This window comes from Gossypium hirsutum, chromosome A09 (genome assembly GCF_007990345.1).
Source record: "Gossypium hirsutum isolate 1008001.06 chromosome A09, Gossypium_hirsutum_v2.1, whole genome shotgun sequence".
NCBI lineage: Eukaryota > Viridiplantae > Streptophyta > Magnoliopsida > Malvales > Malvaceae > Gossypium > Gossypium hirsutum.
Window position 1 is genome coordinate 81480387 of NC_053432.1, and position 72089 is coordinate 81552475.

The 72089-nt window shown below is 31.3% G+C and overlaps 6 protein-coding genes and 1 pseudogene across 15 annotated transcripts in view; 3 read left to right on the forward strand and 4 right to left on the reverse strand.

The window, feature by feature from the left end:
- The first annotated feature begins 16460 nt into the window (after window positions 1–16460).
- On the forward strand, window positions 16461–28140 carry LOC107957173 (importin beta-like SAD2). 2 transcript variants are annotated; one of them, XM_041077174.1, is made up of 23 exons: window positions 16461–16842; window positions 16939–17074; window positions 17195–17282; window positions 17413–17562; window positions 17888–18050; window positions 18753–18937; window positions 19024–19197; window positions 19742–19887; window positions 19968–20091; window positions 20199–20379; window positions 20521–20680; window positions 20878–20919; window positions 21090–21208; window positions 21291–21489; window positions 22252–22383; window positions 23098–23201; window positions 23367–23546; window positions 23920–24059; window positions 24188–24327; window positions 24511–24665; window positions 24915–25041; window positions 25147–25342; window positions 27969–28140. In XM_041077174.1, exons 1-22 carry the CDS (start codon window positions 16753–16755, stop codon window positions 25308–25310), a joined length of 3099 nt encoding a protein of 1032 aa, XP_040933108.1. In that variant the 5' UTR covers window positions 16461–16752; the 3' UTR covers window positions 25311–25342; window positions 27969–28140. The 2 variants fall into 2 exon arrangements, with proteins under 2 accessions (XP_040933108.1, XP_016748112.2); XM_016892623.2 differs by lacking the exon at window positions 27969–28140 and having other exon boundaries at window positions 25147–26101.
- LOC107957174 (protein SEMI-ROLLED LEAF 2) lies at window positions 26433–43530 on the reverse strand. Of its 9 annotated transcripts, XR_005901384.1 has the most exons (22): window positions 43239–43363; window positions 42806–42971; window positions 37184–37258; window positions 36583–36698; window positions 35621–35735; window positions 34946–35074; window positions 33952–33999; window positions 33411–33538; window positions 33116–33312; window positions 32732–33021; window positions 32452–32601; window positions 32003–32368; window positions 31770–31919; window positions 30801–30876; window positions 29882–30009; window positions 29588–29779; window positions 28807–28935; window positions 28619–28729; window positions 27980–28180; window positions 27038–27173; window positions 26797–26942; window positions 26433–26606 (listed from the first exon to the last, which is right to left on the reverse strand). XR_005901384.1 is itself a non-coding variant. In XM_041077176.1 (21 exons), the coding sequence occupies exons 2-21, from the start codon at window positions 42938–42940 to the stop codon at window positions 26908–26910; spliced, it is 2907 nt and encodes a 968-aa protein (XP_040933110.1). In that variant the 5' UTR covers window positions 42941–42971; window positions 43449–43530; the 3' UTR covers window positions 26433–26907. The 9 variants fall into 9 exon arrangements, 8 of the variants coding, with proteins under 8 accessions (XP_040933110.1, XP_040933111.1, XP_040933109.1 ...); XM_041077176.1 differs by lacking the exon at window positions 43239–43363 and adding an exon at window positions 43449–43530 and having other exon boundaries at window positions 26433–26942; XM_041077177.1 differs by having other exon boundaries at window positions 26433–26942; window positions 27020–27173; window positions 43239–43364.
- Window positions 43531–49583: 6053 nt separating this feature from the next.
- On the reverse strand, window positions 49584–50729 carry LOC107957175 (tetrapyrrole-binding protein, chloroplastic). Its single transcript, XM_016892624.2, has one exon. The coding sequence runs from the start codon at window positions 50525–50527 to the stop codon at window positions 49766–49768; it is 762 nt and encodes a 253-aa protein (XP_016748113.1). The 5' UTR covers window positions 50528–50729; the 3' UTR covers window positions 49584–49765.
- A 497-nt stretch (window positions 50730–51226) lies between these two features.
- Window positions 51227–52297, forward strand: LOC107957176 (calmodulin-like protein 7; annotated as a pseudogene).
- Window positions 52298–54184: 1887 nt separating this feature from the next.
- LOC107957177 (flavonol 7-O-rhamnosyltransferase) lies at window positions 54185–56811 on the reverse strand. Its single transcript, XM_016892625.2, has one exon. The coding sequence runs from the start codon at window positions 55671–55673 to the stop codon at window positions 54348–54350; it is 1326 nt and encodes a 441-aa protein (XP_016748114.1). The 5' UTR covers window positions 55674–56811; the 3' UTR covers window positions 54185–54347.
- Window positions 56812–59194: 2383 nt separating this feature from the next.
- LOC107960505 (flavonol 7-O-rhamnosyltransferase) lies at window positions 59195–60730 on the reverse strand. Its single transcript, XM_016896845.2, has one exon. It carries the CDS (start codon window positions 60634–60636, stop codon window positions 59263–59265), a length of 1374 nt encoding a protein of 457 aa, XP_016752334.2. The 5' UTR covers window positions 60637–60730; the 3' UTR covers window positions 59195–59262.
- A 9554-nt stretch (window positions 60731–70284) lies between these two features.
- The window catches only part of LOC107960506 (flavonol 3-O-glucosyltransferase UGT89B1-like), a 10585-nt gene continuing 8780 nt past the window's right edge, over window positions 70285–72089 (forward strand). The window contains exons 1-2 of the mRNA XM_041076240.1: window positions 70285–70311; window positions 70468–70590. Coding sequence (XP_040932174.1) covers window positions 70285–70311; window positions 70468–70590 — 150 coding nt within the window. The remainder of the gene's footprint in view (window positions 70312–70467; window positions 70591–72089) is intronic.

The following is a 72089-nucleotide window of genomic DNA, read 5'->3' on the forward strand; positions in this document are numbered from 1 at the left end:
TTGAAAAAACGACGCCGTTTTGCTATTCTAACAATTTTTTATTTTTTTTATAAGTTGATTTATTTTTTGCGGCGTTTTTATAGAAAACGCCGCTATTGCTTACCTTTAGCGGCGCTTCTTACAAAGCGCCGCAAAATTTTTTTATTTTGAACAAAACGACGCCGTTTTGCTATTCTAAAATTTTTTTATTTTTTTATAAATTGATTTATTTTTTGCGGCGTTTTTATAGGAAACGCCGCTATTGCTTACCTTTAGCGGCGCTTCTTATAAAGCGCCGCAAAATTTTTTCATTTTGAACAAAACGACGCCGTTTTGCTATTCTAAATTTTTTTTATTTTTTTATAAATTGATTTATTTTTTGCGGCGTTTTTATAGGAAACGCCGCTATTGCTTACCTTTAGCGACGCTTTACGAAAAACGCCGCTAAATCTCTGAAAGTTCAGAAAACGGCATCGTTGGGCTTGGGTTTTTTTGCGGCGCTTTTCCAAAAGCGCCGCTAAATCCCCAAAAGCTCAGAAAACGGCGTTGTTGGGCTTAGGTTATTTGCGGCGCTTTGCTCAAAAATGCCGCTAATACTTTTTTTAGTGGCGTTTTTCGTAATGCGCCGCTAATGATCGATCATTAGCGGCATTTTTTATCCAAACGCCGCTAAAAATGCCGCTAAAAGCCTGTTTTGGTGTAGCATGTTTTAATTTGTTCTAGTACAGCCATTTAACTTGTCTTAGTTTAGGACACATTTATTTCTTGTCCAGCCGAATGTGGTTTAAATTTGCTGTCAATTTAATATGTTCAAAGCTGATTAATTTTGGTTTAAATGTGCAGCTATTTTCAACATTAAAGGAGCAAGCATGTCGAATTCAATGTGCTTATTGCTGCAGCCGAATTAATTAGTGAACAAGGCATGGACGGCACATTAAAGAGCTGCTGGTGCATAGGGGCATGAAACGTGATTAATGCATTAAAAAGTTGCTGGTGCATGAATAGCCTAGGAGCATGAAACGTGATTAATGCTTGAAGGCTGCTGGTTGGTGTTCCCAAATGGCCATTCAGTCAAAAGATGGTTGAATATTCAATGTTCCAAGCTGAATTAAAAGGCCAGCTGCTGTTTAAGTTTCTCTAGGTGCTTTTTCGGGAATAACAAGGGCCATGGCTGATTATAATTAATCCCATTCAGCTGCTTACATTCAGCTTCTATATCTATTGTCCATTGGCGTCCTCAAGGAGCATTTAAGCTACCCAAGCCTATCCAGCTGGTCAAAGCAATATATTTAATATCATGCACTCTCTTTGGTCGAATATTACAAGATTTTTCAGCTCATTTATGTAATGCCCCTAACCCGTATCCGCTGCCAGAATAGGGTCTCGGAGCATTACTACCACTTGCAAATCACTAAAAAAAATTCATTTAAATACTTATCAATTTAATGCATCAATAAATATATTACCATTCAGTCAATGGCTTGGCACTTGCCTAAGCATCAACAACAACACTTGTTAGTGTACTTACACATATTTCATATAAATTCTTATTTTCTCAATATGTCATATTTGAATTTAATACTCGTCTTAACTTACATATTTTCCTTTGTTAACATATAAAAGATAATCTCATATGTACATGTCATGATACATATCATTCTCTTACCGTTTCTTTAATAACATATATCATTCATTTCATTATATCAACATTTCATGCACCATCATTTCCTTATATCTTAGGTATATTTATTTCGGTAATGGTTCGTATTAAACTTAACATAATTTAAATTCCATGTACCTATACTTATTTCATTTATCTATCTTATAAATTATTTCATACAACTATTTTGTACATTTATTTCCATATGACCAATTCCTGTAAACATTTCACATTACCATTTTGTATAACCAATTCATTTAACCATTTGTTATATAACCTGAATATTAGTTGTTCGACAGATATCTTGGCGTTTCTCTTCTACGATCTTATTTATCTTCGACATGATGCCATAGTGTCTTTCAACTATGGTCTTACTCATTTTCTGTCATGTTGCCATGGTATCATTCAACCATGGTCTTATTCATTTCCCCGTCACGTTGCCATGGTATCTTTCAACCATGGTCTTACACATTTCATGTCACGTTGCCATGGTATCTTTCAACCATGGTCTTACACATTTCATATCAGGTTGCCATGGTATCTTTCAACCATGGTCTTACACATTTTCTATCAGAGAGCACACTCCCGCGAACCTCATTCTTACAGTGGGATTACCAGTCCAGGCTAAATCCCCTGTAATATAAACTCATAGAGTATTGCCGGGATTACCAGTCCAGGCTAAATCCCCTGCAACGACAATTACTCTAATGAGCTTGGATCTGAATTACCAGTCTAGGCTAAATTCAGACCCTAATTCGGATTACCCGTCCGGGCTAAATCCATTTTACACATATTCTTCGGGAGGGCTATATCAGGATAGGATCACCCGTCTGGGCTAGATCCTTTTTACCGTCAATTTCCTTTCAGAGATCCATCGAATTTTCCTTCCATTCAACAGGGATTTATTTTCAAGTTATATTGAGTATTTACCAATATTTCATCAATTATCATAAATTGAATATTCAAATCATATTTTCATTACATAACCACATATTTCAAGTGTTTAAAAATACAATTCAAGTTACACAAACTTACCTCATTGATTGTTCGTGTTTATGATTTCATTATTCTGATATATTTTCTTTTCCATGATCAAGTCTCGTATTTGTGTCGTCCGGATCTTTATAAATAAATTTGATCATCATTTTCATTCATTTCATATTCTAATGCATTTAATTAATGCTCCAGGCAAAAATTACCATTATGCCCCTAAACTTTTAATTAATGACGATTTCATCCTTAGGGTCAAGAAAATAAAATTCTTGCAATTTAATCCTTATTTCCAGCTATTATTATCATACATATCGATAACAGTCCATGAATTCTATAAAATATCAAAATTTTTCACAATTTCAACACTTTTCAATTTAATCCCTAAAACATATTTTCCCCCGATCTTGAACTGAATTGATAATTTCGTTAAATTTTGTAATTTAAATAATAAAATAATCTATTTCATGCAATTTAGTCATTTCTGACATTTTTTACAAAATTTCCCATAAAGTTTTACTTTTATTCAATTTAGTCCCTAAGCCTAAAACATGCAAATTAGCCATGCTAGATGAATATTCATACATATTTTCCTCCCCCTCCTCTCCATTCCACATCCTTAATTTATATAACATGCAACAAGTACCATTATCAATAATTTCACTATTTACTTATATATACATTCAAAACTGTCCATTTGCGTCATAGTCACTAAATTATTTATATATTAAGCTACAGAGCTCGAAATTAAGATCCGTTAATTTTTCCTGAAACTAGACTCACATGTATTTTTACCATAAAATTTTCAGAATTTTTGGTTTAGCCAATTAGTACAGTTTATTCATTAAAGTCTCCCCTGTTTTGCTATTTGACAGTTCTGACCACTCTTCACTAAAGTTTAATTATCTCTTTAAACAGAATTCAAATGATGTTATAATTTATTTCTTATAAAAATAGACTCATTAAGGAATTTAACCATATAAAGTATTAGCAAAATTATTTTTGAATAATTTTTAGTGATTTTTCCAAGTCAGAACAAGGGATCTTGAAATCATTCTAAACCAGTCTCACAAAAATATAAATATCTCAGAATACAGAATTACTTTACTTTCTCTATTTATTTTATATAAAAATAGACTCAATAATATTTAATTCCATATCACCCTTAGCTTCTAATTCAATTTCTATCATTTTTGGTGATTTTTCAAAGTTAGCCTATTACTACTGTCTAAAACTACTTTAGTGCAACATATTGATTACCAAGTTTATAACACTCCTATTTCCATTTTCTACCATATTTTCCATTATTTTCTCTCATTTCCCTTCACTAATATATCAAAAACATGGAACCATATAAAAGAAAACTCTACATTAACATCAATTCCATGCTTTTTCAACAATATTAGACTTAAAAATATATTGAAATCTTAATGTTCTTACCTTTTCTTATTAACTTCAATCTTTAACTTGATTTTTCTCTCTCCTCCAGCTTCTATTTCTTGAATCCAACTTGATATTCTTGCTCCCCATCATCTCCTTGCTATCTTTCTCTCTTGATGGCTATGGAAATTCTTTCAATTTTTAGGTGAGAATAATGAATTTTTGGTGAAAGGACTAAATTGTAAAGAAAGAAAACTTCTTTTCTTCTTACTCTTTCTCACGTTGGTTTGCATGGAAAGGAAAGATGATGAAAATTCTTCATCTTTCTTTCCTTATATAATAATAAAATAATATTAAATATCTCATAAAATTTAATAAAATAATATTTATCTAATTAATTAATTTAAAATATCATCAACATAATCATTACATTCTAGAATTCTCTCTCTTACTAATTGACCATTTTGCCCTTCATGATCTTTTAGAATTCCATCATTGAGTCATCATTTAATTTGGTAAAATTGCAATTTAGTCCCTCATAGTTCTTCACTTATTCAATTTGGTCCTAATTTATCCATTTTCCTTAGTTTCTAGATCATTCTACTCTTAAAATATTTACACTATTGGTCCTTCAACTTTTTATATTTACACTTTAACCCCTTAAGTCTTTAGTATTTACTCTTGGGCAACAAAACTTTTCTGACTTTTACAATTTAGTCATTTCCTGAATCAAGATATCATAATTTACTTCCCAATGTTGCCATAACTCAAAACTTCCCTTTTTTATCACTTTATTTCCTTATTTTATTATATCAAGGATAATATATTACTGTAAAGATTTTCGGGGTATTACAATTTAATTCTCCAGCTGATGAGGAAACTTTTAAGAAAATTCTCAACTCTTCTAGTTGAATTACAAAGTGACCATTTGGCTTTCTAGGTGGCTGATTAGCTCACCTTTATTTTAAATGAAACCAGCTGCATGAAAACACCTTGGAAGCTGTCCAAATACGTTCTTAAGGCTGGAGGAAGCATCCTAGAATTTCCTAAATTTTTCTGGAAATTTCAGCTCATTTAAAGGTTTAATTAAGTGACCATTCAGCTACTTTTTGAGGCCATTCGGTTGACCATGTTTTAGGCTATAAATAATTGTTAAATTTCATTTGTAAAAGGTTAGACATTTTTTTTGTTAGACTTTTCACTCAATGAAACTTTGTTAAACTTTCATGGAATTTGTGAGATTTCTTTCTCTCATATTTCGTTGAGGACTTCGTTGGCTTATCTAGGAAGCCTAGTGGCGTCAACCCTGTTCTTCACTATCCCAAACTTATCACTATCAAATAGTGTGGCGTTCACCCATATACCGAGGTTCCTACTTTGCTAAGTAGCGGGTCGAGGTTTATCACTTTCATCCTCCACCTTGAAAGCCTATAAGCATTTGGGTCGATATTTTCTAATATTGGTTCGTGCTTGCTTTTAAGAACCCTTTTCTTCTATATCCATCATCTATTTACTTCTTTCACTTTCCCTTCCAATTTAGCCGAACCTATGCATATTATTCTTATCCATAAACCATCATAGAACCATTATACATAGCTTCCGTCCTATTTTTCCATCAACTTCATTTCAAAAGTGAATTGAACGATACTTTCTCTTAGACGATCGGGCAACTCAGTATACGACTCGACTCTCCCCGAGGCGGTTCATATCATTTGGTATCAGAGCTACTAAAACGAGAAGATCGTGCGACGAAATTAATCCCGAGTTAGTCCAAGTGTACACAAGTAAGTAGGATCCGAAAAAAAGAGTATAGAAAAGAAAAAAAATCGTATACCGAAGTTTTCTCATTTTGATTGGTTTGTTGCTGTTATTATAAAAGCAAAAATCTACGCAGCCGAAGAAAAAAAAATCGTGTACAAAAGTGCTTCTATTGTATTTAGTTTGCTGATATAGTACAAAAAAAAGTTATACAAGTTTGAAAAAAAAAATCGAAAAAAAAATTCGAAAAAAAAATCGAAAAAAAAATTCAAAAAAAAAATTGAAAAAAAAGTGATTTATACAATTCAATTGTTATTTGATCGTCAAGCTTTGATCTGATATAGTTTCCCGATCCATCTTCTGTTCTAAACCCCCTAATCATATGCACGCCACACTTTCTTACCCAATTCCCTGTTCTTTCAGCCAACCTTAAACATATACGCATTTCCCTTGTTACTCTATTGAAACCGACCCCTAAGCCTATGATAAAGCCTTGGCAAGTCCGACTACAAAGTTGCGAGAGAAAAGATTGAGAGGTAAAAGGCACGAGTGAGTGAGATCATTCGAGTGGAGGTAAAAGCCAAACGAGTGTAAACACGAGCAGGAGTGACACCTTTTTTTCTTCTTCTTTTCGAGTGAAATTGTGAGGTTTGTGGTGAGGTACTTAATTATTTATTTATTTATTTTGTTTTGTGATCTAACGTTTTCTTTTTAGCAACAAAAATAATGTCACGTGAAGAGTTCACCGAATCGGAATACCAATACTTGGTTCAAGAAATGCGAAGAATGGCGATTAAACGAGACCAAAGTGATCGAGTTTCTTCAAGTCGTAAAACGGAACCAAGAACCCCACGGAGATATACCCCCGACTACTACCTAAAAAAAAGTTCCAATCGTGACTCATTTTCGCCATCTATGTCGAGACAAAGAGATTCATACTATGACTCATATTCATCAGTGAATTCGAGAAGTGACTTCGATCGAAAGTCCTTTTCATCAAGAAATTCGAGAAGACGAGAAGCCGATTACGATTTTGATTCGTTCCAAGATGGCGTTCGGAGAGAAAGACACACTCCTGGTATATCTTCAAAGAAATCATTCAAGGAGTATTCTTCATGAAGTTTTGATTGTGAATCATACGCAAATAATTCTTCATCTTTCGAACAACATTTGTATTCTCATCGTTCTTTTATACATTCTTGTAAAGAGAAAACAAAGAAAAGAAAAGAAAAAGCAAAAGAAGAAAAAGAAAACGAAATAAAAAGAAAAGAGAGGTAAGAGGCAAGTAAGAGAGAAAATGAGCGAATCTTGAGAGAACTTGAAAAAGCCTTTGAAAAGCAAAAAGAAAAAGAACTTGAACGAGAAAATAAAATTGAAAAAGAGATTGAGAGTGAGTCTTTGAAAGAAACAATTGAAAAAGAGAAAGAGCTTGAACATGAGATTGCAAATGAATTGAGAGGAGAAGACAATAGAGAACAAGAAAAAGCGAGGAGTGTTTTAACTAATCATTCTATGAGTTCTCCTTGTATTGTTTCTTTTCAGGTTCTTGAAGATTCCAATGACAAGCTACAACTTCAATATATTTCCGAAGAGAGACGATTTCGAATGATCGAGAAAGGTAATATCGAAAATGAAATTCTCCCTCAAGAGCTTAAAGGCAAGCAAGTTAAGGAGTCTTTAACAATTACATCATGGCAAACTGATTTGAACATTGTTGAAAAAGGTATCGATGACTTAATCTTCGAAAGATCGCTGCTCACTTTGTCAATTAATTGCTATTCTCTGATTATTGATGATTTTGTTTTTAAAAGTGGTATGAAAAGTTTTTCTTGTAATGAGTACGGTGTTGGCAAACTTGTTGATGAAGTGCGACTAAGTAGGTACGAACAAAATTTAATCTTATGTGATAAAGAATTGTCACGTAAAATGCCTAATTCGTTTGTTTATGATGGTAATGTGAATTCTCTATATCGTTGTGCATGTTTGTGTAAGTCTGATCAAATGGGAATTACGATGTATGAGTGTTTGAAAATATGCATGCTCAAATTTTCTTTGTCTCACTTGTGTGAGTTGTTGATGAAAGAAAGGTCATTGTCTCTTGTAACAATGAATGACCAAAATCGTGTGTCTAAGCCCGGAGCAAGTCATCTTAAGTTGTTGCCAAGCAAAGGTGAGCATTATAATTTCTGTTTAGATAAATGTGTGAACAACTTTTGCTTACTTGATGATGTGTTTCTAAATCTGAAAACAAATTCGTTGTACCGTGATAATATGCGAATGCAAAATCAAACATTTGATTCTAGAAATTGCACTATAGTAGGATTTGAAGGATTCAAGCATGTCTTGCATGAGTTTAACTTTCCATTGTTTCATATTTCCCCTGTGTTGTTCTCAATGAAACCTTCAAGTCGAAATGAAACAATAAGAGAAAACTTTGCTTCCGACACCGGAGATTATTGTCTTACATCGTTTGGTATTGAGTTGTCCAAAGGACTTGAATCAAGTACTTTTGTTGTCCAAAACCATAATTTTCGAGTGCTTAATGGTTTTGTTCTGACGATTATGCTTGACCATTTTATCCATTGTGAAACAGTAAGGTCGTTTTCCATCTTTGACCTTGGTATTAGTTTTTACAATAAATTCGTGAATGAGAATGAGAAAAGTTCTTTAGAGATTTTTATTCCTAGTGTCATTAATTTGTTTTACTCTTTTGTAGGTGACACTTGGAGATAGCGTCCCCCTAAAGAGGGAGGGCGTGGAAATAACCCATTTCCTTTTCGAACCATTTGTGGTTCCTTGGCTTTTGGAAATAATTTCGTATCGATCATGAACAAGATGGTTTGTGATATTGGAAAAAAAATTTCGAGCAAGTGGCCCGATTTGAGGACAAATCGTCTTCAAGTGGGAGGGAATGATACGAATCCCGACGTATCATGGTTCGACACAATTTGACAATATCAAGCATGGCCTAAGTTCGAGGGCCCAAGTTCAAAATGAAGCCTGATCTTAAATTTCAACGAGCTCAATTCAGCCCGATTTTAGCTCAATGAGCTCGTTTGCTCATTTTTCTAGTTTATTTTAATTTAAGCATTTTATTAGTTGCTGGAATAAATTAATTGAGTCTAGTTAAACTTAATTAAATCAGCTCAATAATTTGGTTGTGTTATTTTTAATAAATTAAAATCTAGACATTTTTAATTATGTTTAAATGTGTTAGTTAAATTAGTTAATTTGCTTAGCTCATAATTATGTTTAGCTTAATAATTGGGTTTTAATATGTTCCAGCCGAAATTAATATGTCTGAATTGGAACATGTTTTAATTTGTTCTAGTACAGCCATTTAACTTGTCTTAGTTTAGGACACATTTATTTCTTGTCCAGCCGAATGTGGTTTAAATTTGCTGTCAATTTAATATGTTCAAAGCTGATTAATTTTGGTTTAAATGTGCAGCTATTTTCAACATTAAAGGAGCAAGCATGCCGAATTCAATGTGCTTATTGCTACAGCTGAATTAATTAGTGAACAAGGCATGGACGGCACATTAAAGAGCTGTTGGTGCATAGGGGCATGAGACGTGATTAATGCATTAAAAAGCTGCTGGTGCATGAATAGCCTAGGAGCATGAAACGTGATTAATGCTTGAAGGCTGCTGGTTGGTGTTCCCAAATGGCCATTCAGTCAAAAGATGGCTGAATATTCAATGTTCCAAGCTGAATTAAAAGGCCAGCTGCTGTTTAAGTTTCTCTAGGTGCTTTTTCGGGAATAACAAGGGCCATGGCTGATTATAATTAATCCCATTCAGCTGCTTACATTCAGCTTCTATATCTATTGTCCATTGGCGTCTTCAATGAGCATTTAAGCTGCCCAAGCCTATCCAGCTGGTCAAAGCAATATATTTAATATCATGCACTCTCTTTGGCCGAATATTACAAGATTTTTCAGCTCATTTAATTCTCCAGCTGATGAGGAAGCTTCTAAGAAAATTATCAACTCTTCTAGTTGAATTACAAAGTGACCATTCGGCTTTCTAGGTGGCTGATTAGCTCACCTTTATTTTAAATGAAACCAGCTGCATGAAGACACCTTGGAAGCTATCCAAATACGCTCTTAAGACTGGAGGAAGCATCCTAGAATTTCCTAAATTTTTCTGGAAATTTCAGCTCATTTAAAGGTTTAATTAAGTGACCATTCAGCTACTTTTTGAGGCCATTCAGTTGACCATGTTTTAGGCTATAAATAATTGTTAAATTTCATTTGTAAAAGGTTAGACATTTTTTTTTGTTAGACTTTTCACTCAATGAAACTTTGTTAAACTTTCATGGAATTTGTGAGATTTCTTTCTCTCATATTTCGTTGAGGACTTCGTTGGCTTATCTAGGAAGCCTAGTGGCGTCAACCCTATTCTTCACTATCCCAAACTTATCACTATCAAATAGTGTGGCGTTCACCCATATACCGAGGTTCCTACTTTGCTAAGTAGCGGGTCGAGGTTTATCACTTTCATCCTCCACCTTGAAAGCCTATAAGCATTTGGGTCGATATTTTCTAATATTGGTTCGTGCTTGCTTTTAAGAACCCTTTTCTTCTATATCCATCATCTATTTACTTCTTTCACTTTCCCTTCCAATTTAGCCGAACCTATGCATATTATTCTTATCCATAAACCATCATAGAACCATTATACATAGCTTCCGTCCTATTTTTCCATCAACTTCATTTCAAAAGTGAATTGAACGATACTTTCTCGTAGACGATCGGGCAACTCAGCATACGACTCGACTCTCCCCGAGGCGGTTCGTATCACCCTTATTCTGCTGTCTGACAATTCCGACCCTTTTTAACTAAAAATTAATTATCTCATTGTACAGAATTCAAATGATGTTCGCATTTATTTATCTTGAAAATAGACTCATTAATAATTCTAATCATATAAATTTAAGCCCCTAATTATTTTTTCTCCAATTTTTTATGGTTTTCCAAAGTCAAAACAAAGGAACCCAAAATCATTCTGATCTTATCTCACAAAATTTACTATATCTCACAATTTACAATTTCATTTCTTACACCGTTTTTTTATAAGAAACTAGACTAAATAAGATTTAATTTCATTTTTTATTTAACCTCTAATTCGATTCCCACAATTTTAGGTGATTTTTCAAATTTAGACTATTGCTGTTGTCTAAAACTGTTTTAGTGCAAGGTATTATTTACCATGTTTATAACACCCTTATTTTCTTTCTCTACACTATTTTTCATTACTTTCTCTTATTTTCTCTTCACTAACATGACAAGAACATAAGACCATATATAAGAAAACTCTAAATCAACATCAATTCCATGCTTTTTCAACAATATTAAACTTAAAAATATATTGAAATCTGGATGTTCTTACCTTTTCTTATTGACTTCAATCTTTAACTTGATTTTTCTCTCTCCTCCAGCTTCTATTTCTTGAATCCAACTTGATATTCTTGCTCCCCGTCATCTCCTTGCTATCTTTCTCTCTTGATGGCTATGGAAATTCTTTTAATTTTTAGGTGAAAACAATGAGTTTTTGGTGGAAGGACTAAATTGTAAAGAAAGAAAACTTTTTTTCTTCTTCCTCTCTCACGTTGGTTTGCATGGGAAAGAAAAGATGATGATTCTTCATCTTTCTTTCCTTATATATACTAAATAAAATAATAATAAAATAATAAAATATTATTTAAAAATCAATTTAAAGTATTAATAAACTAATATTTATTTATTTAATTTATCTAAAATATCTCCAACATCATCATTGTCTCTAGATTTCTCTCTCTTCCAATTGACCATTTTGCCCTTAGTGATCTTTTAAAATTCCATTCTTGAGTCATCACTTAATTTGGTAAAATTACAATTTAGTCCCTCATAATTCTTCACCTATTCAATTTGGTCTTAATTCATCAATTTTCCTTGGTTTCTAGATCATTCCACCCTTAAAATATTTGCACTATTAGTCCTTCAACTTTTCATATTTACACTTTAATCCCTCAAATTTTGAGTATTTACTCTTGGGCCACAAAACTTTTCTCATTTTTACAATTTAGTCCTTTCTTGAATCAATATGTCATAATATACTTCCCAGTGACATAACTCAATTTTTCCTCTTCTTGTCACTTTATTTCCTTATTTTACTATATTAAGGATAATATCTTACTGTAGAAATTTTCAGGGTGTTACATATATAAAACTTGTTTTTGAATAAATTTAAAAAAATCATGTAAAGTAAAAGCGGAAATCAAGCAGTAAGAAAAAAGAGGGTAATAGTTTTTTTATTTTTATGTTTTTTAATTGACTAATACTCTAAACCTGTATAAAATATGGTTAATTTTGTCTTAATATTTTTTTAACTTTCCAATTTATATAGGAATCACATTGTCATGTTCATGAGACCAAGGGAAAGTTTGATTCTAAGAAAAGTAAATAAAATTGGATATATTAGACATTAGAATCACTTTCTAATTGATTAATTTTTCAGGAAAGTGACTATTTTCCATCATACCAAATGCTACCTAAAGGTCTTCAAGACTTGATATTGGACAAATGATTTTGCTTCAAGGTCTTCTAAACTTAATTTTAAAGAAAAAATTTATATTCTTTATGTTGATGCAACCAGATTGAAGAGAACTTTAATCTAAATATCATTTAGACTTGATCTTGGAAGCATAATTCTACTTCAAGGGCCTTCTAAGCTTGATATTGAATAACATGCTTAGCCACATTTATATTGGTTGAATGAGATTGGAGAGTAGCTTTCTTTGGAACTGAAGTAGCGTACTTCAAAATTTCTTTAGAGGTCTCTTGAAATTTTGAAAAAACACTTTAGTCCCCAAAATCTTCTCTTTTAAGTTCTGATTCTTGAACTTTTAATTTGTGAAGTTATATAAAAGTATCTCATATTAATTTAAGTTATTACATATTACTTTAAGTTAATTGCAATATATAAATACATCAAACTTTGGGGTGCCTAGTAAAATTTTTAAAAACTTTAATAGTTTAATGAGATTTTTTTTTTTGTAAAATTGAGGTCTAATTTCTAAAATATTTGTGAGATTAATGAGAATTTTCAAATATTTTAAAAGAATTTAATTAATTTTTTAATTAAAAGGTGTAATGAATTTTTTTAAAAATTTAAGAAAGAAATCAAAATTTTCCAAGGGTCAAAACCCCTTTAAGCCACCATAACAATCCACCTCTAGATTAAATTGAAATTTCATAAATTGTAAAATAAATATGAAAAAAAAATTAATGATCTGTCTTCGTGGCATAACAAAAAGCTTATTGGCAGCAAACAGTATCTCATATATTTTGACAATATCCTCGTTGCTAAGGCTAAGAAGAGATTGAAAAAAAAAAAAAAAGCGTCGGTTTCATGCCAAGATTGTTGACACAGAAAACGAAAAAATTGTGAACCAAAGGATAACTAAAAAGAGAAGGTAGGGGAAGAAAGGAAATATGAATAACATGAGACTATATTTGGGCCTTTAAGTTTGAAATAAATTTTGCTTCCTATTTGGATATTCGGGCTTTTCTTTCTCTTCCATGTTACAAATTGTTGAAGAATTTCATTATGTATTTTTGGTTATTTATGTCTTTTTGACATAATACTTAAAATTATTTATAACTTATCTTCAAGTCATAAATAAGTGGGTAATACGGACTCAAACTTACTTCCTCTTACATTGGCAACAATACCCATGCTAATTAAGTTAAGACTCTCAATCAGCGAGTTTTTTTATTGTTAGTTTAATTATTTAGTGATTAAATATTAATACGAATGATGAGAATAATATTTAAATATGTTAGCCAATTTTTAAAGGATTAAATTTTAGGTTAAAATATGTTTAAATTTTTTTTGTATTTTTTTGTGAAAATATGAAATTTAGTTTCTGTATTTTTTTCATGATCTTAATCTCTCTACTTTTTAAATTTTAAAATTCAGGTCAAACTCTTTAATACGGCTAATTTTGAGATAATTACAATGTCATTTTTTAATTACGTAACTATCAAATGAGTTCTTTTTTTTTATTTCAAAATGTAACAGCAACAAATTTAACAATATTAATAGTTGAACTTGAATTTTGAAATCTGAAAAAGTAAAGGGATTAATTTCTTAGAAATAGAAGTAGAGGGATTAAATTTCAATAAAGTATAGGGACTTGTGGCTTATTTTAATCTAAATATTAAAACTAATGAACTTTGATCCAATGTGTAATTTGATATATGAACTTTGAATTTGTGTAATTGTGCACATGAAACTTTTATTGTAGTTTAAATGTATACACGAAACTTTAATTTTAATTCAATTATACACATTTAAAAAATAGATACGTCAATTTATTTTTATATTAGATAAATATAATTATTTGTATATGCAATATTTAAATGTAAAAGGGTTTCATATTGATAATTGTGTTAGTAGTTTGTGAAATTGAATCAAATCAAAATTGTCTGTATACAATTGCACAAAATCAAAATTCAAGTATAACATTATACATTTACATTTGGCTAAAGTCCATGTGTAGTTTTGAGATTTATCCTAATTTTAAACATTTTCATGCTTATTGAATGGACAACTTGGATCTGGCATATTGAAAAAAATAGTACTATTCAATTCTAATTAAACTATCTATTTTTTTAATACATCAATTTCAAATGATATCCACGATAGATATACATAAGTTTAAATTTTGTTTTATGTGTTTTAAGTATGCTGTGGTCAGATTTCAGTTGTCATATAATTCCCAAATCAACATTATGCTAATGAAGGATGTGATTGATAATGCTAATATTTTAAAGATTAAATTAGAATATTTTGAGGCTTAGGGGTTAATTTAGAATATGAGCCATAGTTTTGAGGACTTAGTGCAAATAACGTATAACATAATGTTTCAATACAATGAAAAAATCAAGTGATGTCAAGGTCCAACCTTTTGAACCGAAAACTAATGGTTCAACTGATTGAATTGGTGGTATAGACCATGATACAAATTACATCACTATGAATTGATTAAAAAATCGAATATTAAGACATAAAATGAGGAGTCGATCGATTGAGTGATTTATAAATTTTATATATTTATTTAATTATTGTTGAACTGACAATTCAATCGAAAATTAATGATCTGACCTACAATATTGAAAAAAAATCTATATTGAATTTAATGAAATATAAATAAACAATTATTTGTTCCAGTGTTTTCTTTTATGGTTAATAAAGTTATTTAAAAACATTGAGGAGTAAATTGAAAGAATTTGCAACTTAAGGATTAAGATCAAATGTACGTTAATAATTTATAATCTATATTATATATAAAAGCACGAGGTTGGAAAAACTTTTTAATTAAAGAAACTACTTCACTTTCCATGATATTACTAAATTAACTTTAAAAATAGTTATATTTAAATTTAAATTAACTAACTAAAAAAATATGCTAATTTTAAAATAAACTTATTTATCAAATAAAATTCTATGCATAAAATATAGGAAAAAATATCATAATTATAATTTAATTTATAATTATTAATTATTGAGGTAAAAAAATTATATATTTTTAATTTTCAAAAAAATTGTGCTAATCTTATTGATGTGAAATAGTATTATTATTTGAATAGAACTCTAAGTATTTTATTTATCACTTAATTATTATTAGAGTTATATCAAATAAAATTTAAGTGTAGCTTTATAAATAGCATCCAATAGTTAGCATATAAAAAAATTACCGATAAAAAGAACGAAAATTATTAAAAATAATAAAAAAGAATGAAGCATTAAATTAATGGTTCTTGAAAGAGGTAATATGGAATTGTAAGATAATATAATATTATGATATTTAAAAAAAGTGTTTACATTATAAAGCATGCATTCTTAAAATTGTTTCATTTTTATCCATTTGTTATTTGTGTTGGTGCAAGTAAAAAATGTATTTGAGTTTGTTTTGAAGAGAAAGTCATATTTTAACAATTATTTTTTAATCTTAAATGTGTTTCTTAAATTAATATAATATATTTTGTATTTATCATTAATTATTATTATGATAAATAAATGCTGTTTAAAATATATTATTTAAAAATTAAGAGATTATGAATAATAGATAAAAAGTAATTAAAAATACATCATCTAAAAATTATATGTAAATTGCGGGATTAATTATTATTTTTGGAGTTCAAACAATTATTTTTCATAATAAAAAAGGGGAAAAATATTGATACTATCGAGTATCTAGGCACGAATAAAAAGGAGTTATGCTTTGAAAGCGATCTCTTACTATTTATTTATTTTATTTATTTTCTTAAACAGAAAAAAAGAGCATATATCAGAAAAAAGCTTTTAAAACGAATAAAGTGAAGGCTAAGATAAAGTAAAAAAAAAAGAAAAGAAAGAAGAATAAGCAATTTTCGTTTGCTTCCTTTAAACTAAGCTAATCCAACCACTCAATGGATCAAAAATCATATTTTATTTAGCTTTTAATTTTATTAATATTAATTTAATTAAAAAAATTAAACTTCAATTTTAATTATCGGGGATTAGTCTTTACATTTATACTGATACGTGAAAAACACGCTCGGAGGCATGCACGTGCGGTTGCTCTCCACGATTAAAGAAAAGAGCCAACGGCATCGTTTCTTACCAATTTAATAGTGGACGGCGCGTGAGAGTAGAAGTGGTGGTTTAGTTTAGTTTAGTTAAACTACCGTAAACCCTAATCATTTTAAATATATTTTCTCTAGCTGTTTAGCTCCAGCTCTCACTCGCGATCTTCACGGTTTTTTTTTTTAAATTTTAATTTTAAATTCCGATCTTTTTCCTTTTCGAAACTATTGGAACCCACCCATTGTTTGAAAAGGGAAGCGCAACAGAAACCCTAAATTCTCATCTCATTGAGCTGAATTCAAGCTGCTTGGGCCAACAATTTTTTTTTTGGTTTTAAATTCCCACTTTTAATCATCGGATTTAAGAAATATGGATCTTCCAGGTCTTGTTGTTGTTCTTCAAGCTGCACTTAATCCTAATCCTGCTGAACGCAAAGCTGCTGAGCAAAGCCTGAATCAGGTTTTTATTTTATTATTGGTTTTGATTATTATTTTTAGATAAATGGATTGATTATTATTACTAATTTTTAAAATTTTGGATTTTATTTGGTTTCAGTTTCAGTATACGCCTCAGCATTTGGTGAGACTGTTACAGATCATCGTTGACAATAATTGTGATATGGCAGTTCGTCAAGTTGCTTCTATTCATTTCAAGAACTTCATTGCTAAGAATTGGGCTCCTCTTGATCCAAGTATCAAAATTTCAATCAAATCCTATTATTTATTTTTTCTAAAAATATTTCTCAATATTTATGTTTATGTTCGTGTTTATGAATATGAATATATATTTATTTTGTTCTCAATAAATGTAGATGAGCAACAGAAAATTTTGCAAAGTGATAAAGATATGGTTCGCGATCATATTCTTGTATTTGTTACTCAAGTTCCCCCTTTGTTGAGGTACAATTGTCTGGTGTCTCGATTGTTTGCTTAGAACTATTTACTGTTTCATTGGCAGTGCAGGCAGTTGTAGACCGTGTGATTGAGTTGCTCTATGCATCAATAAATAATCAAATGGGTAATATTGCAGGGTGCAATTGGGTGAGTGCCTCAAAACCATTATACATGCTGATTACCCGGAGCAGTGGCCTCGGCTTCTGGACTGGGTGAAACATAATCTACAAGATCAGCAGGTTTATGGGGCTCTGTTTGTGTTACGCATTCTTGCTAGAAAATATGAGTAAGTATATACTATATTTTATCTATATTTAGCTGCATGATTTACTTTAATTTTTGTTGTCAGTTATTATCTTTGTATCAGTGCAATATTTATTTTGAATATAACTTGCTTGCTGAAGTGATGGGAAGTATTTGATTAATTCAATTCCATGGCTTTAATGCTTGATTGGAGTACATGTAGATGGAAGTGTCTACTAAGAAGTGTCTGATGTTTTAATTAAATAACAACTGTTCATTGTTTCTCTTAAGTTGGTGCATGCTATAATGTTGTTTCTCTTCAAATTTTCATTTCAATACTAATGTCATCAATTGCTTTACCATTCTAGGTTCAAGTCCGAGGAGGAGAGAACTCCAGTTCACCGCATTGTTGAGGAAACATTTCCTCATCTTCTCAATATATTCAACAGACTTGTCCAGATAGACAAACCAGCTCTGGAAGTAGCAGATCTCATCAAACTTATTTGTAAAATTTTCTGGTCATCTATCTATGTAAGTTTTTAAGCTGCTAGTTTCTGGCATATATCTGACCTTTTTATACTCTTTATTTTTTATTTTCTGTTCTCTCTTTTCTTTTCTCTTTCTTTTTAGACAATCTTTTTGGCATATTCATGAAAGGAATTTGTTATTTGAAATTATGCATGCTATTGTTTGTAATTGAAATGATCTTGACACAGTTTTGTGATCATAAATAATGCTATTGTTACAATCTTTACGGTCAATAAAATAGTTGGAAGTCTTACTTTTCTTTTTAGGCTGTTGCAAAATGGTACTCAGTCTAATGATAAGCAACCTAACCAATCTATACTAGTGTATTTCTTTTGGAGTTTTGAGGAAAAATCATTTACCAAATAAGTCAACAAAACTACTCATACTACAGTGTTTTTATGTCAACTACAACTAGTTTCACGTGACCTGTTTTTATAAGATTTGTCCTACTCATATGCCATCTTTGGCTTACTTTCTATACATTGCAGTTGGAGATTCCAAAACAGTACTTAATCCAAATTTGTTCAATGCTTGGATGATGCTTTTCTTTTGGAGTTTCGAGGAAAAATCATTTACCAAATATATCGACAAAATTACTCATACTACAGTGTTTTTATATCAACCGCAACTAGTTTCTTGTGACCTGTTTTTATAAGATTTGTTGTACTCTTATGCCAGCTTTGGCTTACTATCTATACTTTGCAGTTGGAGATTCCAAAACAATTACTTGATCCAATTTTGTTCAATGCTTGGATGATGCTTTTCTTAAATGTTTTGGAGAGGCCTGTGCCTCTAGAAGGCCAACCTGTAGATCCTGAGCTCAGGAAATCATGGGGGTGGTGGAAGGTGAAAAAATGGACAGTTCATATTTTAAATAGGCTATACACTCGGTAAGTTTTAGAATTGCAACATGTTTTCGGTAGTCTGATATGCCTCAAATTACTAATATTATTTGTGATTTTGGTGGGTTTTATAGGTTTGGAGATTTAAAGCTTAGGAATCCAGAAAACAGAGCTTTTGCCCAAATGTTTCAAAAGAACTATGCAGGAAAAATTTTGGAATGCCACTTAAATTTATTGGGTGTGATTCGTGTTGGTGGCTATCTCCCTGACAGAGTTACCAACCTTATTCTTCAATATCTAAGCAGCAGGTTTGGTACTTTATCCTGCATAACTGGTGTTTTTAATTGTCATTGCTTGGTGTAAGATGGTCAGTTATGCTTTTGTCAAAGCTTGCCAGTCTTTTAAGTAACTGGATCATCCAAATTTTCAAGGCTAGAGGTTGCCCTTCATTTAACCGGAAAGATAGCATTATTTTAAATATATTCTTTAGAGTATTACCTGTTTTTATCTCTCTATTCTTGAGCTTCTTATCTGATTTATGATGATCACCCAAGAAATTCTGACCATATCGTGTTACCTTGATAACTATGAAAGTTGTGTAGCAGTATGAATTAGATAATTTATTTTTATATACTGTGTAATTTTATCCTGTTTGTTACCAAATAAAGCCCAACAAGCCTAATTATACTTTTCTGCCTCGTGCTTTGTTGATGTAGTATTGTTTATCTGTGGCCTTTGTATTTGTGTCTAGACTATTGACAATGTTGCATCTTTTCTGATACTGCAAAGTATATTTATATTTGGAATCGTTAATAATGGATGTTGACTGGAAAAACATTTAATTATATGCAGCATCTCGAAAAATAGCATGTATACTTTGTTGCAGCCACAGATTGATGTTCTTCTTTTTGAGATAGTCTTTCCTCTCATGTGTTTCAATGACAATGATCAAAAGCTTTGGGAGGAAGATCCACATGAGTATGTAAGGAAGGGATATGGTAAGCTATCAAATCTGGTGTGCCTGTTGGAAACCTTGAATAAGCCACACTGATTCATGCATTTTATTGTTGTACTGCAGATATAATTGAAGATTTATATAGTCCAAGGACTGCTTCCATGGACTTTGTTAGTGAGTTAGTCAGGAAACGTGGAAAAGAGAATCTTCAGAAGTTTATTCAATTCATTGTGGAAATTTTTAAGGGGTATTCTGTTATTTTGAAGCCTAAAGCAGACAGGCAATATTGGGATTATTTAATTTTGGTTTGCATTTATTGTGTTGTATTCATGGTACAATTTTTTATTGTTCCAGGTATGATGAAGCACCGGTAGAATATAAGCCTTACCGACAGAAGGACGGTGCTCTCCTTGCTGTTGGAGCACTTTGTGATAAGCTGAAACAAACTGAGCCCTATAAATCTGTGTTGGAACATATGTTAATGCAACATGTTTTCCCTGAGTTCCGCAGTCCTGTTGGTCATCTTAGAGCCAAGGTTTTATTTTTCTTTTCATTTTTTTTTCTGGAGACATCTTAATGCTCCTACTTCATTGCTCTTTTTCTAGGTATCTAGCATACGTAGTCATTTCGATTTGAGAAATTTCTCATTCTTATGCTTTTGTGATTGTGATATTAGGCTGCTTGGGTAGCAGGACAGTATGCCCATATAAACTTCTCCGACCAGAATAATTTCCGCCAAGCATTGCATAGTGTTGTTTCTGGATTGCGTGATCCGGAACTTCCTGTTCGCGTTGATTCAGTTTTTGCATTGAGATCATTTGTTGAAGCTTGCAGAGGTATATAGCTCTTGCGCTTGAATTTTGTTTTATAATTTGTCCAAGTTGGATTTGGATTGAGCAAGCTTGGGACCAAATCTGCATATGTAGTTAGATTGCTATCACTGGTTACTATTTATGTTTGACTATTCCCTCCACATTTCTTCATTTATTGGAATATTGGCTGCTTAACAGAGAAGAAAATGTTTTATATGCAGATTTAAATGAGATTCGTCCAATTCTTCCTCAACTACTTGATGGTAAGTGGTATTCTAAAATGATGGTTGTCTCAAAATTAACTTCGCTGTAAAGACTGTTGCTGGCATTTTCTTTTCTTCTTTTTCTGAAAATTGGGATCATGTACACGATACATAGTTGCTCTTTATCATTCAGGCGACTTGGTCAATACATTCCAATTTCTTTCCTGCAGAGATTTTTAAACTTATGAATGAGGTTGAGAATGAGGACCTTGTCTTTACTCTGGAGACTATAGTTGACAAGTTTGGGGAGGAGATGGCACCATTTGCTCTTGGATTGTGTCAGAATTTGGTAATGCTCGTTTATATAATTTTTTAAATACCAAGTTTGAAATCGTCTGCACCTGAAACTATTTTCATGTATCTACTATCAGGCTGCTGCATTTTGGAAGTGTATGAACACTTCAGAAGCTGATGATGAAGCTGATGATCCTGGTGCTCTGGCTGCAGTCGGCTGTTTGCGTGCCATAAGCACAATACTTGAATCAGTTAGCAGGCTTCCGCAACTTTTTGTTCAGATTGAGCCAACTTTGCTTCCAATCATGCGAAGAATGTTAACAACTGATGGACAAGGTACATATGTTTTCTTCTTTTTCGCCTCTTGTTTCAATGATTCTTTTTAATCATTTCATATGCTTAAATATAATACATAAGAGCCTGCTACAAATGAGTTGACAAGTAAAATGAGGCTGGATTGAGTATTAAGTTTAAGTTGAGTTTAGAATCTGAAGTTTAGATGTGAACATTGAAATGAGAAGCTGCCCTAAGGTGCTTCTGCTTTTTCTTAAATTGTGCAAGTTATTAGGTCATTGATTTCACAGTATGCAACTTGAGGAGAAAGGGAAGCTTCACTTTATCCTTAGATATTAATTACTCTTAAAATACATTCATTTTAAAAATAAAATACGACTGTAGATCAAAGAGCATCCTTATAGGATTAGTCACTTCATACTGGTTTGGACTTTAGTCTGTATCAAACTATCATGACAGTTAAGAATGTGGTTAGATCCAGTAGGGGTTTGTATAGAATTCAATATATTGATAAACACATTTGCTAAAATAACCAGAAAAAAATTGATAATGGCTAATTGAAGGCTTGCTACAGGGAAGCCTATGCTCTGCTCAAATCATTCCCAGTATGGGGACTACGTGTGAAAAAGATTTGAGTTTTACATTTTTGCAGACTGAAATGTAAAAGTGAGTTGACAAATTTAGTTATTAAATAGTATATTTGCTTTTGGATTTCAATCATGCCAAATTTGTCTTGTATAAGACAGTGCTTAGCCTATATCATTGTATGTCATTTATTTTATCATTCTCTCTATTCTCCTGCAGAGGTTTTTGAAGAAGTCTTGGAGATTGTCTCGTATATGACCTTTTTTTCTCCGACTATATCCCTGGAAATGTGGAGCCTTTGGCCTTTGATGATTGAAGCATTAGCTGATTGGGCTATAGACTTCTTTCCAAGTATGAATCTATTTACATTTTCTGCTTTTCTTAGTTGCTGTTTTATTTCAACACCTGAATGTTCTAGAATTGTTGACTTGACTTTTCCTTTCATGCCCTTTTTTTTGGCCAAATTTCCTTTCATGCTTTTAATCAGTTCAAATGTTTTCTTTGTTGTTTAGTTATTAACTGAAATTGTACTGGAGTGACTAATGGATTTTCTTCACAGTCAACTGCATGATAATCTTCTGAGTGATACTATTGCTTTTTGAAAAAACAATATGCCATATGTTACCTGAACTTGTTGGTTTATGTATGTGTCTAAGATACACATGGCTAAATAAATTGACAATATTTTTGCATGTGTCTAAAAAAAACAATAAATTGAACTTATGGTTTATGCATATGTTAATGTTACTGTTACTGATCTGAACTTTGGTTTATGCGTGTGTCTGAAAAAACAATAAAAATTGAACTGTTTTTAACACAACAACTATCCCTAGTTTTGGGATCAGTTTGCCACTGCAATCTAGATGTCTGGATTACATTATCATAGAATGCAGATATTTCATTTCTATTTCTGTTTTATCTATGAGTTCCATATAAATATTTTACATCATAGCAGGAAGTGAGGAGTTTCAATCTTCCTTTATCCAATTGCAATTTATTGTTATCTATTTTGAAGTTGTCCATACTTTTTTGTGTTGTTCCTAAGTGGTATCTGTTTTCATGCAGATATTTTGGTTCCTTTGGACAACTATATATCCAGGGGAACTGCACATTTTCTTACTTGCAAGGAACCAGACTACCAGCAAAGTCTTTGGAATATGATTTCATCTGTGAGTTCATTTCTACTAATAAGATGCATGTAGATGGTAAACTGTCAGGAAAATGAACATGAACAATATACTTTTCAGTTTGTGTTTTATTTTTCAATATCTCTACCTTTATGTTGGTATCCATTTGGTTATAAGGACTATTCTCATTTTCTTTTTCTTTGGCAGGTTATGGCTGATAAAAATTTAGAAGACAATGATATTGAACCAGCCCCCAAGTTGATTGAAGTAGTGTTTCAAAACTGTAGAGGGCAGGTGGATCATTGGGTTGAGCCATATCTGAGAATCACACTTGACCGATTGCGTCGAACGGAGAAATCAAGGTTAAAATGTCTTCTTGTACAAGTGGTAAGGTGTCAGGACTGCCTTAGTTTTCTGCAAGATTATGTCATACTTCATATGCATATTGTCTTGGCAAATATTACACATGATGTTCCTCAATTATGCACCCACTCAAGCTAGTTATGCAATCTTTACAATGTATCAGAAAGCACTAGTTGAAGATCTTAATTTATTGCCAATTTAAGTTTAACACCTTTTTTATCTGTCTCAAATTTTCTTTTATGGGTTCCTGTTACAATGTTGAGTTAATGGTCAACGTTACTTGCTGTGAAGTAGCTAGTAATAGCAACAACTTTTGCTTTTTTAAATGTTAATGTACTCTTTTGGGCATACACCTACCTGTGGTTTTCTAACAGAACACTGGTCATTTTTATCCCAGATTGCCAATTCAGTTTATTACAACGCAGTATTGACACTCAGCATATTAAATAAGCTTTGTGTTACGATGGAAGTGTTCAACCTGTGGTTCCATTTGTTGCAACAAGTTAAAAAGAGTGGTCTACGGGCTAATTTTAAGCGGTAGGTAGTTTTTGTATTTGCTTTAATGCCTTCACTCTGTACAAATCTTAAGCATTATATCATTACTTCTATGATGAAATTTACCTTAAATATTGTCTGAGACTATACAAGTGATATGGATGCTACAGGGAACATGATAAGAAAGTGTGCTGCTTGGGCCTTACATCACTACTTGCACTTCCCGATGAACAGTTTCCCGGGGAGGCTCTTGAGCGTGTCTTCAAGGCCACCCTCGATCTATTAGTTGCATACAAAGATCAAGTTGCAGGTTTCTCTCTCTCTCTCTCTCTATATATATATATATGTATGTATATATATATGTGTGTGTGTGTGTGTGGAGGTGCACGCATGCATTTCATGCCTCGTGTGTGGATTTGCAACCAGTTCCTACACTTTTGGCATTGCCTTGCTGTCTTTTGGAGGTTTTATCCCCACATCTGTGTGTGAACAGAAGCTGCAAATGAGGAAGAGGTTGAAGATGATGATATGGATGGTTTCCAGACTGATGATGAAGATGATGCTAATGCTTCCGACAAGGAAATGGGAGTTGATGCAGAGGATGAGGATGAAGCTGATAACATCAGGCTTCAAAAATTAGCCGCCCAGGTATGCATTGTTTTGATCCTTTAGGTTTCTTGTTACTTGGCTTTCTATCCTGAATATCACAATTTAGCAGGGAAGAAAAACCCTTCCTTTGGCTGGCTAGAAATCTTAAGTGCTGAGAATGAAAATCCTTATTGCCCTTGGGAGAATGTCTGCACCCTTTAATGAGTCTTAATTTTATGACATATCCATGTAAATAACCTTGGACTTTCATATCTTCTCTTTGATTCCACCCAACATTGTTTTCTATAGGCTAAGGCTTTCCGTCCAACTGATGATGATGACGACGACTCTGATGATGACTTTAGTGACGATGAAGAGTTACAGTCACCAATTGATGAAGTAGACCCTTTTGTTTTCTTTGTTGATACCGTCAAAGGTAAAATGTTTTATTTGGCCTTTTCAGTTTGTTTAATGTTCATGTTCATTTTCTACTTTTTGTTTTGCATGGCATTGTCTGAAAGAGCAACTTTTTCTTTACTAGCTTTGCAAGCATCGGATCCTATCAGGTTCCAGAACCTTACACAGACACTGGATTTCCATTTTCAAGCTCTTGCGAACAGTGTTGCTCAGCATGCTGACCAGAGGAGAGCAGAGATTGAAAAGGAGAAAATGGAGAAGGCATCCGCCATCGCCGCTCCTTCTTGAGTTCAGATTGAATTTTTGGCTTGACCTATGAGGTATTGATGATTTCCATTCAATTATGGTTTTTAATGAAAATCAAGAGTTGTTTCTGGTCCAGTCAAAGCATTCATAGGTCCATATGGTCCTTGAAGGGTATTGAACCTCAAAAAGGTTTTTGAGGTTCAACCGTGTGGAGCTTAGTGTGTGTACAGGTCTCGATCATAAGCAAAGCACAGGGGGTTAGGGAATTCAAGAGTTCGCCACGTAGTCAGGGTTGTGAATTTTGGTCAAGTCTGTTAGAGTCTGGCTATTCTTTCGGCAGAAAATGCCAAACTCAACCACTGTGTTGTAGTCAGTCGTGTCATTCAGTCTCACTCTTTTTCTTCCCCCGTTTCTTTTTACTTATTCACATGTTTGGTCACTCTATCAATTGTTTCTGGCTGGAGGAGTCTGATCTTTCCTCACTGCCGGTCGGGTTGAATCATAGTCTCTTATGCTGTCTTCCTATGTTAATCAGATAGGCTATATATATATAGGTTATATAGAGGTTTTGTATTGATGATGATTTTGATGAAATGGTAGTCTTAAAAAAAATTTTCCAGGTACAGTAGTGAACCAATATCATGGAATACTAGTTTTTTTTCTTTCTTTTTTGCTTTGGGTTATGGAGAATTTGTTTTTGGGTTTCAGAGGGTTCTTATTAGATAACTTGGTTGCCTATTTGTAATAATATAATAACTAAAAAAAATTATGACAGTATTCTTTTTATATAATGTTGGATTAATGAAAAATAAACTGCGGCTATTATTTTATTATTTGTTGGGGTTTAAGCTAAGAGTCTACCTGGTTTCATGGTAGAATGTTGTCAATTTTTTACTACACTTGTTCAATTGAAAATTTTAACATAAACTTTTTTCTATTTATTATGAATTCGGCAATTTTGATTAAATTGTAGATTAAAACCTGAGGAAAATTGCAAGACAAAGCTAGTTGTTTATTAATAAATAAATACTTATATTTCATATATTAAAATCTCGTCAACAAGCACTAAATATCTTCTGCAACTAAAATTTTAGGTGTGCAAAATTACTTGCAAAAAAAGAAAAAAAGTTACAGTTCCACACTATATCGATCACACAATCGATATCATGAATTTCCCTTGCCTTTCTCATAAATGTTGTACATTGTATAGAATCTAAAATTACACAATGATCCTTTTTGAACAATATGTTGGAAAAAGGAAGAGAAAAACAAACTTTGCTAAAACTATGAGTACTATTTCAATGCCCATCCTACAAGCCACGAAATCAGGTCTTCCATCTTGTCATGATGTGTAGAAATGCATAGAATGAGCTTTCATAGTAACCAAAAACAAAAATTATATATACATACGTATGAAAATAATTGACAGTTGCCCAGGAATCGATAAAGAAATCAAACTATAGATTCACTGATACGTAAATATACATATACATGTATACACATATTATTAGTATAAAACATATCGAACCTCTGTAGGATCCAGCTGCTCTCAAGCACTTGTTGTAAGGGCTTGACGGCGATCATCTGTATGCTTTTGAATAGAGGGCAAACTGCTTCCTTAAATGAATTTGTTTCTTTGCTAATTAACTTCAGATCTTCTGACAACCCCACTATCTGAAATACAAGATGAGAACAATTCACCACAACTATTATTATTGGTTTCATAATATCATATAATAAAAAAAGCATACCATATATATATAATCAACCTGAGGATCCGGCTGCTTTCAAGAACTTGTCATAAGGGCTAGATGGCGGTAATCTGAAAGAATGTTGCATGTGTTCCTGTGAACAGAGGGCAATCTGTCCACTTATATGACCTTGAACGTTGTTAAACTCCGCTTTCTGAAATAGAACAATTCCCGAAAACAACTATTATTGGTTTCATAATACCATTAAATTGATTAAAATCATGTCGTAATGCATGCCATTTTGTAATATATAATAACATTCACAAATATTCTCGTATCTGGAACTAGACTAGACAAGCACAACTGAAAAATGTCTATTACAGGCATATGGATCCTAATAAACAAACCCAATTCTAAATCAAGGATGTAAAAAATGTATTTAAAACATTTAAGTATTCTCTTTCTCGGGTTTAGGGTAAATATCAAATTACCACCAAAGTTTAATCAAGATACATATCACGCTAGTTGGTTCACATATAACTTTTTGGTGAAGGAACCACATTTAATGCAAGCATCATAGCAACAAAAGGAATATTGCTATTTTAAACTACAAAAGGCACAGTTTGGCAGGTGCTTTTGCAATTTACATTTTTCCCCCAGAGGTAAGTGAAAAGCAAAAAACAGAAAATGAACAGAAAAACAAAGGACAAATAGCAAAAACCAAAAGCACCATCCAAACAAAACCTAAGATATCAATGCTATATAGAAATTGGAAGACATTTTTGGAATTCAACTTTTAAAAGAAAATTGAAATTATAAAACAGTAGAAAAAGTTTACGGTTGTTATTGTTCTCTATTTTCTAATAATTAGTGCTGTTCTATTATGAAAGGCAACGATTACAGGTTATGGTTTTGCTTAGGAAAGAAAGTGAAAAGGATTAAATGATAATTAAAGGTTCCATTAAAAAAACTAGAGATATTCTTACAGATGTTTATCATGCATATGCAGGCCAAACTCACCTCACTTGGTAAATAGAGAATTTCATTTTCAATTTCCTCTGAGGTTGCACTGGCTTCCTGTTGATGCTTGAAGTGATGAAGTATTGACATCTTCTGCTGTTTACCCATTACACTAGCTTCACACTGACTCTTCATCTGGTCATAAGGAATAGGTGCTGCAGAAACCGAAAAGCTTACAACTTGCCGGGCAGTTTCCAGAGCCTATTGGTGCAACAAACAGTTATAGTGAGAAAAATTGAAAGCTAGATAAATCTCTGGAGACATAGGAAGGGGAAGGGGAAGGGGGGGGGAAGTAATGATGCATAAAGAATGTGAAAATAGAAAACTAGTTCTCTGAGCTGAACAGCCAGAAAGGCTTGAATAGTTCCTCGAACTTAATATCAATAATCTAATTCAGGTCATCTCCACTTACATTCCTAAACATCCACTGAGAACAGTTGGGGGGGGGGGAGTAGACATATTGTCTGACAAACAGGTGCTTTTCCAAATATATTGCATGATAAGAGTTTCAAGCAGCACCAAGATCCGAATGGTCAATGGAAAAGAATAAACACATACCATCCTACCGTTTCCAACTTTGTTGAGAAATTCTAAATAAATAGAATAAATAAATATATTAAATAGAACTGCTCATCTTACCGAATCCAATAGCTCATTGGCACTTAAGACATCTAGTTCATTTATGGATAATGATGCTTTGCGACCTGACTGACTTCCATTGGCTTCATCTGTTACAGCAGCTAGAGGCATCTGAAAGTTAAACAATTAAGTTAACCACACAATATCGTAATGTTGTAGAGAGTGAATGTGATCAGAACAAGATCTACCTCATCAAATGACTGAAACTTCATCTGCGCAAGAGGAGAACATGGTCTTGACAACGGAACACCTAATGAATATGCATCATCGGGTGAAAAGCCCTCAAGAAGCTGTTTCTTTATACTTGATAATTCATCCTGGAAGAACACAAGAGATAACAATAATCATTTTGCAAAAACACTCCCATAGATGCTAGTAATTCCTTTTGCATGAAAATGGAACAACTTAGTAACATGCAACAAATTATCATTTTATCATAGCTATTCAAGAGTGTTGATAATGTCATTATTACTCTTACAAGCAACATATCTGAAAATGGGGAGGGGAAGGGGCCGGGGCAATAATTCACTTATGACAAGCAAATTACTAGTTAAGAGTAGATTCACTCAAATTTATCTGGTTCTTGTCTTCAGACCTTTTTTACTTATATTTCAACCAATGCAGTAGTTGCCACCACTCGAGTAACATTACTCCTAACTACGTTCTATACCATGATAATTGTTTCTAGTAGTTAACAGTAGCTCCTCAAGTAAAGATCTTTCACATAATATATTTTAAAGAAGAATCCCAAATTAATTAGTCTAAAGCACCTTTGGTTCAAAACTTCATTCCTTCAAGTAAAAAAAAGGCTCAACATTAATGCAACTGATAATGTACTGAAAGCCAAAGGAACCACTCCTGCATTCAACCTCCAATTGTAAATACTAATCATTGTCAATAGAGCTAGGGAAGCTAGCACATCATAAACCTCAGAATAAACGACTAATAATCAAGATACTGATGTATCACCTCTGATAATTTCTTAAATTTGGTCATGAAATGAGATATGACAGTCTCCTTCAAATGGAGGTCATCAAGCGTTATTGCCAATAGGGATTTTAACGCAGCATCTTCATCTTCTTTTGATCCATATTTTATATCAGATTCCACACATACAGCCTGAAGTCCAGCATCTTCAACTAATTTGAGATAAGGATCAATCTGTGAAAAGGGTGATAAACTCAAGTATAAGCAGAAGGCTCAGAAAAAAATTGTGCCGTTACAATAAAAATGACCTCTATAGATCAAGGATAAGAAACTGACCGTTTTATCTGTCAGAGATGCTTTAACAACAGGAATTAACTCTGGAAAATTGCCTGCCCTGGCTGAGAAAATAAGCATGTAGGATGCCAAGGTAAAGAGAGACCGTCTGCGAGATGGTTGCAAGCGTCCTTCAACATGCATGTAAGACACAAATGTCGGTAGAAGTTTTCACCAAATTTAACGACCCACAGAACTTGAGCAATTCCTAATGTTAATTTGCTTTTCAATTATTATTGTTTTTCCCTTGCTCCTAATATTGGAAAAAAAGGCTATTCAGTGTAAACCACTGATGGTAGCGTTATTATGTGCATGATTTAATAATTCAGAAAAGGAGAGAAATTTTCAGAGGAACAGAAGGTAGCAAAGTTATGTAAATGTTATACCGAGTGGCATGTTTGATGAAATAAGGGAGAAAATTGGGGAAATGAAGTTTGACTTCAGTAAATTCTAAAAGATCGACTCAAATTAAATTCTTTATGAGGAGACCAGGTTGGTTTAGTGATACCATCTGAGCCAGTTGCATTAAATACCAATAAAGATATCAATTTCCCTTTATGTTGATTGTGAGAAACATTAAGAGAGCATTTGAGACCAAATCAGCTAGGATCTATAAGGTTGGGGACGTATAAGGAATATTCTTTGGCATGCGTTGCATGTGCATGCATGCTTGTATGAAAAGAAAAGGCATAAACTTTGCTTAGCCACAGTATACTCTCCATTTGCAGCTTGAGATGGCTGAGCAAAATTAACATAGCATCTCTAAGAAAAAACAAGATCATGGAAATGTATGGTATAATCCAGTGCATGGAACTTCCAACTAACAAAATCGACAGAAAGCATAATCCTATTGCATGCATATGTGTCACACTATTTTCACCCTGTAAGAAAAAAAAATGACAAAACGATAGATGTAACGTACCTTCTTGATCCAGAGAGATACTCCGCAGGGAGAATGCCAACTGAAAACTCCGAGCTAGGGCCATGTGACCAGAGGTCTGTCATCAATTTATCAACACAGCAAGTTCAGAAAATAGCTACCAAAATTGGAAAGAGAGAAGCTCTACTAGAGATCAAGATATGTCAAAAATTTTCCATAGACAAAAAGCAAATGATAAAGGAATCTTCTTTATTAGAAGATCTAGGACATCCTCTTAAAAACACAAGGTAAGACCCCAATTCCATCAAAGCTAGCCCAATGACAAATCTAAATTAGTGCTTGGAACAGAAAGGCAGACCGTAGCCACTTTGAGTTCCTAGATAATGGTACATGGTGCAGGTAAATAGAAAGAGGTGATGAAGGAGCAGTCACCAATTTTCCACGTTCATGTAAAGAGTCATGGTGACAAGTAAGAACTTCTAATAATAATTGTAAAGGATGTTTGCAATGTCAAATTAAGCAGAGACTCTCACTAAAATAAATAAGTTGTCCATTCTTCTATTTTGGGTTCTAACATAATTTTTTTTAGTACCAAAAGTACAAATCATTTGTCATTTCACCATTGTACCCGTCATTAATACAGCATCACCGAAAACAAAATAAAATCAATCATTAGGTAACATCCTAAATGATTTTTCCCTTGTTAAAATTAGTTAAGTTACACTTACAGTAATATTTTACAGGGTTTTGATAACAAGTGCCCTAAGGGCACTAATTAAGGTTACATATTAGGCAAGTTACAATCTTCAATCCAATGTAATTCATCACATTAATTTAATGAAATCCTGTCATTGGAAATAGTAACTTACCTAATATGGTAACCTTAAAGAGTGCTCTTAGGTACTCAAGAACAAAACCCTATCATAAAAACCAACTATATTTCTTGAATCCTGTCCATTCACAAAGGAGACTAATATCTTGAAACAAAGGCATAAAAAAATCATGATTAACCTTGACTCGGGTAAACAATACTGCAATGCTATATGAACGAGCCATAGCCTCAAAATTTGCAGGGGTATTTTCAACAGAATTTGCCTGGACCCATATTGTTGAAAGCAGAAGACTCACTTGATGGCTACTTAATCGAAGGGAATTAAGCTCCTGAAAATTTAAAATATATAAGAATACTGAATAGCATCTCAATTGATAATAACACTAGAAACATATAGAAGGCTGTTTCACACCATTTTTCCATCACGCAGAAAATGCTCGAAGCTATATGAATGTCTATGAGACTGACGCATTATTGGATTTCTCACAGCCATATCTGATGCTTGGTTTCCATTTTCTTTTAATCTTTCATCAATGAATTCTACTTGGTCTTTACCTTTATCCTGGAAAGCAAAGCTCTGACTCCTTAGCTTCTTGGATGCACTAAGTGATAAGTCAGAACAAACAGCTTCAGGCGTTCTTTTATTTTGATCTGATGAAGATGAAAGCAAGGATGGCAAAAGCACAGCAGAAAAAATATCATGTGCCCCAACCCGTGTTTCATGGTCTGGATGGACCATTGTGTAGAGCAACTGGTGAAATAGAGCATCAGGGAAGGCCTGGAACATATTCTAATTTCAGAACTTGGATGCTCGTACAAGATAAGAACAAATATAGCAGTATACTACACAAGAAAACTTGCCTTCTTGTGATATGATATGTTTGGGATAGAAGAGATAATATCTGCAGTTCGATGAACAGTAGAAATAGCCGATCTGGCAACAATACTGTTGCTAGAAATATTCTCTAGTACCACAGCCATTGCATCAAGAATTGGTCCCACCTCCCCAACCTGTTACATAAATGCAGAAGAAGTTTCAACTAAATGGGGAAAATTTGAATAACAAGAAAAAGTAGCCTATGTAAGTATCTATAATCAGATTCAAGTAAAACTTGGATGTGAAAAAGAACATATTCCCAACCTTATTTGAGAGCTGTGAGATACACTTTTCTAGTCCCAACTGAAGATCAGTGTTATATTTATTATCGCCCCCAGAACTTGATAATTCAGCTGAATTTTGTAGGTATCTTCTTAGATGCTTCATCAAGTCAGTTATGGTACCAATAGTTGCTACTGAGGGCAGAGATTTGGCATTTTGTGCAAGTTGAGTAATGACATTGACAATGTTAACTTGTATATGAGGTTGCTTGGCTATGTTCTTATGCTCCATGTGCTTCACCAAGATAGCCAATAATACGTGGGACTTCTCTCCTGGAATTAAGACATAATAACATTATATCTATAAAAGAGTCATTAGAAAAAGTATATATTTATGAAGGGTACCCATTGAAACTCCAAAAGTAACCTGTTTCTTCCATTAGCAATTGCAAATACATTAGAATAGAAAAAACAATTCCATTCTCTTGAGACCAGTGATTTTCAGCATCAAAATTCTTAAGAACTGGTTCAAGAACACGTCGGATAGTTGTTGCTTCTTTTGCCAATCTGGCAATATTATGTAAGATAACCTTTGACCAGTAAGAAGGATTCTTGGAAGTATCCCTGTTAAATAGCCAATTGAAGTTAAGGATGATATTCGAACAAGAAATATATCCTAATAAATTGAAGGCAGCGTAAAATATACTTGAAAAAAGCCTCACATGGTAGGATCAAAGTCAGAGGAATTCTCAATGATATCTGGGAAAGGCGAACCATTTTCATCCACTTTACTGCCATTGACAGGTGTCATTTTGGTATCCATGTAATTCTCCAAGGTAACTGACATGATCTATACAAGATGGAAAAAAAACAATTTCAACGAAGAAAAGAGCCAGCTCCTACTGCACATCTGTTCTTCTAATGTGTGCTTTAGTTTTAAATATGTTAAAGGAGATTCAAGAGGCTAAAAGCTGAAACTACAAAATGGAGCTTTTATGAGGAGCTGACCCAGAGAAACCAATAGAGGTTAATCCAAAATTTGGATGGACAATTATACTTGGTTATTTGTAACCATTCCAAAACCCTATTTCAATATTTTTAATGAAGCTCCTGTTAGGCCAAAGAGACTTAACAATTTCAGATTTTTAATTAAGTTATCTAGGACTACAGTATACTGCACAGTTAAACTGCATCAGATCAGAAATGAATCGAAATTTGAAAATAGAAATGTAGGAAAAGGCACAATAAGAAGTGATAACTTACACTATCAAACTCCATTGATATATGAGACTGCTCGCCCATGAACGAGACCTAGGCACAAGAAGTGTATGAGTAGAAATTGAAGTGAAAGAAAACAAAAACGGGTAGAAAAATAATAAGTGAGGAAAGAAGCATAGCAAATGCAACAATGCTAATGAATAAAATATCTGAATAAAATGATCTTAAAAAGAAAAAATCAACAAGAAAATTTCAGGACTTGGTCTACTACTTTTCGGATTTGTAAAGACTTGTATGCAAATTGAACATATTAGAACATTAGGCTATTCATAGATTACTTAAAGCAGTAAGTTCAACCTAAAACACCTGATAACACTTTTGTAATGAATTTCAGATTTTCCCATCAGTTTATTCCTAAAACCCCAATATTCCGCTTCGCTCCACAAAAGCAAAGTGGCTTCTTTCAAATCTAGAAAGAACAGGGAAAAATAAGTTTAATTGTTTGAACTTTTGACTCATCTGAGTTCAATCTCAACCTAGTGTTACAAAACACAAACCCGCAAAAATCAAACCCATCAAAATATATTGTAGAAAGTTAGCCTCTCGGTTTGAAGGATGTCTTCTAACAAAGGGTTTTAACTTTTAATTGTTGCACAAAGGTAGAAGCAGAAGCTACTTGAAAATAATTAAACCAACCAGCTATATCATAATATTACTAGGCCCATACTGTTATAAATTGGTAGGGGGTAGTCACTGCCAATAACAAAACCAATAAATTCATTGGAAACAAGTCAAAATCAGCAGAGGAGGAAATCTGCAAAGAAGGAAAAGATTGGAAAGATATGCACACAACTCCAACAAGTATTACATACAAGAAATGGCGAGGAAAAAAGAGTGACTGCTTGCACAAGCATCTGTTCCACAGAAGAAAAGCTATGGCTATTTATAAATGTTAGTTTGAGCTAATGTACCACAAGACTTTTTCTGGGAAGAAGAGTTTTTTTATCCAAAAAAGATTCAAGATTAAAGAGAATAATACCATGGAAGCCAGCACTTTCAATCCTGCTGAACGTAAACGTAAAGCGCGGTCATCATCTCCATCCTCTTCAGCCAATTGACAAAGTTTAGGAATAAGGCCCTCTAAGTGGAACATGTGTGTACTGTCAATCTAGTTTCAAATCCCATACAATTAGAATAACTCCACTACTTACAAGCTAATACGTAAAAAGATTCTAGTTAGGTGGTATTACTATTATCTCACATCTGTTAAGTATTGGGTTTCCTATGGTCTTATATTAAATGTTGAGCCTCTTTGCTTATTGCTAGTTGATTTTAGATTAGATCTCAACAATGCTGTCTATTGTCTGTCTGCAATTAAAGCCTACAACTGAATGGGTAGAGATCATGTCCATTACCTTTTTATTCATTATTTTCCAATAAACTAATCATCAAAACTTTCAAAAGTGTAGGACCCATCCATGAATTGTGGAATTATATATGTTAATGGTGATTAAACTTTTATTGGATAGTAATGGATACAAAAGTAATGGAGGGAAGCCAGACTTCAACTAAATTGCTATGTAATAATTCTTCAAGAGGAGTTGTCTACTTCAACAACATAAAAGCAGAGACAGAAAGCATAAACTTCTGAGGGCTACTTAACAAATATTACCCAGTGACACACATAATTGTACTACACCATACTACTACACACCTGACTATTTACAAACTCTGCAAGAGCATCGCAACCTATAATTAGCATTTCATCCAGTCGGGTTTGCTCCAAAAGAGTCTGAATGATCCCTAATAAACTACTAGCAAAAAGTGCCCTGCAATAATAAAATACTCCTGAGTGTCACGTATGAAAATTATTGACACTAAAATACATTTACACTAAATGGAAAACTAGTAAACTAAAATCAATACGAAACAATGACTATAACCCTAAATACTAAAAACTTATAAAATTGAACATATGAAAATTGATCAAATTATTAGAATACTTCTCTAAATAATTTAATCCGTCAATAAGCATGATCTTTTCCTGCATCATGAACTTTTTCTTTTCTTTTTTTTTTTTCAAAACTTTAGTTAACTTTAAATAAATAACCCACAAAAGGTTTATTTAATATAACAAAGAAAAACCTTTTATGGAGGCATCTGCACAATAGTGCCATAACCTCACAACAAAAATATAAAAAGCATTAAATTATCAATTATCGAGCAAATCTCACCTTTAAACATTAAAACCTGAAAACTAAAGGAGTAATTGTATACATCTTTACACTACCAAGGCTTACATAGATTTTATAGTACTTGAGAGATAATTAATCATTGTTAACTAATTCAATTTTCTTTCAATGCAACCAAACACAAAGGAAAACCTCAAATGATAACAGAGGAAGTTAATCATTTAGATTATAAATTGATAGGCAGCTATCTTCTAATGTTTAATGCCTGCTAGAATTTGGTCTACCAACACAAGCCCCCTTCATTAATGGTGTGACAATAAAAAACAAAATATTATGCTCTAACATTATCTTATCTAAATTCAGTGGTGCATTCTTTGAAACTCCTTTACTAGATGCTCACACGAAAATCGAACTTGGCTAAAAAAATTGATTCTGCAAAATTTTTAAATCAATTAAATATATAAATTTCAACATACAAACTTACATCTGCTCCTTACATGTCGATAGCAGTTTTGTGTAAACACACAATACGACTTTCACACAACCAAACTTCTCATTCCGTAACCCCTTGAAAAATCTTTGCTCTAGGTTACTTGTAATCTGTGCATACGGAAAGATATGAAAAACAAATCAAGGCAGTTCACTGAAGTTATATGTATTACAGGATATGGTAAATTTACTCCACAAAGCTTCTAAAAATTTGATTGCCTGAAGATTGATGCCAATCAATATCTTTAATCAGTTTTCAACATTTCTTGACAAAATTTACCAGCATTTCAGAAAATAATCATCTTAAAAACAAGATTTAAATCCTAAACTACAAGAAGATATCAAACATAGTTAACTTTATTAAAAGTAGAAACCCCAATTATAGAAGAGAGTTAGACACCCACACTCTCATTAACGAGTTTCACATTTTCATTTAAATTAACAGAGTAAGCAGTTCCCAGAAGAACTGTGGAAATCAACACTGCAAACAGAAAATATGAAATATTTGAACACAGAGCCAACAAACTGGTGGAACCAAAAAGAAAATCCATATCAAATTCCACCAAAGGAAAAATGGAACAAAAGAAAAGCTATACCTTTGGTATTCGTAATGGATTCTTTGCAGCATATTCACAAAGCTTCCCAATTTTCCTATCATTCAGTACGGGTTCCTGTCAAAGGTAATTGCAAAAATGCTAAGCATACCAAGCACAATTTTTTCTTCCTTTACTATTTCTCCCCCTTTTTTACCCAGGGTCAGGGATAAGGTGGTACAGTAACCTTCAAAGAGGCCTAAAGACCTTGCAAGCATCATATGAATTCCCTAATTCCCAAATATCAGAAGAAACTAATAGCTATAAAGCCACTTCTTCGTCAACATTGGTTTCTTTAAATAATATAAAATACCACAAACATTAGAAATTTATGCAGGCCAAACCAAAATAGCAGAAGCAGTAGCTCTGATAGACCTTACAGACAAGTTTATAGGTATCTACACTTTCAAGATATGTTACCGATTACATGTATTGAAGTCGTCACTTGATACAAATAGGCATTATCATAACTGTATAACACTTGAATGAATTTAACACCATTTGTCATTAATCATTCAGTATAAGACAATGAACAGCTAAACTAATACCCAAATTCGAAAACCAATTTTTACTCGAATAACCAAGCATTAACAAACAACTAGTTGGAATTCCCAGAATTCAAATAAAACCTTTCACCATCGGATATCGATTACATGTATTGAAGTCATTGCTAGATACAAATAGACAATACCATAACCACAATGTACTTAACTGAATCTATCACCACTAATCACCAATCATTGAGTACAAATTTGCTCAAAAAACCAAAGCATTACCAAACAACTTGATACGAGTCACAAAAGCCCAAATTCTTGAAGGCGAGGCCCAATAAGCAAATTCCCAGCCCAATCAAGAAATCCATCCATACTTAGTTGAAAATCAGGCCAAATTGTCAAAGTGGCCCAAGTTGTAAAGTTTTATTTTTATTTTTATTTATTTATTTATTTATTTACTTAGTTTAAATTTTTATGTCAATATTCAGTCCAAGAGTCCTAGATAAAATGACCTTTGACCGAATTTCCATATTAAAATAATTAGGAGTTTTTTTTATTTTAGTTTTCTAATTAGATTAGGACTAGTTATAAGGCCTATTTAAAGGCATGGCTGTCCACCTTGTTAAACACTTATCATTATTATTAAAATTTCAGATTTGTTGAGAGCAGAATTTTCTTTGAGTTTTCTCCAAGATTTCTCTCTTGAGTTTTCTTTAGAAGTTGTTTTAACAATCTTGTGATTGTGGGAGCCATCTTCAACCTTCTTCTTGCCATTGATATTCTTTGGAGGGGAGATTAGAGCCGTTTGAAGGGAGTTGTGAGATCTTTCGAGATTTCAAGGCTTCTTAGGACTTATCTTTTAATTTCTTACTGTCAATTCTTTCTTTATTTCTACTTGTGCTGAATCATTATCTAATCTATTTTCTGTTCTTATTGTGTTTTCAGCCTTTTTCTATCTTAAGGAATCAGCCCAAAAATCCCCAATTTCTAGGGTTTTTCTATACTCTTTTTGGGTGAAGTTAGATTGTCGAAATTTGGGGAAAACTATCTTGGTGTTCAATTGGGCAGAATCACAATCTCCTTGAGGGTTTCAAGAACCCTAACACTTATTTCTATTCTCAATTTGATTCTTTGTTGATTTGGGGATTTTATTTTAGATCTGAAAATTCAAAAATCTAATCTTTTAATTTTCTGTTTCGTTTCAGATCTAATTGTTTAGGGTTTTCGTAGGAGTTTCTCGTGACTTGACAACTCGATCTTGGTCCGCGCGCAACCCCGTATCATTTGGTATCAGATTTTGGGCGTTTTGGGTGTTCTTAGTTGATTTCTAAACTGATCTCTATTTTTTAAATTACAAACAGCAGTTTTACCCAGAAAAATTGTTCAAAAAAAATTCATTTGAGTGGGTAAACGTTGTCCGATTGATCTGAAATTTTACATACATGTTTTTGGCACTGTGATTGAATATAAAAAAATTATTCCCGCAAAAAAATCAGTCAAAAAAGTCAAAAAAATAAAAAAATACGAAATTCAATAAAAATTTAAAAAAAGATTTAGCGGGTTGAATTTGGTGCCCAAAATTTCCAGATCAAAAATTCAATATATAAGGACACTCCAGATTTAATTTCGTGATTTTTGGAGATCGGGAACACCTCGAACGAAGTTGTCAAGTTACTCCGCAGTTTTTCGAGTTTTCTGTTTTCAGCAATTTTTATTGATTCTTAGCTGTAGGTTTTCATTTGTTTTCCTTTATTCTTCCTTTACGTTATCTAACACCTTCTTGTTTCTTGTGTTAGTAGGATTTAAACGTGTGCACAACTTCTTCCTCGGTGCAACACGAATCAATTGGTGTCTCGTCAGTTTTTGGCATCCTAGTGCAAATTAGGATTCTTTGGTAGTTTGGTTCACACTCTCTAATTGGTTGATATAAACTCTGATAAAGAACTCACAAGATTGAATTCGACCTCATTGAGAATTTGATTTTTTCTTTTTGAGTGATTAACAGTGAGGTTTGATAACTTTTATTTTTGAGTGTTGAGTGTTTTGCAGGTTTTAAAAAAAAATGTCTACAGGTGATAATACTAGTGACATATTTAAAAAATTCCAACAACAGTTGGACGAACAGGCTGCTGCACTTCGAGCGTTGACTGCTACTATCAATGAGGTGCGGTTGAATCAAGAGCCTCAATATCGAGATCAAATTAAAGACGATGTGGATAACCAGCCTCCTGCTCATAGGCGCGCTCCTCGGCGTGTCCCTAGAACTGATTATGATCTTCATGATCGTGGACAACCCTCTTTAGCAAAACCAAAGAGCGAGCAGCAACGAGAACATCTCTTTCATACTCGCTGCCATGTACAAGGTAAGCTTTGTAGAGTTATTATTGATGGTGAAAGTTGCTCGAACGTAGCCAGCACGACGATGGTGGAAAAGCTTTGCTTAACCACTACCAAGCATCCACGACCTTATCAACTACAAGGGCTTAGCAACGAAAGCCAATTTAAGGTCACTCAACAAGTGCGCATCGCCTTTTCTATCGGTAAATATCAAGACGAAGTCGTGTGCGACGTAGTACCTATTCAAGCCTGCCATTTATTGCTAGGAGAACCATGGCAACTGGATCGAAAAGTCACTCACGATGGTCGTACCAATAGGTATTCTTTCAAGCATCAAGGAAAGAAACTCACCTTAGTGCCGCTCACTCCGGAACAAGTCCATGAGGACCAAATCAAACTGAAAAATTCTGTTAAAACAAGTGAGGAAAAAGAAAAAGAGAATGAAAAAGAGCAAAAAGAGATTGAGAGTGAAAAAGAAATTGAAGAAAGAAGAGAAAATGAATTAGAAAAAGAAACAAAAGAAAAAGACGTGGAAAGGGTAGTGAGGAATGTTTCCACTAACCAAGATATGAATTTTTCTTGTGTTGCTACTTTTCAGGTTCCTGAAAGATCGAAAGATAACTTTCAACTTCAATACCTCTCAAATGAAAGACGCTTTCATACGATCAACTTAGGCAAAGATGAAATCACACTACATGATCCCGAAGGTAAGCAAGGTAAGGAAATTTTAGAAACCGAGTCCAGTGCAGATTTGAAAATTATTGATAAAACTTTTGGTGACTTAGTTCTTAAAAGATCCCCTCATTTTGATCCGATTAATTGTTACTCTTCGATTGTGGTTGATAAAGTCATTACGAAAAGAAGCGTGATTTGTTATTCTCTTGATTTACCTTGTGTAAAATCCTCGAATTTGTCCAAATCTGTTTTGGAGAATAAGGTAACGAAATTTTCCAAATTTGTTTTCAATTTATATTTGTGCCTTAAACAGTTTATGTGGTTGTACATGAAGTTTGAGTTCCATTTGACAAAGGTTAACTCAACAACGGAGATTCGACTACACTATGCCCCCGATGAGCGAAGGTTTGTTTTAAATGAAAAAGGTAAAATCGACCCTTATTCTTCTGCTTATCGAGGTAAGATGCTTGAAACCTTTGAAACACTTTTGTACTCCTCGGATAGTGATAAAGATCGTGTTGATGAACACTTAGATCGAAACGTGCTTGACTGTCCTATTTTATTTATTGATGATCTATCTGTTTTGATGGTTGATAAAAAGATTCTTGTTTTTGATAATGCATGTGTGAGTGAATCTATAGACCGTCGATTAATGCATGGTATGATTATGCAACTCTGTGAACCATGTGAATCTTTTCAAATACCTACTTGTGACGATTATGTTTACCATTTGATTTATTACTCGCAATTTATTCATGGTTTGTGGGAACAATGTGAGACGACTGAATGCCTTAAAACATGTCCATCTTTGTTTCAAATATTTGACGAGGCAGTGGTGAGTAAATTAGATTGTTTGCATGGTAATCTGAATCTGTCCATTCACATGCGTTATACCTGTTCTGTTATGCTTATGATTGGACTACAAGCTTGTTTCCGTTGCTATTTACTATCTCATGGCTATTCTTTTCAGTGGACTCAATTGCCATTAGTCCCGTTCGATAGAGGAAAGTCGAGTTCATTTGATTTTTTAGATTCGAGGACGAATCTTTTTGAGGAAGGGGGGAATGATACGAGTCACAAAAGCCCAAATTCTTGAAGGCGAGGCCCAATAAGCAAATTCCCAGCCCAATCAAGAAATCCATCCATACTTAGTTGAAAATCAGGCCAAATTGTCAAAGTGGCCCAAGTTGTAAAGTTTTATTTTTATTTTTATTTATTTATTTATTTATTTACTTAGTTTAAATTTTTATGTCAATATTCAGTCCAAGAGTCCTAGATAAAATGACCTTTGACCGAATTTCCATATTAAAATAATTAGGAGTTTTTTTTATTTTAGTTTTCTAATTAGATTAGGACTAGTTATAAGGCCTATTTAAAGGCATGGCTGTCCACCTTGTTAAACACTTATCATTATTATTAAAATTTCAGATTTGTTGAGAGCAGAATTTTCTTTGAGTTTTCTCCAAGATTTCTCTCTTGAGTTTTCTTTAGAAGTTGTTTTAACAATCTTGTGATTGTGGGAGCCATCTTCAACCTTCTTCTTGCCATTGATATTCTTTGGAGGGGAGATTAGAGCCGTTTGAAGGGAGTTGTGAGATCTTTCGAGATTTCAAGGCTTCTTAGGACTTATCTTTTAATTTCTTACTGTCAATTCTTTCTTTATTTCTACTTGTGCTGAATCATTATCTAATCTATTTTCTGTTCTTATTGTGTTTTCAGCCTTTTTCTATCTTAAGGAATCAGCCCAAAAATCCCCAATTTCTAGGGTTTTTCTATACTCTTTTTGGGTGAAGTTAGATTGTCGAAATTTGGGGAAAACTATCTTGGTGTTCAATTGGGCAGAATCACAATCTCCTTGAGGGTTTCAAGAACCCTAACACTTATTTCTATTCTCAATTTGATTCTTTGTTGATTTGGGGATTTTATTTTAGATCTGAAAATTCAAAAATCTAATCTTTTAATTTTCTGTTTCGTTTCAGATCTAATTGTTTAGGGTTTTCGTAGGAGTTTCTCGTGACTTGACAACTCGATCTTGGTCCGCGCGCAACCCCGTATCACAACTAGTCAAAATTTCCAGAATTCAAGTAAAATATGAGAGAGTATGAGCTAAAAAGAATACCTGATTATGGGGAAAAATGTCAGATAGTAACTTCTTGTATCTTTTAACAGGCTGTCTTGACCTGGCACGCAACGAAGGGCAGAAGAAACAGAGGTTACCGCAGACAGGCAAAACCCGTCTTGACATTACCCCCATTTTCTCAACGGGGACTCAAATAAACACTTATCTGAAAAATCCAAATTGACAATAAAAATTAAACTAAAAATTCATACCAATAATTGAAAAACCTAAACAAAATTTGCCAATTTACTCATTTGATCATTAAGAATCAAATTCAGAACAACACCAAAAGAAAATTAACTGAATTTCTACCACAATGTCCTTATATCCAAGGTAGAATTTATGGTTCATCAAACTTTAAAAAAAAACAATAAAAATAGAGATTAGAAGCAAGAAATGAAAGCAAAATTACAGAAAATTGAGAAAAACACACCAATTCAATTGGTCGAGACGCCTAATTACCAAGAGGAACTAGCCCGTCGGATCCGCATTAGCTTGAAAGCGGATGAGCAATTAAGAAACAGTTCAACTAAAATAATTCCAGAATTAAAAAAAATTGAATTCATTCTACTTTTTAAAGAATAATAAAAACAATTAAATAAATTTGCCATCAAATTAAATTAAAAATTGGAATTCATTTTACCTCAAGAAATTGCCAGTTGCGGGAAGAGACGAGGCTTCTCAGGTCTCCCCACTAGGCCCAAACTATGATTTTTATTATTATAAAAGTAATTTCATTTTAGATAATTTTAAAATTTTTGATAATCACTGTGTTAAATTAAAAGAACTATGAGGATAAAGTTACGGACCCCGTTGGCATTCGATAAGTAAGGACGTCCACGTGTAATTTTCTCATTCACTAAATCATGTTTTCCGGTGGCTGTGGTTGTAATTATGGTATCTCTATAACAACAATATAAACTGAATAATTAAACAAAATTGCACTACGGTTCCGAAACTTAAGAAATTGTTTGTCTTTGTTTTGAATTACCCCTAAAATCTTATTTAATATAATATGTTACTACAAAATAACAATAATTATAATATGGGATAAATCCCAAATTTATACATAAATTTTGATTAATATGCAATTTGATATATGAATTTTAATTTGATATAATTGTATACATGAAATTTTGATTGTGGTTCAAATGTATATTTGAAACTTTAATTTTGATTCAATCATATACATTTAAAGAAATAAACACATCAATTTATTTTTATATTGGATAAATATAATTATATGTGTATGCAATATACAAACATAAAATTATATTATATCAATAATTGTGTTAATAATTTATGAGAATTAAATCAAATCAAAATTTCAAGTATAAAATTGCATAAAATTAAAGTATATATATAAAATTACACATTAAATTAAAATTCATGTATAATTTTAAGATTTATCACTAAAATATAATCAATATAGTTGTAACGCCCCTAACCCGAATCCGTCACCGAAATAGAGTTCCGGAGCATTACCGGAGTTACCGATTCATTTATCAGATATTTCATTAATCCAATATCTTTTCTTTTCCACGTTCAAGTCTCATATTCAAGTCATCCGGATCTTTATAAAGAAATTTGATCGTCGTTTTCATTTATTTCATGTTATAATACATTCAACTAGTGCTCTAAACAAAATTATCATTTTACCCCTAAACTTTTAATTAATGATGATTTCATCCTTAGGTTAAAATAAAATAAAATTATTGCAATTTAATCCTTATTTTCAGCCGTTATTCTCACACAAATTGATAACAACCTATGAATTCTATAAAATGTCAGAATTTTCTATAATTTCAACACTTTTCAATTTAATCCTTAAAACATGTTTTCCCTAATCTTGAGCTAAATTAATAATTTCATTCAATTTTGTAATTTAAATAATAAAATAATCCATTTCATGCAAATTGGTCATTTCTAACATTTTTTTTTACAAAATTGCTGATAAAATTTTACTTTTATTCTATTTAGTCCATGAGTCTAAAACATACAAATTAGCCATGCTAGCTGAATATTCATACATATTTTCCTCCTCCTCCTCTCCATTCCACATCCTTAATTTATATAACATGCAACAAGTAACATTATCAATAATTTCACTATTTACTTATATATATATTCAAAATTGTCAATTTGCGTCATAGTCACTAAATTATTTATATCTTAAGCTACAGAACTCGAAATTAAGATCCGCTAATTTTCCTTGAAACTAGACTTACTTATCTTATTACCATAAAATTTTCAGAATTTTTAGTTTAGCCAATAAGTACAGTTTATTCTTTAAAGTTTTCCCTGTTCTTCTGTCTGACAGTTCCGACCCTTCTTCTCTAAGAATTAATTATCTCATCGTACGAGATTCGGATGATGTTCCAACTTATTTCTATTGAAAATAGACTCTTTAAGGATTTTAAACATATAAATTTAATCCCTTAATTATTTTTCTCCAATTTTTGATGATTTTCCAAAGTCAGAATAGGGGAACCCGAAATCATTCTGGCATTGTCTCACAAAACTTATTATATCTCATGATTTACAATTCCATTGCTTATACCGTTTCTTCTATAAGAAACTAGACTCAATAAGCTTTAATTTCATATTTTATTCATCCTCTAATTAGATTTCTACATTTTTTGGAGATTTTTCAAAGTTAGACTATTGCTGCTGTCGTGCAAAATGTTGATTTTCATTTTGCCCCAAATTTTACAGTTCATACAATTCAGTCCTTACTTAATTAACCCCTCAATTAAACTAATTTTATCAATTAATACTTTTACTAGACATTATAAGTTATTTCATAACTATTGAAATTCAGAATTTCCACATAAAACTCTAACTTCAAACTCTTTTACAATTTAGGTCCCAAACATTCACTTTCTATTCAATTCTTTCAATAAAATCAGCATATAAACAATTTAAAGCTCTAATTCTATGTCAAATCATCATATACTTCCAGCACATATTCATCAAAACTTTCAATTTCTTTCATAGAATCAAGAACTACTGAATTCAACAAATGGACCTAGTTGTAAAAGTTACAAAAACACAAAAATTTCAAGAAATAATCAAGAATTGAACTTAATTGCAGTAAAAATATGAAAAACCAGCTTAAGGGAGCTCTTCCATGGTGTTTTTTCTGATGAGAATGCAGAAAAATAAAGAGAAATCTAGATAATTCCACTTTAGTCCTAGCTTTATTAAGTAAATTTTGTAATTTCCAATTTTTCCCTTAATTCCCCTTATTTTCTTGGTGATTTCATGCTCTTGCCATCCAGCCCAAATAGACCTTGGGTCTATTTTCTTTTAAACCCTCTTTCTTTTATCATTTAAGCTATTTAATCATTTCCCACAATCTTGCATTTGATACAATTTAGTCCTTTTTGTTCAATTAGCTATCAGTACTTTAAAATTTCTTAACGAAACTTTAACACTAACTTATTAACACTCCATAAATATTTATAAAAATATTTATGGCTCGATTTAAAATTTTTGAGGTCTCGATACCTCATTTTCAATTTTAATTATTTTAATATATATATTTAGTACATTTCACTATTTCAAAATTTTTCCTAACTTCACATTTAACTTATACTCACTAAATTAATAATATTTCCTACTCATTTGTCGGATTTAGTGATCTCGAATCACTGTTCCGACACCACTGAAAATTAGGCTGTTACAATAGTTTTATGAAAACAATAACAATAAACTTAATAAAAAATAAATCTATCTTTTTTTTTTTTTTAAATCAACCCAACTTATGAAAACGTTTAAATAATTCCCATTCTTCAATTAAAATGAATGGAATGTCCAAACTTGATAAAATTTCAAGGATACAGTTAAATTAAATAAAATAATTAAAGTGACTAAAATTTTCGACACAAAATTTGTTTCATATATCTTATAGATTATGTCTCAATTATTAAGTAAAAAAAAACAATTTTTTTATTTAGTGTACAACTATATGTGGAGGTGTTTAAACATCGGTTAAAATTAAATTAATTGACTAAACTAATCTAATTTGGTTAATCAGTCGATGGTCGAATTTAGTTCGATCGGAAGTCGATTAATAGTTTTTTAGAATTTTGATTGTCGGTTAATTTGGTTCGAAATCGGGTAATTAAACGAACTTAATAATTAATATTGTGTGTTAATTTCAAGACTTATGTAGTATTTTTAATTACGTAGTGTTTCAATACATAAAATTTCGATTAATTTCAATGCATTTTTTATATGTTTTATACTTGTTTTAGCCAAAAGACAAAAAACATATAAATTTCATTTAATTTGGTTAACCAACCAAATTAATTGAAATATTTCGGTTCAATTAAATTTTTTTAAAAAAACTCAGTTTTGATTGACGGTTAAATGATTATATAGTTCGATTCAATTAATAATTGAACCGACCATTTGAATACCCCTAACTATCCGTTGAAGAGAAAATATTTTGTTTGATGATTTATCTTAATGAAGGTTAAACCAACAATTTTTTATCGTAAAATGTTTTGTTTTATTGCGTTGATTAGCTAATCTTGAGTCAATTTATTAAATCATTTTATTTCTTAAAAATGATAAAATTAAAAAACATTCTTATATTAATATTAATATATTTTATAATTAAATTAAATAAATAAGATATTTTATCATTAAAAGTAGTGTAGAATGGATCAAACTGTACTAGAAGTATTCATGAATGGAAAAGTTTTTCATATTTTCTTTGTCTAAGTTTGTATTCTATCCATTGGCCCTAATTTACTATTTATCTAATATTAAAAATTTTAAGAATGTGTTTTACAATATTTAAATATTTTAAAATTTTTATAATAAATAATAATTCGAGCCGGATTGAAAATACCGAAATTCTCACCAACCCGGAATAAATAATAAAACCGGACCTCACCAGCCTATATTACCACCCTTCATTGTGGTACATGTTTGAGATATACAAAGAAAAGGGATTTCAGTTTTTGATACGATGTGGACCACTCATTTTATTTTTTTGTAATTTTAACAATTTTAGGCAATTCACGAAATATATTAAGTTTAATGAATATGAAAACAGTATAATAAATATGTTATTATGTGTTAACTAAAACGAATAAGAAATATTTAATAAATTGACAAATATAATATTTTGTTTGCAATTTTTAGTATGAAATAAGTGACTTAATTGTTACAATTTGACCTATTTATGGGTTGAATTATCCGTTTAAGTTTAAGATTCGTCTGAAAATAAGAAGATTTGAATTTAAGACTCATTTTTTATATGAGTCGAGTCTTGGATAAGATTTTTTGCTCGTGCCCACCTGACCCAGCCCGAATACTATGTTATAAAACAACAATATATTAGTTATATCTATTAAATAATAATTATATATTTATATTTATATTAAATCACTAACAATAACAATTAAACCACCCAAAACTTAAAAAAAACTTATCCAACTAAATAATCCAACCTAAAATATAAAATTTTAAAATTTATATTTAATACAATAAATATTTATTTGTGCTTTTTAATATAATAAAACATTTATTATATTTATGATAATATTTTTTTAATATATTTTTAATGTGTTAAAAAACTTTTATTTTAGTATTTTTTAGTACATTTAGTGTATTATATTTAAAAAAATTAATCTAAAAAATTAAATATGAAAGGATTAGATTCAGGTTTAATTTTCTTAAATTGAGCCAGACCTCGAAAGAAATAAACTTATTGCTCAGGCCAAGTTGGGTCCAGACTTAGAATTTTTTATCAAAGTGCAATGTGGTGTACTTATTGTTACTTTATTTAATGTTATAAATTAAAATTATCATTAATTTTTTAGACATGTGTAACTTTTTGACAATTTTTTTTTGTTAAAATGCTTACATATATTATCAATTAATACATTTAATCCAATATTATTTTTAAAAATAATATATCTATTAATCTTAATTTGAAAACTCTACATGTCTTTTGTTGGAATCTTTCTATGTTACTTATCCTTGATCTTATTTATCCAAGTTTATTTTATAAGCAGTTGAAAAAAAAAATTAGTTGATTTATATTTTATATAAATTTTATAATTCATCATAAAATTTATTTGATAAAAATTATAAAAAATGTGAAAAATAATAAATAAATAGATTAGAATATACTTCAATTCATTGTAGTAATCCTACATTTGAAATTTAGTTTTCCGATATTAATTTTTTTTAGAGCTCTACTTTTCATATTTAAAATTTATATTTAATTTGTTAATACTATTAAAATTATTGTATTAAATTTAATTTTATTGTAAAATTATTTTTTGTCAGCAAGGGCGTAGCTAGGGTGCTGGTAGGGGCCTCGGCCTCCTCTAAAATAGAAATTTTTTTATTTAAGTTTTTTAAAATTTTAAATTAGTAAAAATAAAATTAAACTTTGACTTCTCCTATAAATGATAAAAATTTAATTTAATAATTTAAAGATAATAAAAATATAAACTGTTAAAATGATAAAATTATATTTTTAATATTATAAAAATTATAATTTGATTTTGTTCTCTTAACAAATTTTCTAATTTCACTCATGTCCATAAACAATTATTACGTGAAATACATCAGGTCAACAAATTTAACTTACATAATTTTTAAGAAAAAAAACACTATTACTCGATATCTATTTTGTTCGGGAATAGCATTAAAGAACTTCAACGCCCACATTTAATATTTGGAGAGTACCAATATGTCACTCTACCATTTGGAAAATCATGCGAGAAAATCAATAGTTTACAATGAAAGAAACTGAAGAAATCACAGTAAAAAGTAGCATTAATTTCAACCACTTAATGATGAATATTACAGACATTGATTAAATAACCAAAAGGTTTACGACCCAATTCAGATTTTACAGTGTATTTTGCTAAATAACCATTGAAAATCCCGATTTAAAAAAAAAAAACTTATAATCGGCCATTGGAAACCTGATCAAAAGCTATAATCTGGTTTTGGAAATAAGCTGCTAAGAGGCTTCGGACCATTATCTCTTAAACTCCCTTTAACTTCAGCTTCTTTTTCGTCTTCTTCACCCTCAAAAGCTGGGTGGCTAAGGATACTGTTAAGCAACTGCGTTCCTCTCAAAGCATTGGTTAATGGCAGATGACCCTCGGGTGTTTCATCGTTGAGTTCCCATGTAAACTCATTAGGGAAAGCTCTGTAATTGTATTGTTCAATTTCAGTGTCGAGCTTCTTCATCCAACCCACTTTGATGAAGAATTTGGTGAAGTCCTTGTTGGCTTTTTGCCACAACCTTTTCTGCACACTGTAACCGAACTTGTTGTTGCTGTACTGTTTCCAGAGCTCGTCAATAGCTTTGAGGTCAGCTTCGGAGATGAACTGGACCTCGGAGAAGAAGACATATCGGCGTTTCTGAGCTGCTTCACCGGCTAGAACTATGAGCAAGCGGCGTGTCTCTTCGTCGGCTTGGAAGAAGTTCTGAGTGGAAAGGTGGTGTTTGAGGGTGTCAAAAGAGATAGGGTTGGAAGTGGTGGGGGTGGAGGAGGAAGTTGTAGGAGAAAGAGAGAAAGTGGTGGTTGTGGAAGAGGTTGTGTTGGTAGTGGAGAAGGAGGAGGAGGAGGGGTAGGGGTGGAGGAAAAGGGAGGAAGGTGGAAGGGGGATGGATTCTGAGTTGGAGAGGCGTTTGAGGAAAGAGTATTGGTGGTGAAGGGATGCTAGAGAGTGGGTGGTCATGGTTTGGGTTTGTGGTGGGAATAGTGTGACAATTGGGAATGGTAAAGAGAGAAAGGCAGGTGTGATTGGGCTTAGATAAGATACGAGTGAGGGAGGGCAAGACAAGACCAATATCAGGAGGATTTGGGAGTATTTCAATGCTGGATTCTGATTGGCCACCTTTGGCTCAGATTATATCTTTTTATCTCTCTCCTTCCAAATAAATCTACTTTCTGCCTTTTTTTTCTTTTTGTTTTTAACGTGTCAAAAGACATACCTTTCTATTTTTATTTTGTATATGTAGGTAAAAGATAAATAATATAAAAATTTTGTATTAAGAATTAAATTGTATTTTATTTTTATTTTTTAAAATAAATTAAATTTTTTAAAAATTATTTATTAAAAATTAATTTTTATACATGAAAATATAATTTTCACTGTCACAACGCACATATCCAGTCCCCAACTTCTTAAATTTCATTCCCTAATATCTGTTTTGAACGGTCCAATTATTCGATATAGAAAACATTATGTTATATTAGTATGGTTAATTGTTATGCTTAATTTTGAGTCCTAAAACAAGGGGGGGGGTTGGTTTCATTTTTCGATTTTGCAGCTATTTTTTCTCCAAATTTTGCTCCCAAATGATGTCATCACCTTAGAAATAGTTTTAGTTTTTGGTGTGTTTTTCTGTTGTCCTTTCAATGCCAACTGGTTTTCTTAATAATTTTGTTGCTATACAGTATTTGTTATTTGGTCCCTAAGGAACTTAAATTATTCTTTGCTCACTCATGGATTGATCCAACTTTACCGGCAACCGTTGTTTTCAGTCGGTAGTGAAATTTAAATGTATATTTTAGTTTTACCGGCAAAGCAATTATCGTAATGGACAGAGTGGAGATAAACACGGTTTTCGAAATGTTCGACAAGAATAGAGATGGACAAATTTCAAGGAAAGAGATGAGCGAATCGTTGCAGAACTTAGGTATCTATATCCCCGAATAAATTTATCTCAAATGATTGAAAAGGTTGATCCCAACGGCGATAATTGTGTTGATATTGATGAGTTCAGTGAATTATATCGATCCCTTATGAGTGATAAGGATGAAGAGGATGATATGAAGGAAGCATTCAACGTTTTTGACCAGAATGGGGACGGGTATATTTCTGTTGATGAATTGAGATTTGTTTTGATTTCACTTGGACAACGAAAGAAAACTATTGATGATTGCAAGAGGATGATAACGAGAGTGGATGTGAATGGTGACGGTAGAGTGAATTTTATAGAATTCATGCAAATGGTGAAAGGAGGTGACGGTTTCAATGCTTTGGCTTAACTTGCAAGGCAAGGCAAAAAAAGTTTATAGACATTCTTCCGCAAATCAATATTGATGTGGGAAATCAAAACAATCTTTTAATTTTGCCTCTTAGTTGCATTGCATTGATTCAACCTAAAGTGTGCAAATATACATCCAATGAGTTACTCTCAGTTGTCAAATGGTAGCATCACAAATATGGAGAAAGTATGGGGAAAAAGTGTCCCATGGAGAGGTGGAAAATCTTTTTCGCCAAGTATATGAAATGGTAGTATGAATTTTTCCCTTTTTTTATTTTTTTTTCTTTTCTTTAAGGTTGGTATGGAAAATAGTGGTATCATTGTTTGTTTGTCTAATACTTCCATGGTGGCTATCACTTTGGTTAGATTTTAAAAAGAAATTGTTATAAATATTTTATTATTTTAACTTATAATTTTTATAGTAATTCATTGTTATTAATTAGAGGTGATAACACGTTATTAAAGGAGACAATACAAATATCAAGTTGTGGTATATTTACCCAGTGTTAACCTTTTTCAAAATTAGTCTAGATTTAAATAATCATTGTAATAGAAAAAAGATGATAATACAAATTAAAATAGACAAAGCCTTTTCATATTAACTAATATATAATTTATAGTTAAGCTATTTTCTAACTAGTTGGTGCCATTTAGTTCACTTACGTCAAATTCATTCATCTAAATTTTTATTTATTTAGACTTGTTCATGGCCTAAAGGTCTGCTTAAAATGTGGGAGTATTTGAACAAAAATATAGGCTCGAAAAATAGACTTGGACAAAAAATAAAGCCCGTTTAAAAAATGGGCAAATCCTCAAGTAAGGTATTTTTGGCCCAGACCCGGCCCAAATTCACTAAAGGATAAAAAAAATCTTTTTTTAATATTATTTTCTTATTATTTTCTCTCTGTTTTGCTACCATTTTACTATTATGTTGTTACTATTTTGTTATTATTGTTTGGATATTGTATAAAACTTATTTTATTGTTAATTTTATTTATTATTTTAAAGGCATTTGCTTGTTAAATTGTATCTAGAGATGATCATGGGTTGGGCTACCCGACCTGGCCCGAAGGCCAGCCTGAAAAATGAGAGGGTTCGAGTAAAAATATAGGCTCGAAATATGGGTCTAGGCAAAAAACGATGCCCGTTTAGAAAACGGGCCGAGCCTTGGGTAAAACTTTTTCGGCCCCGGTCCGGCCCGAATTATATAAAAATAATTTTTATTTATTTTTAATCATATTTACTTTTTTATTTCCAATTTTAATATAAATACTTTTTATTTTATTTTCAATTTTTGTATTGTTTTAAGAATTATTTTAGTCTCACATTTTATTTGTTTCTTGTTTTAATATTTGTTTTTATGTTTTTATATGTTTTTGATTTATTATATTTTTTAATTTTTTTATTTAATGAAAAAAGCTAAAAAAAATTAATATGGGCTCGACTGGGCTGGGCCAGGCTCGAGCTTAGTAATTTTATTTTAGGTCGGGCTTGGAAAAATTTTCAGGCCCATATTTTGGGCCGGACTGGGCCTAGGAAGCGGGCCTAGAATTTTGTTTGGGCCTGGCCCGGCCCGTGATCACCTCTAGTTGAGTCTATCTTAATATTATTTAAGTATACATATTTTTTAAAATTTATTTTCAATTTGTTGAAAAATATTTATTGTGATGTTTTTAGTGTCTTTAATGTATTATATATATTTTAAAATTATATAAAAATTAATATGGGCAGGTCGGGTCGGGCCCGGATTTTAACATTTTTATCTCGGTCGGGCTTGAGCAAAAATTTAGGCCTATTTTTCGGGCCCAAGCCCTAACAAACGGACCTAAATGTTTAGTTGAGCCCGACTATGTACACATCTAATTTATACTACACTTAAAATTTAGGTTGAATTGGTGTCTTGAGTCAATTAGATATCAACACAGTTAAAAAACAAATAAAGTCATTCTTTTTACAAAGCAAATTATGTTATTATGAGAATTTTTTTTATCTTTTTATCTTTTTATATAAAATCAATAAAAATTTTGTAAAATTTGATTAAGATCTTATGGTTTTTTCTTTGAAAGCAAGGCAATATGATTTTTAAATAGTCAACTTTAACATTTCAATTAAAATTTTATTTAATTCTTATATCAATTTTTATTAAGTACATTTTTTACTTAAATTTTTGGACTCGCTTAGTAGATGTGTCGTAGTCTAGTTTTTTATGCAATGTATGGTAATTTAGACAATTTTTTTAAATATTAATCTCATTATAGATTTTTATTATATTTATTCTTTTTTATACAAAAGCTAAAATTATTCATAGTCCCTCCCAACACTTAAATAGGAGAATAATGCACTTTCAACACACTCGAACCTACGACCTTCTACATTGACAATAATACTTACGTCGAACTAATACTCAATCAACAATTTACGCTCTTTTTTTTTTCAATATAAAAACAACATATATGGTGGAAATTTTTTATTTAATTAAAGTTCACAGTTCCTGGGTTCATCTTATTACTTTTCCTCCCTATTCATTACACTGAGAGAAGATAGTTGTTCCACAAAGCCATCTAAAGCCTTATAAGAACTTCCACCTTCTCTAATGGAGTCCAGTGCAGTCTTCCTTAACTTCTTGGTCCGAATCCTCTCAGGCAGGTTCATGGTCAAGGAACCAGACAAGGCTCGAGCCAGTTTGGATGCATCAGGGACAGTCTCTAAACCCTCACAAACTCGAACCGCAACTCCTAACTCATCAACCAACAGCGCGGTATTATGGAAATGATCAGCTTGCATGGGCCATGCAAGCAATAGAACCTCGGCAAGGATGCCTTCAAGTGCAGAATTCCACCCACAATGAGTCAAATACGAACCAACCGCAGGGTGGCCAAGGATAGCCAACTGGGGTGCCCAGCCTTTGATCACAACACCCCTCTCTGCAACACGATCTTCGAACCCTGGTGGAACCACGTTTCGATCATCATCATCAACAATTCCCAGTCCTTTCATTGGTTCCTTTACAACCCAAATGAAACGAACCATACTTTCTTCTAACGCTGAAGCGACTGCCTCCATTTGTTGCTTCGTCAATGTTATCTGTGTTCCAAATGCGACATATACCACTGATTTGCCAACTTTCTTACAAGAATCAAGCCACGACATAACTTGATATTGTTCTTCCCCAAGGGAACTTAGTCTACCTTTAATGGGGAGCAAAGGACCAACAGCCCATAAACGATCGTGTTCGGTTAACTCTTCTTTTATGAGCTTCAACTTTTGATTGTCTATCTCATTAAACGAGTTGAAGACCAAACCCCAGCTCTGAATACAACCGAGATGCTGTTTCCTATAACATTCAGGCATGGAATCAAGATCATTCACCCACCAAGAAGACACTGCATGAGCATTGGTGACGACGAAACATACATCCGGGACCCCAAGATGGGAAGCTAACAAAGGAGTCCAAGAACTAAGCAACATGTCGGAAACAATGGCGGTAGGAGGCAAAACGTGATTTTCAAACCAGTTAACTAAAGGATCATGGAGCTTACTCAAGGCAGCTTCAAAATCTGGGACAAAAGATATGTCGACGTCTTGCATATTTTCGACACCATGAGGGATTGAAGAGTGGGAAGGGAAAGGAAGGACCAAGGTTTGAAGATTGGAAGAAGAATGTAAAGAGAGGAGCGAGTTGAGATAATGACGGTTTTTGGGTGTGACCATGATCGTCACTGTTAAGCCACGAAGGAGGATTTGGTGGGCTAAATCCGTAAGGGGAAAAATATGTCCCGATGCTGGGAATGGGATCATTAGAACGTGGACTCCATTGCTGAAGTTTGTCATTGCTTATTTTCTTTTTCTTTCACTCACTTTCTTGCTCTCGTAGTCGTAGTCTGATTTGTACCATAATTTATATGCAAACTTTTCTTTTTATTAACATATAATAGGTTTGTATTTGATATAAAGGTTATACATACCGATTTAAATTTATTTTTAAAATCTAATATAATATGTATTTTTATTTATACCTTGCCAATTCAGTTTTATCTCAATTGATATGGGAGGATAATTTTTCATCAAACACCAAAAAAAATTAAATTTTCTAGAAAATAAATTATTTTTCAGAATTTATTTTCAATACGACAAACGCAACCTCATATTCAATACTAATATAAATTATTTTTCAGAATTTATTTTCAATACGACAAACGCAACCTCATATTCAATACTAATACTTAAATCACAACTTGTATATAAATAGCCGGAGAATATTCCATGTTTGTTAAAATTGTTAGTAGATGAAGATGCTTCTCATTATATTCCAAACTTCGTAAACAGAGTAGAAACAACTTCAATTGATTTGTTCAAGTGTTTCGTCATTTTCACCAAAGCTAAATTAATTAGCAGTAGCATTGATTTATTTTGTTCTTAATTAGTATTTGACTAGTGTTTTGCTTTTATTATTAATATTTAAAAAATATTAGTCATATATGGTATTATTTTCAATAGGGAAGCAGATACTTATCTGAGAAACGGACTCCCCAGTTCTGTTACCCAGGCCGTCGAGGAGGATAAACGCGATGGAAGAAGAACACAATCGACGAGTTCAAGTTGGGGATAAGGAACCATCGACGATATGACAAGGAAATGATAAAACAGGGATACCTATATCTGAGTCTTTGGAAGATTGGGGAAAAGATTGGGGAAAAGAAATGTTTTTGACAGTGACAATATCTGGCTCAATTTGCTCTGATACCAGAGTAATTAATTAGCGAATCAAGTCGCTCTCTGAAGGGATATCTGAGTCATTGTTTTCATAGTTTGTTAAACGAATCTCTCTTGGAAATGAAATGAAGAAATTGTGAAAAAAGACAGGGATAATAAATGAAGACGGGCAGATGATTTTTTAGGGTTTATTAGGTTTTTTTAATTATTGTTTTAGGAGTTTTGTTTTATGCTTTTGGGCCTCGGCCTTTTTCCCTTTTATTTGTTTTATTTTCTTTAAATGTGGGTTTTCTATTTACTTAATAAAAGCAGGCCAGGTTTTTTTCTCAAATTTTTTTTAAATGTTGAATGAATTTGTCAATTATTATGTTTAATATATCAACTATCTTTAAGAAATGTCTTGAAAACAACCATTGGCTCTTAATTTCTTGACGTAGCTGTTTAATGGAATAAATTATTATTGTTTAATTAATATATTTATCTAACTCGATTAACAATTTGTCCTAATCTCATGCACACACACGTCTAAGTTTTTACTTTGCACATGATATATACATTGAAAAAGTTAAGTTGGAATCTTTAGTTTTTACATTATTTAAAAGATAAAGACAAAAAAAATGGGCACGAAAAATAATCGAATGAAAAGACTCAATTTAAATGTAAAATCACAAATAATTTAAATTCATTGAAGCTATGGAAGGGGTGTGAAGTGTGATTAGAATGAAACAGTTTAAATTGTAGATGGTGCAATCCATCTATAGAAATGATGATTTGAGGGATTTGAAGCTCTACTTTAATAGAGTTTAGATTCTATACATTGTGTGGAGGTTTTTATAAAGGGAGATTAATTATACGCGGATCTTAATAATTGAATTTTTTATTTATGAGTATAATGTTAGGATGATGAATGTTAGTTGAAGATAATATTTATGTCGATTTGAAGAGATTAAAAAAATTGCATGTTTATCACGTCAACATATATTTCTTGAAGATTATGTGAGCTCACTTAATATAATAACGTGTTTAAGTGTTTAGATGAAGTGCACTACTCCTTAGGTGAAGTGGAGAAATTGAATTTCACTATATTTTTATAATTGTTAAATGATTAGACAAATGAGTTTCAGACAAGAATATACTAATATGCTTTAATTAAAATTTTTACGAATTGATTTAAATTGTCTAGTGATCTAAGCCAGTCCAAATTATTAGACCTCTTTCCGAGAGCATGAACCCGAAAATAATTCAATCCTCATAAAATATTAATCAGATAAGAGCGTATTTCTTTAAAAACAAAAAGAAAACATTAAAGCATCTTCATCCCCATTTCCCTTGTTTCTTCTGATTTTCTTAGCTCCCACACCGAAAAATATTCCTAAATTTTTAAAACCAGATAAGAACAACAGGATCCAACTATGTTAGAATTTGTCTCTAAGTCTTAATCATATTTTCAACGCCAAATTTGTAATTATCATATAATTTTATGGTTCGGTTATCTGATTCTTATTATATATATCTGATTAAAAATATTTAATTAAGATAGTCTTTTATATTTAAGGTATTACTTTTAACGAATTAAAGAATTATTTAAGATTTATTACATAAATTATACTGTTTTTCTACTTTGTAGCTAATTTTTTTTTCTAAAAATATCTATTGTACTTATGAAATTAAAAAATCATGATAAATATACATACACTTAATTCAAATATGAAAGTAGACCTATTAAAAGGTGAATTCTTGGCTTAACTCAGATTTTCTGTGATAAAATAAACTTGATGTTCAGAGTTTTTTATTTAAATAATACAAAAATTACCAAAGTAATATATTTTGAAAATTATTTATTAAAATAATAACAAATAAATAGTGCCATTTAGTGGCTGGCACTAGATCACTATTGCTAAAGGCTATTTACCTTCTTTTTTTTATCTGGTTAGAGGGGGACTCAGGGTGGATCTTGTTGGCCTGTGTGGGTCATGATGACAATTTAGGCTCGAGAGACAGCAACGATTCTCTGCCGCTCACAGGCCAACAACACCCTTCAATATGCATTGATGGACGGGCCATAACATGCCTCCCTCGACCGTCGGTCTGTTCCTCACCTCGTGACCTTTTCTTTTTTGAAATACATATCCAGCCCTCCTATAAAGTCCTACAATTTTTATTTTATATAATTAATGTATTATAAAAAATGAATTTTTAAATTCAATAAATATTTATAATATTTAATATTTTAATTATATTTTTTAATTTGTATATTTCATGTAATATTTTCTAACTTTTATATAATTTATATTTTTAGAACTTTAATAAATGTCACTTCATCAATTATCACTATGTGATACTTTTTAATTGGTTAATTAGATATACCATATGTTTAATAACTTACAAGAATATATCATCTTAACTTTACAGAGCGAGACTATTTGACCGATGAATTCCAACCATCTCTCACGTATAACAAAAAATATATCCAAAGGCCTCATCCTTGTATATGTTTAGCATTTCATAGTATTTCATACCAACCATTTATAATTGTAATGAGTGAGTTTTCCTTTTATTTTGTCTAAATTTTGTTATGTTCTTGGGCCGTTATGCCTTATATCGATTGAATTCCTAGTTTACATTATTCTCAACCCAAAGATTAAAGCTTATTTTATCAATTAAAAATGCAGAGCTAAGCCAAGGCAACAACAATGGCCAATCTTTTTTACAGAGACGATCTTATTGTCTTCATCATCTCAGTTCTATTGCAACCAAAGCTAGTCAATTCTTCCGCCACTTTATCAAGAGCCTGGTAAGAACTTCCACCTTCTTTAATGGCATTCAATGCCGTTTTCTGCAACTCCATGGCTCGAACTCTTTGTGGTTGTCCCACGTTCGTGGACTCGACAAAGATCCGAGCCAGTATGGTCGCATCGGGTACACTTCTTAACCCTTTGCAAACTCTGATCGCCGCACCAACTTCATCTGCCAACAGCCTCGTTATCTGAAAATGGTCGGCCTGCATCGGCCAAGCAAGCAACAATACTCCGGCAACAATGGCTTCCAGTGCCGAGTTCCACCCACAATGAGTAAAATAAGACCCAACTGCTCGGTGCTTAAGAATCGTCAATTGGGGTACCCACCCTTTGATCACTAAGCCTTGTCCCTTAACTCGATCTTCAAACCCGTGAGGGATCAAGCTTTGATCATCGTCACCATCTTCAGCTCTTTTCATTGGTTCCTTCACCGCCCAAATGAAACTAACTCCACTCTCTTCCAACGCCGACGCCACCGCTTTCATTTGATGTTTCGTCAATGTAATCTGAGTCCCAAACCCGATGTAAACCACTGATTTATCAACCTTACAAGAATCAAGCCATGAAATGACTTGATCTGGTGGTATTGAAGTTGCCCCACCTCTCTCATTTAACCCTTCGTCACCAACTTTCACCGGCGGCAAAGGGCCGACACCCCAAACCCTATAATGTTTAGCGAATTTCTCCTTGATTAAACCCAATTTTGTACCTTCCAACTCTTTAAACGAGTTGAAAACAAGCCCCTGGCTTTGCATACTCATCGTAAAAGCTTCCCTATAAAAGGGTAACAGGAAGCTCGGTGTACTAATCCAGAAGTAAACTGCAGCAACATTGAAAGGAACGAAGCAGATATTTGGGATATTGAGATGCGAGGCGAGGTTAACAGTCCAAGAACTGAGCACTATATCAGATAGAATCGCGACGGATGGTGATTGTTGGGCTCGAAACCATTGAACCAAAGGGTGGTAGAGTTTTCCCAAGGCGTTAACAATGTGGGGAAGAAAGGAAATGGGGAGATCTTGCATTTGTTCGACTCCATGAGGGAGGGAAGGGTGAGAAGGGAAAGGGAAGACGAGGGGTTTAACGTTGGGAGAGTGTAAAGCAAGAAGAGGATTTAGATAGCTAAGGTTTTTGGGTGTCACCATGATTGTCACTGTTAGACCTCGAAGAAGAAGCTGGTGCGTTAAGTCCATGAGAGGAAGAATATGACCGCATGCTGGGAATGGGATGATACAAATGTGTCCGCCGCCGGCACCTGTGCCGGAATATTTCACCTCACTCATCTCCTTCTCTGAGTTATATGCTTGTTTTGATTGCTGCTTTTTTGTTTCTTTTATAACGAATTTGAATAGACTGATTGTGAGAAAAAGCCAACGTTAACCTAATCTTTTCATTATTTTAACCAGAATTATTTCCTTACTTTGCATAGAAGTTTTTAACTAAAAATTATTTATTTTCTTAAAAGATATATTTACATTAATATAGTTCTAAAATTAAATTTATACAACTATATATTAAAAATAATTCTTTTGTCTCTTTTGTTGACACCTAGCTTCCATCTATGAGCAAGGATTTCTTGTTTTTGGTCGAGACGAGGAAGGATTTTTTTTTTTCGTCAGGCAAGGTGAATTTCCCTACAATTGATGCGGTACGTGACTTGCTGCCTTGATATGCGTCCTGTGTTGTTCATTAAGTTGCCATTTGTGTGAACATGTGGCAAAAAGCTTGTTTATTATATTTGATTACGACAGGAATACAAAATCAAAAGCTTTGGCGAGGGTCAAATTTTTATGATAATTGTGAAGGTTAAATTTTTTTTACGATTTAGTATACATATTTTAATTTAGTTTTAATCTTATAATTTTCAATTTAGTTAATTATAATTCTTATGTTTTTCAATTTTTATTATTTTAGTTCTGATTCAAAAATAGTAATTAAATCTGTTTGTTTATTAAATTTAATTATTACTAATGTATTATATATACAGTTATAAATTTAATACATATTTTTAATTGAATTATTCTAAATCTTAAATTTTAAAATTTTAATTTTTACAGATAACAATTATTCATCTAATTAAATTTTTAATGAATAATACTTGAAAATAATAAACTAAATATTATTTTAAAATTTGAAATGCGGATATAATAGCGAGCTACCAAACAACCTCAAGCTTCGGTTCAAATTCCAATTTCCAATCTTGTCTTTTAGCTTTGCTTTAAGTTCTTACATACCAAAAAAAAAAACAACTCTAAATGATTTTTAAAAAATGTAAGTATAAAAAAGTGCGAAATGAATTTATTAATGTCCCAATGTTGCTGCAATTGATTGTTGTGCAATTTCTTTTTAATGTTTAATTTTCGTATCATAATTATTTATTATTCTTTTCAGACAATTTTGAGTAATATTTTTAACATTATAATTTAAGAAGAGATTGGACCAAGAAAAAAAAATTTAAGAGTCTGATTTACTTTATTTAAAAAAGAAATTAAAGTAAAGAAAATCTATTTTATTATATTTCATAATAAGTGATTTAATTAGGGTGAAATTTTAACTATTCATGCTCTTTTACAAAATATTACAATGTCTATTTATAGATATGTGTTTTTAACTTTTGAAAAAGAAGAGGAAACAGCATTTATTTTGTTCATCGTTAGGAAGTGATTTTTAGTGCAAAATTCATTGTAAACAAATTGATTAATATTAAATTTGAAGTTAAGTTTTCAATGATTTTAAATTGATGTAAAAGAGTGAGATTGTAACTTGACGAGTGAGTTAACTTAAATCATATATTGCACTGTTGATTTATAGTGGTTTACTCTCTAGGAAGTTTCGAACTACATAACAAACTTCTATATCCATTTCCAATTCTTACACTTCCAACTACTATAATTCGTTATAATTGAATGTGTAACTAGAAGACAAATTCACTCAACTTTTAAAATTATGCAATTATGACTCAATTAAAACAAAAACTTTAAAACCAGACTTGCCTCTCCATAAGTGTACAGAGTTATAGTCCTCATGTGAATTTTCTTTAAGGTTATTTTATAACTGAAAGTTTCGAGTAATTCTTGCACTCAGTAAAGTTTAGTACTAAGCACAAATCAAGATGCAAGCTAATCATAACGCACCAAAACCTAATTAATTCTTTAATCAATCATTTTCACACATGTTTATGAGTCAACACAAAAAAAAAATTACAATTAAGTTGAAGATAGATGATGATTTTTCAAAAATACTTTGACAAAGTGTAAAATAAGTAAATGTAAATAGAATAATTAAACAAAAAATTCCAAAAAAAAAATTCTAACAACTTATTTACTATGATGTTAAATTCTATTTCGAGTTAAAATAAAATCAACATGTTGAAACTCAACAAAATAACTCTCATATCTTACACTTTATTTTCCATTGACATCTATTTTACGTTAGTATAATTTATACTTTCTCAACATTAATAGACTCACCTACTACCTCTATAGAAATCTTTCTTGTTTTTAAAAAAAAATTCCTACTTGCTTCATTTTCATCCCTTGTTTAGTTGCAAAGTGAATTACAACTGATGGTTGCAATTTATAGTACTAACAAACATGTCTCATAGTTTTAAATATAGAATAATAATAATATAATTAATGATATATTTTTATAGTACACTTGTTAATTTTTTGATTATATTTGTGGAGTCTAAAAACTCCAATAACAATGTACTAAATAATTTCCCTAATATTATTAATAATTCTGTTAGAATTAAACAATACACAAACTTGTTCTTGAATATAAATAACAGAACATATTGTTTTCAAGATTAGTTATTTTAATAATGTTAAATCTTACTATTAGTGCTTGTTTTATGTGTAAGTTGTGTATTTAGTCCTTTTTGAATTTTAAAATTTTAATCTCTGACAAATTGGCTGTTGTTAATTAAATTCATTAAGTTTTGCTATCTCCAAATCTTATAAGGCAAATATATTATCATATGTGTAATGTTATCTTATTTTGGTTTTTTCAAATATTACTCACAAAAAAAAATAGTTAATGAATTAAGGGTTTTTATTTGCGTTAAGATTGAAATTTCAAAATTTGAAAAATAAAAAAACTAAAAATAATTAAATTGGAGAACAAGGACACATCTACAATTTTACACCTAATATATGAATAATAACATAATTTAACTAAATGAATTTAACCGTAATCGTTTGAGTAAGAATTGATTAACCAATTTTAAAAATATAAAAATTAAAATGAACCGAATTAAATAATTTACATTATAATTCATACCACACCCAACTTCAAAATTTTGTTTGTAATTAGTTTTGAATAAACATTAACCGAATATTCCTAACAAATCTGATGCAATTGGTCAGGTACGAAGTACCATCTTTTGAACAACTTGGTTCACAGGCATTTATTTTTATACATACTTAAAAGTGATATAATTGCTGTTGCATTAGAAGAAATTATTACATCATTTATATTATTGTTTTTCTATTTTTTATTTTTATTTTTGAATATAGAGACTAGGCTTTTATTTATTGAGAATATTAAAAAACAAAAACCAAAAACAATTAATGTTGGGCTCAGGACCATAAAAAAACATAAATAAAAGACAACTGGGCTTACCTTTTAACATAAATAAATAAACAAATTAAGTATATATTGCATTAAAATATATTTTTAAAAATTAATAATCATTAATTATATTCGTAAAACTTAAACTTTTAATATTTATATATCTATTAGAAATAAATTAGTATTTTATCTACTGCGATGCACAAGTTAAGTTACATATATCAATTTTAATATTGTTTATTTATTTATTATAAGATTTGTAACATTTTAGTAATATTATGATCGAGAAAGTAAAAACAAAATGGTATAAATGTTTAATTTTTAAATTTACAATAGATTATATTATTATGAATATAAATTAAGAAAAAAATATAACTTAAAATGAACTTGAATTAAGTAGTGATATTTATCAAAATAATAAAAAAAATAAACATTTAAAACAGAACTTATGGTATGAATGTTCCTTATCTTCAATCTCTGCCTTCAACAATTGTTTCAAAATACTAATATGATGAATACAATTTTAGAAAGAAAAAACAAAGCTAATAATTAATCACATGTAATTAAATTGAACATAAATTTATTAAATTAATTACCAAATGTAATTAAATTGAATTTTTTGTTACATAGTGTTTAGATAATATTTTATAATTTTTAAAAGTGTTGAATTTATAGTTTTGCATCTTAATTATTGTTTCACATATTAGTTTTAAAAATATTTTTCAATAATCAACTTTTATTTTTTATATCATTCCTAAAAATTATAAATAAATTAAAAATATTTAATTTATACATATAATCAATCCGTATATTAATTGCACGGGATAAGAAAATTAGTATATATATGATTTTGTTAATAAAACTTTAGAATTGTTGGCAAAGCTTGAGGTTTAAAAAAATTGATATCAAAATTCGACTTTCACTTTGCATAAATCATATATATATATATGATCATACCTTATAATACTTAATTTTTATTATAGTTGTTTAGGATATATTTACTATATTGTTTGCAAGTATAATTATATTTTTAATTAAAAAATATATTAACTAAAGCATATGTCAATTTTAGAATCACCAGGGAGACAAACTACATATACAAAATAACAAAACAATCAACAACAAATTGCTCTCTTATTGTCCATAATATTTCAGAAAAGGATGAATTACTTGAATAAAAAAAAAAACTAATCTAACGGGCAAACTATTTAAAGGAGAAATCCTCCGTTTTTGAAAGAATAATAATCAAATGACATCATTTTATTGTGTTTGACATATGCTTATATATAAAAATAATATTGTTGATGACGTTCATCAGCTGAGACGTCGTTAACTTACTCTTATCGCACAACTCTTTTTTTTTTTCGGTTAATATATATAGACTCAATTCGTACTTAAATCTAAAAATAGTTTAGTATTTTTTAAATATATGATTAACACTGTTAAAATACGTTAATGTGGTACTAACAATGACAACTAATAGCATGACGACATATAAAATAAAATATAAAAATTAAAAAATATATATTTTTAAACTTATAGAGAATGAACCTACGAATGATTGTCCAAATTCATTTTAATTTAAACAATCATTTATTCAAATTTATTCTAAACATATATTTTTAGTATTTTTATATATTTTTAATTTTTTATAACAAATCATTTTTAAAAATTTTTTTTAAAACAAATCAAATTTATAAAAAAATATTAGAAATATTATTTGAGACTAGAATGAATCTAAACAAACGATTGTCTAGATACATTTGAACTAGGACAAGAATTTGTCTAAATCCATTCTAGAGGTGTTTTTGAATAATTTTATATATTTTTATTTTTCATAAAATACAATATTTTTATATTATTATTATGAAGTTAAAAATATATAAAATCTTATAAAACCATCTCTCTCATATTTAACATGAAGTTTTATCAAATTCCTTATAATCTTACAAAACCATCTCTCTCATAGAGATCCCATAAGTATTTTATGACTTTCATAATTCTGAAAGCGAAAATCAATTCTATTTATAGAACCTATTATTTGATTATTAAGAAATCCCCATTGCAAGAGACTTCTTATTTAATACAAATATTTACTTATTAAATAATGATTAACCAATAGAATTATACTAGAATTTAAATTAAATTATAATTAAAATTTAAGCAAGAGGAGTGGGAAGTCCCAATGAAGTGTTAGAAGTTGATAGAGTTGGTGTGTTGGAATATATGGAGTATTCGAAACAAGTTTTAGCAGAGCAATGAGGATGTGGAGTTTTCTAAAGTTCCTACTGTTGTTCCAATAGGGTTGGAAGCGTGTAAATTATTGTACTAATTTTTCTTTCAATATTTGAGGGTATAATAGTAGTATTTAATTGTGCTGTTAAATTACGATAGAAGGGATATTCTGACTAAGGAAAGACTTGGTACTTAAGAGATCCTTGTGATCCATCTCTCTTTCCTGGGAATTGAACTTTGTGTGATTTTTTAGTACAATAATTTACACGCTTCCAACCCTATTGGAACAACAAGTGGTATCAAGAGCCGAAGGTTAATCGTAGTATGCTCTGTGGTTGCAGTTTAAACTGATCTTCCACATCAGAAAATATTTCCTTAGGTATATTGAAAGATTATAGAGATAACAGACGATTTAGGAACTTTAACATTGTCCATGTGGACAAGACCGACAATGGCAAGTATAAGATTGGCCATGGAGATCTTTGATGGCACGAGCCATTTCGGTATGTGGCAAAGTGAGGTTCTAGATGCCCTTTTTCAGCAGGGTCTAGACATTGCCATTGATGAAAAGAAACCAGATGATATACAAGAGAAAGATTGGAAGGCGATCAATCGGTTGGCATGTGGCACAATTCGATCATGCCTTTCTCGAGAGTAAAGGTATGCTTTTTCAAATGAGACTTCTGCAAATAAGTTGTGGGTAGCACTTGAAGAAATTTTTTTGAAGAAAAACAGTCAAAATAAGCTCTACTTGAAGAAAAGACTGTTTCGTTTCACTTACGTCCCAGGTACCACAATGAATGATCACATCACCAAATTTAATCAGTTAGTCACTGATTTGCTGAATATGGATGAGACATTCAAAGATGAAGATTTGGCTTTGATGCTGTTGGGGTCACTTCCTGAGGAGATTGAGTTCTTAGAAACTACTCTACTTCATGGAAAGAGTGATATATCTCTGAGCGAAGTCTGTGCAGCCTTATACAGTTATGAATAGAGAAAGAAGGACAAACAGAAAAACTCAGTCAGAGACATAGAAGCTTTAGTAGTCCGAGGCCGTTCATACACTCACAGAAAAACTCAGAAGGGAGATCAAAGTCAAAGTCCAAACTTGGGAAAGATGAATGTGCCTTTTGTCATGAGAAATGCCACTGGAAGTGTAATGACCTGAATTTTATCGTTACCAAAAAAATGTATTTTCGGGTCTCCATTTTTGAAAAATGGATTCGTAAATATTTATTAAAAATATTTACAAAGTAAAATGAGTGGTTAATTAGAGTTTAATTAAGTGAATTTAATTTAATTAAGAGTAATTAAGTAAAAGGACCAAATTGAATAAAGTGTGAAAGTTGAATTATAGATTAAAAGAAAATAAAAAGGACTAAAAGGGAAATTATACAAAAAGTATAAATTGAGGCGGTTTATCGTGAAGAAAATCTAAGATTTTTTTTATGTTTAGTATATTATTATATTATTATATAATAAAGATATTTTATGTTTTAATTATATTATATTATATTATATTATATTATATATATATATATATATATAAACTAAAGAAACAGAATGAAATTGAAACGAAACAGAGAAGAAACAGGGGAGAAAGAAAGAAAGAAAAAGAAAAAGGAAAATTTGGGGTTTCAAGGTTCAAAGTTAATTTGGTAAGTCAATTTGATCCATTTTCTTGCAATTTTGATGTTTATGGAATTCTAGAGAAGAGTACTACATTTCATGTTCATATGCAACATTCTTTATAATTCAACTATTATTTATAGTTCATTCAAAGCTGTCTACTTGAGTTATAGTCACTAAATTATTTATAACTTGAGCTACGGAACTCCAAATTAAGATCCGTTAATTTTTCCAGAAACTAGACTCATATATATTTTTACCATAAAATTTTCAGAATTTTTGGTTTATCCAATAAGTACAGTTTATTCTTTAAAGTCACCCCTGTTCTGTTGTCGACAGTTCTGACCCTTCTTCACTAAAAATTAATTATCTCTTCATACAGAATTCAAATAATGTTCTTGTTTGTTTCTCTTAAAAATAGACTCATTAAGGATTCTAGACATATAAATTTAAGCCTATAATTGTTTTTCTTAAATTTTTTATGATTTTTCAAAGTCAGAACAGGGGAACCCGAATTCATTCTGACCTTGTCTCACAAAATTCATTATATCTCAAAATTTACAAATTCATTACTTACACTATTTCTTCCATGAGAAACTAGACTCAATAAGATTTAATTTCATATTTTGTTCATATTCTAATTCGATTTCTACAATTTATAGTGATTTTTTCAAAGTTAGTCTACTGCTGTTGTCCAAACTGTTTTTGTGCAAGCTGTTTATTACCATTTTTCCCCTAAGCTTTTAATAAATGACAATTTCGTCCCTACTCAATTAGCCTCTCAATTGAGCTGATTTTTCTCAATTAACATTTTATTCTATCACCTTAAACTAGTTTACAACCTTTAGGAATCAGAATTTCAGCAATAGACTTTAATTCCAAGCATTTTCACAATTAGGTCCTAAAAATCAATTTCTATTGAAATTACCTAATAAAATCATCTCATAAACAAATTAAAGCTTTAATTTCATTCTATTTCATCATAAAATTACATAAATTAACCATGGTGACTTTCAATTTCATCCATGAAATCAAAAACTAATGAATTTAATAGTAGGACCTAGTTGTAAAAGTCTTAGAAACACAAAAATTACAAGAAAAAGGCAAGGATTAACTCACTTGGTGCAAAATTTATGAAATAACAGCTTAGAGGACCCTCCTATGGCGTTTTTAGCTGCTGGAATTGAAGAGAAATGAAGAGAAATGAAGAGAAATCTAGATATTTCCTATTTAGTCCTAGCTTTATTTAGTTAATTTTACAATATTCCAATTTTACCTTTAATTTATTAATTTTTATGCTGATTTCATACCCTTTCCGTCCAGATCAAATAACTTTTGAGTCTAATTTCCTTTTAAACCCTTTCTCATTAGACTCTTAAGCTATTTAATCATTCTAGCAACTTTTACACCTATTACAATTTAGTCCTTTTCATTTAATTGACTACCCAAACATTAAAATTTCCTAACGAAATTTTAATACCACATTAATAACATTTCATAAATATTTATAAAATTATTTTTGACTCGGTTTTACGAGATAGAGGTCTCGATACCTTGTTTTTACCCAATTTCTTCAATAATTTCTTTTTCTATCTAATCACTAAATCGGTAAAATTTTTCTATCAATATTTTCATACGATTTTCCTATCATATCAATTTTTATGCAAAAATATTGAAATAAATTTCTCTTTAAATCGGATTTGTGGTTACGAAACCACTGTTCCAATAATTTTGAATTTAGGCCATTACATCCGGTGAAGAAACTTGTGATTTACAGGGATAACAATGTTTTGATGCAAGAAAGAAAACTAATGAATCATGTTTTGGAGAGTTAGAATTACATGAGAAGAATTATTTGATACATGATTCGAAAGTGATAGCTATTGTATTTGCACTAAAGGATCATGATATGATAATTGAATATCATCCAGGAAAAAGCAAATGGAGTTATGAATACTCAGAATTGAAAGTTTTGCTTTGTGTTATGAGCTATGAACACTCTATTGTCATTATCTGATAATCGCTCAATTCTAGTTGAAATAAAAGTTAAACTTACTTCTCTACAGCATGTCTGCAAAGTTCAGAAATGTGATAATGAGTTACTAGTTAAATGGGTATAGTGTATAGATGATTTCTGATTAAACATTTCGAATTGGATATGATGGTTGTTTGCTATTTAGAAATAAAAGCTGAACAGAGGGATTCAGAACTTATACAGGAGAATTTACATGAAATTATAGTAGTACTATGTCTATGCATTCTGGAAGAATAAGATGTACAGTGATTTGAGGCAAATGTGTTAAAAGACTGGGAAAAGAAAAGCAATACTTTGAAATTGTATATAAATGTTTATATCAGATACAGATACCTTCAGAACTGTTACAGTTGGAAAAGATATCAGAATGGAAATGGGATATAATTTCTATGAGTTTGAATTGGAATTATCTCGATCTTCGAAAAAGAAAGACGGTATTTAAATAATCGTCAAAAGTATGGCAAAGTCTGCATATTCTATTCAGGTATGAATACATTTCTTACTTAATAATTGTCTAAAATATGGGTTTTTGAGATTGTTAGATCATATGGTATGCCAGTTTTTATTATTTCTGATCGAGATCATGGTTTATATTATGATTCTAGAATGAATACAAGAAGTTCTGGGTACATAATAACAGTTTTCAGCACTGTATGAAGTTCTGGATGATTATGAATATAAAACTGCATGGGATCTGATTGAATACTGTGAGAAAAGGAATATGCAGAGTAGTTTGATTTGTGAAACTGAAGAAAAAGTGCAAGTAATTCAAAACAGACTGAAAGCAACTTTTGATAGACATAAATTGTATGTAGATTTAAAATGTCGGGATATCGAGCATTCTGCCAATGATGCGGTATTTCTTAAAGTTTCACATTGGAAGAAAACTTTAAGATTGGGATGAAAAAGCGAAATTGAGTTCTCGTTCTGTTGGGCCATGTAAAATTTCAAAAAAAAAAAAGTCAGACTGGTAATATATTATTAGGTTTTACTTCCAAAATTACAAGAAATTTATGGGGATTATCAGGATTTGGTGCTCAAAAGATGTAAATCAGATCTTTTACATGTTAATACGATAGAGGATATTAGAAGTTGGTCTGATTTATCGTATGAAAAAGAGTCAGTTGAGATATTAACTTGAGTGGTAAAGTCATATCATTGAGGAAGCAACATGGGAACCGAAAGAAACGGTGAGATCACTGAACCCCCACCTCTCTTTTAGGCAAATTTCGAGGACGAAATTTCTTAAGGGGGAGAGAATTGTAATGACCCGAATTTTACCGTTACCGAAAAAGTGTATTTTCGGTTCTCCGTTTCTGAAAAATGGATTTGTAAATATTTATTAAAAATATTTACGAAGTAAAATGAGTGGTTAATTAGAGTTTAATTAAGTGAATTTAATTTAATTAAGAATAATTAAGTAAAAGGACCAAATTGAATAAAGTGTGAAAGTTGAATTATAGATTAAAAGAAAATAAAAAGGACTAAAAGGGCAATTATACAAAAAGTATAAATCGAGGCGGTTTATCGTGAAGAAAATCTAAGATGTTTTTTATGTTTAGAATATTATTATATTATTATATAATAAAGATATTTTATGTTTTAATTATATTATATTATATTATATTATATTATATTATATTATATTATATTATATTATATATATAAACTAAAGAAACAGAATGAAATTGAAACGAAACAGAGAAGAAACAAGGGAGAAAGAAAGAAAGAAAAAGAAAAGGGAAATTTGGGGTTTCAAGGTTCAAAGTTAATTTGGTAAGTCAATTTGATCCCTTTTCTTGCAATTTTGATGTTTATGGAATTCTAGAGAAGAGTACTACACGAATTATATCAAAATTTAGGAAGTTAAAGAATTTTTATGTGTTGATTAAGTTGAACAAAAAGATGAATTAATGGCTAAATTGATAGAAATTCAAGTTAGAAATGAAATAAGGATTGAATTGTAAAGTGATTCATAAGTTTTATGCTTTAAGGACTAAATTGAAAGAATTTTGAAATTATGGTTTTATGATGAAAAATAGATAATTATGTCTAATTTTGGTTAAAAATTGAGTAGAAATAAAGTATGAATTAATATAGAAAAGTAAGTGAATTTAGTTAGGATTAAATTGAAATTAAAGTAGAAAATCAACATTTTGTACTAAGACTATTTTTGACAGCAGCAGTAGTCTAAGTTTTAAAAATCACCAAAAATTTTAGAAATTGAATTATAGGATGAATAAAATATGGAATTAAAGCTTA

Coding starts and splice junctions, on each gene's coding strand:
- LOC107957173 (XM_041077174.1), top strand. CDS start 16,753: ATGGATCTTCCAGGTCTTGTTGTTGTTCTTCAAGCTGCACTTAATCCT. Junction 20,920..21,089: donor TCTTCCTCAACTACTTGATG/GTAAGTGGTATT, acceptor TCTTTCCTGCAG/AGATTTTTAAACTTATGAAT. Junction 25,042..25,146: donor CTTTGTTGATACCGTCAAAG/GTAAAATGTTTT, acceptor TTTCTTTACTAG/CTTTGCAAGCATCGGATCCT.
- LOC107957174 (XM_041077176.1), bottom strand. CDS start 42,940: ATGGGGGTAATGTCAAGACGGGTTTTGCCTGTCTGCGGTAACCTCTGT. Junction 36,699..37,183: donor ATCCATTACGAATACCAAAG/GTATAGCTTTTC, acceptor CCGTATGCACAG/ATTACAAGTAACCTAGAGCA. Junction 28,730..28,806: donor AGTTTCAGTCATTTGATGAG/GTAGATCTTGTT, acceptor TTTAACTTTCAG/ATGCCTCTAGCTGCTGTAAC.
- LOC107957175 (XM_016892624.2), bottom strand. CDS start 50,527: ATGACCACCCACTCTCTAGCATCCCTTCACCACCAATACTCTTTCCTC.
- LOC107957177 (XM_016892625.2), bottom strand. CDS start 55,673: ATGACAAACTTCAGCAATGGAGTCCACGTTCTAATGATCCCATTCCCA.
- LOC107960505 (XM_016896845.2), bottom strand. CDS start 60,636: ATGAGTGAGGTGAAATATTCCGGCACAGGTGCCGGCGGCGGACACATT.